Source organism: Pinus tabuliformis, chromosome 9, assembly GCF_031772625.1.
Source record: "Pinus tabuliformis cultivar Carrire ecotype Pingquan chromosome 9, CPIR1, whole genome shotgun sequence".
Taxonomy (NCBI): Eukaryota; Viridiplantae; Streptophyta; class Pinopsida; order Pinales; family Pinaceae; genus Pinus; species Pinus tabuliformis.
The window spans coordinates 487,921,273-487,993,361 of record NC_142307.1 but is presented as its reverse complement, the minus strand read 5'-3'; the positions used below and the strand labels follow the sequence as shown (position 1 = coordinate 487,993,361).

The 72,089-nt window shown below is 37.8% G+C and overlaps 1 protein-coding gene across 1 annotated transcript; it reads right to left on the bottom strand.

Annotated features, from left to right (window-relative positions):
• Positions 1 to 19,119: 19,119 nt before the first annotated feature.
• Positions 19,120 to 34,699, bottom strand: LOC149149336 (signal peptidase complex subunit 2-like). The gene is made up of 5 exons (XM_089441001.1): positions 34,470 to 34,699; positions 34,018 to 34,169; positions 27,213 to 27,294; positions 19,758 to 19,900; positions 19,120 to 19,627 (listed from the first exon to the last, which is right to left on the bottom strand). The coding sequence occupies exons 1-5, from the start codon at positions 34,581 to 34,583 to the stop codon at positions 19,531 to 19,533; spliced, it is 588 nt and encodes a 195-aa protein (XP_089297127.1). The 5' UTR covers positions 34,584 to 34,699; the 3' UTR covers positions 19,120 to 19,530.
• Positions 34,700 to 72,089: the final 37,390 nt, after the last annotated feature.

Below are 72,089 nucleotides of genomic sequence, written 5' to 3'. Positions count from 1 at the left end.
TTACCATGGAAATGGGGTTACAAAATTTGTTCCTTTCCCCAAAGTTAGCACATACATGGACATTTAAATTTGGGGGAACTATTGTATATATAAATTTGGGCATTATTTATCAATATAGTACTTCCCAAGTGGAAATATCGTATAGATAAATTTGGGGGAACTAACCCTGCGCCTCACATGACTTAAACCTCTAGAATCCTGAACTCCCGGAATCCCGAACTAGATCGACCCTTGACCCACATCCAGGCGCCGAACTAACTATGTGCACTTCACATGCCCAACCCCTGTACTCCTCAACTTCTAGACTAGTTTGCCCCTGGCCCACATATGGGCCTCAAACTACCATGTGCACTTCACGCACCCTGAACCACCACACTCCCAAACCCTAGATTCTTGTGCCGAAATTAATAGTTTAATAAAGTGTGGGTCCTACCCCACTATGTAGTGTTAGAAATATTGAACCTGGGCCCACTCCGAACTAACCCAAGTTTAAGCCCAACTTATCTTACCACATCATAGTTATACAACGCATAACTATAAAATGTGTGTGCACATTTGACCCAAATTTAGGACCAAGTCAACTGTGCAACGGCCCCTACAAGATATCTACCTTAATCATCAAAAATACTTTATGGGTTTTCTACAATCCTTCCACGCATTCAACCAGGGTTCTCCAAGAGCCTGGTTCTGTCTTGACCATGCCTTAATGCAATCATCAATTCCTTGGGTTATTAAGATGCATTCAAGCAATGGAATAATAATGAATGCACAAGTTCATAAGAACTTAATCTTGTATTTTTTCCAAGCATTTACATATCCAATATCATGGCGTCAACACCTTGTGGGATCAGTCACAACAATACAATAGTTTTCTAATGTAACAAAATACAACTTTTCCTTCCTATTCCATGAGTAATCGAAATTCCAACCTGTGAACTTGCAAGCTTCGTAGCCATATAACATACTTAGAAAACACTTTAAACGAAAACCTCCTAACATGGAGAATCTAAATGAAACATATAAAATAGGACATGGAATTTCAATTACCATACTAACATTCCAACTAATTAACAAGCCATAGAATTCACCGTCATTATAGCAATCATGTTGAAGTCCCAATACCATGGGAATAAGAAGAATACATCTCATCAAGAGAACATGATATATAATAATATTAATCATTCACATAGCATCAGCATGTACAAAGACATAAGTAAACAACTTATCTTAGGAAGAAATCAACTGGAAACTGAGAATGGGACTTCAACTCTCCACCCAACCTTAGGCCGACTGTACTACAAATATTTCTTGTAGTCAACCACCCCCAAGCTAGATTCAAAGTATGAGGAGAAGTTCTCAAGGAATAAAACCAAAGCCATTTAGTTGCTTCTGGGAATCCAGAGACCACCCATTTCGCCCGCTTGAACTAGGCATTACCGCCTCTAATGGCTCCACCATTTATTGGGAATCCTGAGTGTATTACTATCCAACTGTGATTTCCACAGTCAACCAAAGAAACATATAGAATACCCTCTATTAAATTTTCTTAGGATGACATTGTTCTTTGCTATGATAATTGCATTTCATCATTAATACATTAAGTTCACCCCATATCTTCATTATATTATTCATATCTACAACATCACCATAATCATCAATGCAACGGAACAAAAAGGAATAGTAGAAGAAAAGCATGCACACACATAGAGACACCAGGATTGGTCCAAGACCGGGGCAACACCCACTATGGGGAAAACCCATGCAAACCTCCTTCTTCTTAGATCGTCATCAAATGATGTAGCAAAAGAGAGTACAATGATTCATAACTTTATCTATGCAGCAAAACAAAAAGGATAGCTATGAAACAAATCTAATAATGCTAGGAATCAAAACCCTCATATTGTTGGTTGTAATGTGTTGTCACAAACTAATGTCAACTATGTATACTGTTGTCACTGTGTCAAACATTGTTGAGCACTATTGTCACTATCAATGAGCCCAATACATATGTTTGCAGCAGATACTAACAAATCATATCTGTAGATCTATCGATCTGTATAACAACAGAGAGAAACCCATATCTACCAGATCACTGAAGTCAACTGAAGCCAAGATGTCAAACCCTAGATCTGAACTCGAGTAGTTCTCATCAAAATTGTTTATGTGCGACCGAAACTCCCTGGTCACGCTCTCGGATACTGTGTGAGGACGACTATGATTGTTCGGTCACTCTCAGGAAGAATTTGTTCATGTGACCGGGGTGCAACACACCTAAAACCCTTTTCCGCTCCCTTGAAGCTATTGTGCATGCGTCTAAAACAGCCTAGTGGCTCTCAGGACCATTTTGTGCGAGCGACTGGGGATTGATACCTCCATATATGTCTCTAAAGCTTTAGTCGCTCCCATAAGCCTTTGTGCCAACATCCAAGGGTCTTTGGTCGCTCTCATAGGCTTATGTGCCAACGTCTAGGGACCAGAATGCCTTGTTCTATGCCAGCGACTGAGATCCAGAAGACCCTAACCCAGAGCGAACCATTCGCCTATGATTTTGGACCCTTGAGCGAACTCCTTCCGTCGAACCCATGCAAACCAAGACAAAAGAGAAGAGATGATGTGTCCAAATGAACTTGAGGCCTCTTCTATTTATAGGCTTTAATGAGGATTCAATGGGGTTAACGTTGACACAAGCAGTTACTCATGTGGTTAGGGCTGACCCATTCTATAATACATGTATGAATAAAATAATTCATAACTCAACTTCCACTTGACCAAATCGGGTGCTATTTGGGTCGATTTTGGTCCTCTTGAAAAGAGGAATCTAATGCACTCATCATATCAGTAATTTGATCTATCCAATTTGGAATTTGACTGTAGTTGAAAAAATAAACACTCCCTCTCAACTAGGGAGAATTCCACCTGACAATATTTGTCCATCGAACAATATGCTATTCTGGAATATTTGAGTGTCATCACGTATCATCACGGATCATCTATGTCATGTAGTAATCATGCCATGTCCATCTCAAGTGTCTCATCATCAAAAATCATCATTGTACATCTCGATCTATCCTTTGCTTATACCTACTTATCACTTGATTGTTCGTGCTCGTATGCTGAACATTCTTGGATCTAGAAGAAGAAGAATTTATTACCAAAGGGGAGCTTAAGCTACCACCCTCTATCCATCAGGATGTTGTATGGAATCTTTGTCGGCGGGCTACTACCCGGAATGTCATCATCGATCATCATCGGAGAGCATGTTAGCAAGGAGAACATCTCAACCCGGTATCATATTGGGGAGCAATAGCTTCCACCCATACTGAGCAATAGGATAACTCATCACACAGGGGAGTACACCCTCGACACTATAATTTCATCGGGGAGATTTACCATCAACTCGGAATCATATCGGGTTATCTAAACCCATCCTATTGCCTACTGATCTTTCCATCAATGACCCAAAATAGTCATGTGGTAGAACACCTGCATCATAATCACCTTGGGTTGTACACCCCCAAGTACACTCTCAACTCGTTGGCCAAACGAGGAGCAGTACTCCCAACAAGTTTGGCTTGTGGGTATGATGTCAACTGGGGAATACTCTTCAAATACCAGACAGGGGAGTAAAACCATCAACCCTATGGGTAACAGATAGGGGTAATGCCCTATTGTTTAGAGTAAAACCATCAACCCTATGGGTAATAGATAAGGGTAATGCCCTATTGTTTAGAGTTCCCTCAACCCCAAGAGCCCTCCATCTCGATTCCTCACCCTGGGAGCTCAAACAGGGTAGGAAGAGTTTGCTCAGTGTCCTCAATCATTGTTGCCTCTCATTCGGAGGGGATACATCCATCAATTCAAGCTGCTCTCTGAAGACCAAGAACTTTTTCTTTGGTAATGCCTTTGTGAGAATATCTGCAATCTCAATGGCAGTTGTTTCCTGTTCATACAGAACATGAAATCAAATATCATGTCAGATCATATATAATCATATAAATCACAAAAGGATACCATAATCATCCTCCCTCTCAAGGAGGTGCCAACCATAAGCTTGAGCTTGTTTCGAATAGATGTATTGTCTCAATATGTGAGAGTATCTCGATCCCAACTATATATATATATATAACCATGTTATATCCATATCATACTCAAACATCTCTCTAAGGAGCTTATGTATCCTGCCTCACAGCTAGCAGCATCATGATCAACCTCGGTCATGCTATGGACCTCTCATCCAAGATATCATGGCATATCTCATACTAAAGCAGCATCCAAATGTTCTTATAAACAATAATCTCAAATATCAATAATGCATCCATGTAGTCACATATCATAGGAGAAGTATCTCAACCTCAAAAATAGAATATCTCATGCAGATATTTCAAAGCATGCTCGGTGGAAACTCTATGTGAATGAAGCAGATCAATCATTTAGTCGGGTTCTGTGTACATCATATATATACAGCTGTTCAAAATCGGAACATCAATGCTTCAATTAACCGTTGGATTTCATGTCAAGTTCAAAAACATCTTGAACTTCAAATTAGAATATCCAAGGATTTACAAAAACATTTTCCAATAGCTTTGCAATATGTAATTCCTTTCCCAAATTCCATAAATCAATTCATCATGCCATGATACATCGTTTCGAACTTCATAATCCATCTCCTTCTTATTTAGATCATCAAAGGCTCATCACCTGTCACAAGTAGATCATCAAGATATAAAACCAAAAATATAATCAATATCAAAGCCATACCTTGGAACTCATCATCCTGATTTCATTAGATAATTATCAAATCTAGATATATCTGGATTGCAATGCTCTAAGCATAATTCCTTGCTAAGCTATCATAATCAGCCTTACATAAATCAATGTTGTACCATCACAACAACAAGGTCATCTCATTAGAGTTTAGAAGCCAAATTACGACAATTATCAAAGTCATCATTATCATAGTATTAATACTTTCAACCAGGAGATAGGTAGAGCTCATATCAAGTCAACAAGTTGTAATCAGTGACGCAATATAAGTCTGAGGCTTCATCAAGTCATTCTCGTAATCATAACTAGCATTATTTCAACCGTTGTGCTAAGAACAAGGAGGCCAATTTCTGAATACCCACATAGGTCATAGTGCCCACATAGCATTGACACCAAGGAAAATCAACAATCATTAGATTGAATTATTAGACATCAGGTCAAGTCCAAATTTGCTATCATAGAGAGATATAGTCATAGCATCTCTCAATCATCAATTCAAAGTTATTGTCAAGCATCATGAAAAAATATTGTTCATCTATATCAATCAGTCAAATCATGCCAATCTCTTGTAACAAAAACATAGTGACATATCTATCTGTATGTCCCAATCACCTACAAACATAATTTCAATCTGCATGTTCATGTTATGGCAAACATTCAAGATTTTCCTACTAGAAGATCTTGTTGTTACCTGCAATACATCTATGGTACTGACATCTTCTAGGTGACCATTTGATTTCATGCACAATACTTCATTATATGGTCAACAATTTAACTCAATAACTTCATAAATCAATTAACAATGGTAGAATATGTCAAGTACATCATGATTCATAGTTCAGATAGCTTCAGAGGATGGTCAACAATAGTCAAACCTCTAGTCACTCCCTCTAGGTTAGCATGAGAGCGAATTTAGCTGCCTGGACGTTGTCTAGGCCTTAGCATGCGTGCGTCCAAGGGTGAGATCTCCTAGATCTGTGACTGCGTCCAAAGTTGGAACCCTAATGGGCTTCAGATCTGATACTGTTGTAGATCAGTACTGTCGAATGCACATAAATCATACTTCAGCGACACATAACGTAAATAATAGTATGAGTAAGAGTCTTGAAAAGAGATTATCCCTCTGACTGGGGATCTACTTCATATATCTTCATTCAGGTCATCAGCCTATCTCTACTAAAGTCATGCAATAACAAATCTGTTAGATCATAAACATATGGCTATCAGCATCATGACATCAATATTTCATCAAAGGCTTAGACTCAAAGCAACAAATAGATCTCAAAGATTATGAACACAATAGCACTTTCTATCAAGTCACCCCATAAAGTTAGGACAATTAGTTTAACCATATGTCGTCAAGACAAGGCCACAGGTAGTAAGAGATCTAGAATATCAATCTCACACTTATACCTCTCTCATCAAGGTTACCATGCACTTCATGACTAATGAGATCAGATTAGGTCATTCAATAAAGCTTTATCAAAACAACAAGAGTGTTAATCACTCTTTCCATATGCTTTTCATCATGCTTATTGCAAACATTACCAGCAGACTCATGTATAGGAGTCAATGAACTATCCTTCTATATGAAATCCATCATAAAAAGCATCAAGAGTATCATTTTCTAGAGCCAATGTGCTAGCCCTCTTTATAGGATCAAGATATCCAACAGATAGATCATAGATGTTAGCCAAACATCAAGTGCATAATTTCATCATAGGAAACATATATCCAAGTCACTTTCGTATGCATGTATGAGCCATTAAAGAAAGAGGCATTCTCATCATACCTTAGGGCTTATCGAGCCAATAGTTGAAACACAACATACCATGCATACCTTGTGGTATTCAAATACCTGAGAACCTACTCATTAGACATAGGCTGCTAGAAGCACTTTGTCATATTTTCATCAAGTACCTCTTTATCTCTTTCTAGATCTGCATCTCAAAATGATCCTCAAGAAGGATCTACACATCTCATCTCATCAAGGAGGTTAGAAACATCCATATACTCAAATACATATGCAGGAAGTGCAAGCAATAAACATAATCATCAGATCCATAAGTCTAAGTAAGAAGCATCATAAGTCGAGAAATATTTATCTTCAATGAGAGGTGATCTTCTCCCTCTTGAACCAATCTTCAAAAGCCATCAATGTTCATGGCCCATATACCAATGTTGTCTTCAAGTATCCAACCAAATCTGCTAGGGATTATCCCATCTAGGGCTTCATTGAATCTTCGTCAAGTGTTTCACATAGACCATGCTAGAGTTTCATACGTCAAATCTCAATTCTTTGCCATAAACTTGGGTTTTCTCTCCAACCATAACCTCATAGAATCCAGCAAACCCTAATAAACAAGATGCCTAGTGTTTTCTTCAAACCCTAGAATTATTTTAGGTCTCCACCATCCTCTTCTTGCTTCCATCAATGGTGTCATCATCAGGGTGACCTCTGTGTCTTCTCTTCAGCCCAGCGATGATTCCATTTTAAATTTTCTTAGGGTGACACTATTCTTTGCTATGATAATTGCATTTCATCATTAATACATTAAGTTCACCCCATACCATCATTACATTATTCTGATCTACACCATTATAAATCAGCAAATGCAATTATATATAAAGAAACAACATCACCATCATCATCAATGCAGTGGAACAAAAAGGAACGGTAGAAGAAAAGCATGCACACAAATAGAGACACTAGGATTGGTTTGAGACTAGGGCAAAACCCACTATGGAGAAAACCCTTACAAATCTTCTTCTTCTTAGATCATCATCAAATTATGCAGCAAAAGAGAGTACAATGGTCCATAACTTTATCTACGCAGCAAAACAATAATGATATCTATGAAACAAATCTAATCATGCTAGGAATCAAAACCCTCATATTGATGGTTGTAATGTGCTGTCACAAACTGATGTCCACTAATGTATAATGTTGTCATTGTGATGAACATTGTTGAGCATTGTTGTCACTGTCAATGAGCCCAATACATATGTTTGCAGTGGATACTAACAAATCATATTTATAGATCTATATATTTGTATAACAGCAGAGAGAAACCCAGATCTACCAGATCATTGAAGTCAACTGAAACCAAGATGTCAAACCCTAAATTTGAACTCAGGTTGCTCTCATCAAAAATGCCTGTGTGCGATCGAAACTCCTTGGTCGCTCTTTTGAATACTGTGTGAGGGGCACTGCGACTGTTCAGTCGCTCTCAGGAAGACTCTGTGTGTGATCGAGGTGCAACACACCTAAAACCCTTGGTCGCTCCCTTGAATTTATTGTGCATGCCTCTGAGACACCCTAGTCACTCTCAGGACCATTCTATGCGAGCGACGAGGGACTGATACCTCCATATTTGTCTCTGAAGCCATAGTCGCTCCCATGAGCCTTTGTGCCAACGTCCAAGGGTCTCTGGTCACTCTCATAGACTTATGTGTCAGCGTCTAGGGACCAAAATGCCTTGTTTTGTGCCAGCGTCCAAGGGTCTCCGGTCACTCTCATAGACTTATGTGTCAACGTCTAGGGACCAGAATGCCTTGTTTTGTGCCAACAATCGAGATCCAGAAGACCCTAACCCATAGCAAACCTTTCGCCTGTGATTTCATACCCATGAGCGAACTCCTTCCGTCGAACCTGTGTGAACCAAGACAAAAGAGAAGAGAATATGTATCCGGATGATCTTGAGGCCTCTTATATTTATAGGCTTTCCTGAGGGTTCACTTGGGGTTAAGGCTAACCCAAGAAATTACTCATGTGGTTAGGGCCGACCCATTCCATAATACATGTATGAATAAAATAATTCATAACTCAACTTCCTCTTGACCAAATTGGGTGCTCTTTAGGTCGATTTTGGTCCTCTCAAAAAGAGGAATCTAATGCAATCATCATCTCAGTCATTTGAGCTGTCGAAGATGAAATTTGACTTCAGTTTCAAAAATTAACACCCTTTACAAACTAAGAATCTAGAGAATAACAAGTCCCCACCCTTTACCAATAATCCTGACCACTTTGCAACTCCACCTATTTTTCCTTACCCACATTGCACCTTGTGCACCCACAACCCTATGAATCTCTAGTTTATTTGCAACTTTCCCAACATGTTGTTATCCACATAGCCTCAATCCCCCCTTCACCAAAGCTTGTTTCCTCTCTTTTTCTATGAATACCCCCTGATACAGGCCATTTTGTCGCACTTAAGCAAAAGGCCCTAAACCCCGATCTCTCGTCATTCATCACACTTTGCATCAATCCCTTGTTAGGACAAAAGAAAAACTATTTCCAAAAGTTACAAGAATCTCATATTGCATTGACTCAAAACCTTATTTTAAGACTCCATCGCACTTAGTCTTATGACAACCTGCAATGGCTCAAGTTGCACACATGAAACTTGCATTGGTCATCATAGGTTGCTTTTACTAAAAGTGTGATAACACTTGGAATTGAAGAAAAATAAAATATAATTTCGATTCTTCTCCCTCTAGAAGCTTCGAGAGTTGATTCATCCATTTTCTATTGAAGATGACCTTGAATTCCTTCCTACTAATGAGGCTTTATCTCTTATCCCATGGAACTTATCTCCTTTCAAAGTGGATCTAGCCCTAGTATAGTGGATCCAAAATTTCCTCATTTTCCCTATAAAAGCAGTACCTGCTATAGAGTCTAGGTTGGCTTTTGGAGAATCTAATTTTTCCCTTATGCTGTCAATTTGAGTTTGGAGGTCCATAATTCATCCTTATGCATTGGTGAGATTGGAATCTTTATCATTGTGGCAAAGAACGGACGAGAAGACTAGGAAAGATTCACAACATAAAGGCCTCAACAAGGGTTGTAATCTTTTTATTTTATCATTAATATGAAGTGCATTGTTGTTCCCATACATCATGTTTTCAATTATACATGTGTAGACTAAGACTCGATCTCTTATTTACAGTTATTTGAATATATCATGTTGTATATATCGATCTCTTTGCTTGTCTTCGCTGATTTGCAAGTCTTGCTTTTGAGAGTTAAAGTTGGAGCTAAAGTGAGCAAGTGGAGAGAAGAAGAAAGCTTGCAACGAATACTAGGTAAGTCGCCTTCTTATGTTTCAAATCTCTCTAGAGAAAGAAACTATATTTTGTGTGGTTGTTTCTAGGTTAAGCCACTGAAGCTAGGGAGATCTCTTATGTTTGTAAAAGGGATTTGTCCAGAAAACAACTTGGTGACTCCACTAGGCAATGAGGTGTTATTTGGTGGTTTTCTTTGCCAAGGCCTATTAGGACTCCTGGAATCGACTCTTTTTGTCTTCTTTAGAATGTACTTTGACTGTAGAAAGTTGAATTTTGAGCTTGATCAAGGTTATTTCTAGCTTTTTGTGCGAATTAGATCTATCACACCTGTTCTTCTGAGACAGTGCGACCTAGCGTAATTGTTCAATTCAATAATTGCGACCCATCGCATTGGTGCCTATAGCTTATCTGTGATGTCCAGGGCCTCTGCACCCAATAGAGATAGTGGAGGTCCTAAGGAATATACCAACCCACCATGGAAAAAAGAAACTGAGGAGAAATATCTAGGAGATTTGCATAGACTCAAAGAAAACCCCAATAAACAGGAAGGATTGAGAGCAGCACAATAGACAACATTGAGGAGGTTGAATCGAGAAAAATAATGGAAAAACAACTAGAATAAAACAAATAGACCCAAAGAAGGAAAGAAAACTCAAAGGATGATGAAACAAAGCCGCATGCAAATGAGAAAAATAAGGGAATTCACAGTTGAAAAGCTAGAAAACATTGAAAAAACTAATAAACCAAACCTAAGACCCAATTGGGGAGCAATCTAGGAGCCAAAGACCATGAGGCTAAAGCTTTCTATCTTCCAACTGAGAGCCACCACCAAGCCTGAAAGTAGAGGAATTTTTATTGAGTCTTTCATCACTAGTTGACCACCTCTCCCATCCATCCAAAGCTCCAAATAAAGGTAATGACCACAAAGGAACCAAAAAAACTACAAAGAAGTTTCGCTAAACAAACAAAAAATTGTATGAAGACAACATATCAACCTAGCATACACATGCATTCGATGAGCTGGAAGCCAAACTATATCCCAGTTGTGCCATCCTATGTCATGATAAGCCACCATCACCCCAATAGTTTCCATTATTAATCTTGAAGCTAGTTTGAAGGTGGAAAATAAGACTAAGTGTCCTTCCCAGGGATCCCATGCAACAATCTCCATTTCTGTAGCCTCACATGATTCAACCACAACCAACCTCAATTGTTTGTGTACCTTCATGCATGCAAACCACCAAATGGGCATTGTACTGCCACCATGAATTATTTTCTCTACACACATATCAAGACATGGGCACCCTCCATGGGAGAAAATGCAAAATATCATATTTAAATAAATTGAACTAATTAAAATAATGTACATTAGTTTTTAATTTATAAAAAAAATCAAATTATTACAATATTTAAAACTATCATCTATTTATTATTAATAACATCAGTAAAGATTTACTATGATTTAAAGGGCGGTGGTGATCATGGCAGAGGCCGCCTGAAATTTCCAGAGTTGTTGCATCGTCGGGATCTTATGTATGTCCATGTACGTATGCAACAGTGTATTAAAGGGCGAGAGGGTATCAGGCATCTGAGAGTCCAACAAGGGTCGTCCCATCGGGCTCTTAGAGTGCATTAAATATCGTATAACATTGGAAATATTGCTGGGCCTAATTCTCCAGCCAAGTTCTCAAGGATTTCAAGCATACCATCATATCACTAAAGCTTCCCACTACGACCTTGCCTAAATAGCATGGAACTTCCTCCACCTTGGATATATTTTCCCACCACCATTCTCACTTTATCTCTCCTGGCCCGAAGGTTATGTCTTTTTCGCCTTGATGTTGTAACCACTGGTTTCTGAGGCTAATGTTTTCAACGAAAACCTGGCTTTTGATTCAGTAACTCCATTCGTTGGTTCCTTGTGTAAAGAAACCTGACCTTGCCTGCCATCAACAGTTCACCTTCGGATACACCAATCGTTGAACTAACTGATCGCAGAGGGGCACCCTAGGTCGATTGCCATCATAATCTCTACCATCTTACATGGAGTTATTGACCTCGGCAACTGCAAAAACCCACAGCACCAATCATTCGCCACTTGTCTGCAGCAAGGGGCTCCGAATGCACCAGAGAACGAGTCTGCCTGACTTGCTATAGTTTAATAAATTTTGAGTTCGTTCAGAAGATCAGAAAATGGTGCTTTCTAGCTATTTTGCATTTTTGAAGTTTTTGGTTGATTCGGAGGATTATTTTTTTATCATATCATAATTTCACAAAAGGATTCAGCGCCTTTTGCAGAGTTTACATCTCAAAGTTTGTGATTCTAACAAATCCCTACATAATTGATAATTTTGATCAGAAAATGTGACCAAAAAAACTCCAAAACTAAAAACAATGTTATATAACTATTCTACCTTAAAAGTTCTTGTGATCTAAGTTGCCTCCTGTTCCATTTAAGCAGCCACAAAAACCCAATAACACTTTCCGGAAACTTCTCGACGGAAAAGGGTCTGGAACGGTAACACGCCAGAAACCCAAAACCCGTAATGCCAATGGGTAACCTTCGACATCTTTGGATAACTGCAGGGAGACTCTGAAAAACTTACCGCAAAGTCCATTCAGATCTAATCCCCATTTTAAAAACTTAACATGCAAGATAGAAAAAGCAAGGAAAGGCAAGATAGAGCAGCAAACACAATTATTAAAAGGGTGAAAGACTATGGGAAAAATGAATGTACTCTTGACCTTGCAAGGGACTTTCTGAAAGACAACTTGCTATGGCAAAGACAAATATGCCAAGCATAGAGGGTGGGTAAGTTTAACAGTGAAGAGCCAATCCCATAAAAGTCATCATGCCTAGCTTGCGTGATAAATATATCATTCTAATCAAGAAGCAGTTCTCTAGGGGTTCTCATTTTTTTCTAGAAGAACATTTCATTGTAAGACAACAAGAGGAAAGGAGGGAGGAAATAGCAAAGATTAGGGTACCAAGGGATGAGTGCAAGAGAGCATGTATTTATAAAGGTAAAGTTGTGATAGCACGATTTGGACCTCCTTCCAAAGCAATGTAGCAAGATGGTAATAAAGAAGAGGCAACAAACTCTTTAGCAAGAAACCAAGAAGCAAGGTCAGTGTGGGCAAGCAAGGACAAATACTCAACTGTGAGTCTTGCATGTCAAAACAAGTAGCAATCAAGTCATACCCAGGTTTCTTTAAGATTAGTTTGTTGGAAAACAAAAGTTACCCATCCAGACGAAGGCCTGGGTTATGGCCTATTGCGGAAAATAGAGACATACTCTGCCTCATAGAATCCCCTAAGCATGAAGGATGCAAGACACCTTTGTTTGAAGGGTACCGGAAGATGGCAGTATGGAACAAGGCAACACAGAATGGCAAAGGACGTGGGGGTATCATAGTATTAGTGAAGGAAAAATAAGGTTGTTTCATTCAATTAGAAAAAAGAAAACTCAAATAAACAATTCATTTGATTTAAAATATCATAAATGGAAATCACATTAGAATTGCACCATGTTATTTTGTGCTACAAGTTGCAAAAATCTACAAAAGTAGAGTGTTTGACCACAAAGATCTCTTTCTAGCCTTAAAAGTGGATATTGCAACATATTCTCAGCTAGGTGAAGTCCTTATAGTGGGTGATTTCAATGCTAAGACTACAAGTGAACAAACTAGCATTCTTTGTTGTAAAGAAGATTGCGACCCTATCTGGCTTACAGAAGAGAGTAATCATCCATGGGAAAGAATTTCAGAGGGCAAGGGTTGCAATCTCTTTGGTGAACAATTGCTTAATCTATGTGGGGAATTTGATTTAGTCATTTGTTATGGTTTCCGGTAATTTCACTTGTAATACTTATAATGGAGCAGTGTAGTAGATTATGTAATTTGCTCGCATGGTTTGTGTGGGAAAATGGAGAAGTTTTGATTGGAAACCGACTTTGGGACTTAAAATCATATCACAAGCCAGTTTATTTAAGTTTCTCTTGGGCTGAAAAGAAGCAAGTAGGGTCAAAAACTCAGTGTTCAAAAAAACCTCCAAAAAGACAGAGTTCTTTTGACTCCAGAAAATGGAAATACCTTCAAAATAACGTTAGAGAGGCTCTTCGAAAAGGAGAAAATCTCGATTCACAGCGTTCACAGTCACAAATTAACACATTTAATTCAAAACACACTTGTGGAGTGCAAAAGAGCAAAAATTAAAAAGTCTAAAACAAATTGATTTCCAGTTAACACTTGGTTTGATGAGGAATGCAAAAAAGCAATTAGAATGTGGAAAGAATCAAACAAGGATAACATAAATCTCAATTCTTACAAGCCAATATTAAGAAAGAAAAATGTTGATCTTATGGTTTCAAGGAGGGAAGAACTAATCTTCCTTGGGAAAAATAACACGAAATTATTTTGGAAGGAGCTCCAACCAAGAAAGATGCAAACTAAAAATAGTATTACATCTTTTAAATGGTTCGACTATGCAAGACAACATATGAGCAACATCCCAAGGTTGACCCTTCTCCCTTGGTCAACACTGATACTGAACTCTTCACGATGCAAGAGGTAGAGATGGGTACCAAGAAGTTGGGTGTTGGAAAAGCAAAAAACTTCGTTGAACTCCAAGCAGAGTATCTAAAGTGGGGCTTAAAAATTCTTGCACCTCACATTACAAAAAATTTCAACAACATCATACAACAAGAGTTCCCCACAGATTGGACAACTAATTTGGCATACCTCTTTTCAAGAGTGGTAACGTCAATAATCCCTCCAATTATAGGACCATAATGATAAACCCCTCGTTTGCAAAGTTATTTGGAAACACGCTAGAAAATAAAATCAGCAAGTGGGCAGAAGAAAGAGATAAACATACTAAACGTGTTAAAGGGAAAGAAGGTTTTAGACCTAAATATTTCACAGTTGATCATGGTATAACTTTAGGGCACATCATTGAAAAAGTTTGGGAGAAAAAAACTTTTGTTGCTTTGTTGATTTCAGAAAAGTCTTTCACACAGTTTGCAAGGATAAGCTTTGGCACAAAAATGGAGGAACTTGGGGCTCAACTTATTCTGATTGCTAAATCTACTCTTGGTTTGCAAGAGCACTTACTCTCCCTTGAACATTTTTGTAAAAAGGTGGGGAAGCAAGTCCATATTAGCAAAACGAAAACAGTGGTTTTCTCTAATAAAAGAAAACATTACCAACATAAGTTCTACTTTAAAGGCAGCGCTCTGGAAGAAGTTGTAGATTACAAATACCTCAGAATTGACTTCAACAAAAACCTAAGCTAGGATGGTTGTAGAAAGAAAAGAATTTTGGGGGGTTGGAAAGCATTTTATGCTTTAGACAAAGTTATGGGACTAGAAAACCACTCAAACTCTATTTGGGCTTTTATTGATTTCGATGATTCTCTACGGTCGTGAACTATGGGCCAGTGGTACATCCAAGATGCAGTGGAAACAAATTGAGAAAATTCATAAGCGTTTGATTACAAACAAATTCAAAAATGAAAGTGCAATTCCTTATGCTATCTTGTTAAGTGAAACAATGGTTGCTCTTATTGAAGCAATTGCTATGGTGTGAGTCATAAGGTATTTAAAAAAAATAGAGCAAATGGAAATGCGCAGATGGCCTAAGGTTATCTTTAATGACATATTGTGCAAAACAAAAAAGACTTGGATGTGGTAAAATAACAAATGGTTTAATAAATGGAGTATTTGCTTGAACATGTGTCCCATAAATAGTAAAAAGATAAAAACCTTTTGATATGGATAAGTTCCACAAGTGTCTTGGGATAAGGAGCCATGGAGAAAAAAAAGTATTATATTGAAGAGTTTAATCTCACTCATAATCATCAACAAAAAACGTACATAGGGGCCAATATTTCTTGGAGAGCTAAAATTCTTATTGCACAGTTAAAGACTAATTTTCATCAACTCCGTTGTGAAACAGGGTGCTGGAAAAAGCCAAAAGAAGTGTGGGAGGAAAGAGTATGTATTTTTTTCTCTTTCGAAAAAGTGCAAACAGAAAAGCATTTCATTTAAGAATGCGAGGCCGTCAAAAACAGCAAAGAAAGTTATGCAAATATTCGGGTAGTTAGCTCTTGGGATAATCTATTCAGCAAAGGATTTGTTGAGAAACTGTGAGCGTTTATTGTGAGGCTTCACACGACAAGCGATGAATACATATATATCTTTTGAATATTTAATGAATAATAATCTGATTTGTATTCATTGGTACACAGGAATACTTTTAAGAATGTCTTGGAACCATTAATTATCTTACCGATATCTGGCGTCCATTGGTTGCTATCCTACCAACGTTGATGTCCATCCAACGATATTTATGAGAAGTGTTAAATCCTATAGAGGCGATTCCAGCCCTACCAACATTGGTGCCAATCCAAGGACATTTATGAAGTGTTCATCCAAAGACAATATCAAAGCGCTAATCCTACAATGGCTAGTGCGATGGAAGGACACCCAACTTGAGAATACGTTAAGCTCTTAAAAAAGACAATGGACGACTGATTCAGTTTGCTGTATGTAATCAACTTGCAGCAGGTTGACCAAAACCTATACTCCAGGGTATCTCCGCCACAGCCAAGGAGATTGAACGAACACAGAGCACCCCCCGAGACGAGAAGTAATCTCCCAGGCATACCGCGTGCCCACGCGGAGGTTTAGCCGCTGACCAGAAGTTCGCTAACAGTCAGACTTGACCAATCGGCCTCGAACTTTAACCTTAACAAATACTATGCTGATGCTATGCTGATGCAAGAGTGGGCAGAACTGTTGGATGTGCGCGTAATAAGAATTGTGAAAACTCCAAACACTACAAGTTCTCAATTCATGGAAGAAACTGCAAAGGGCACTGCCCCCGCACATGAACTCTTAAACTAAAGTAGTTAAAAAAAATAGAAAAAAACCCAATGGGGAATACGACAGGGTGGGCGGAGGTTTAGCCGCTGACCAGAAGTTCGCTAACAGTCAGACTTGACCAATCGGCCTCGAACTTTAACCTTAACAAATACTATGCTGATGCTATGCTGATGCAAGAGTGGGCAGAACTGTTGGATGTGCGCGTAATAAGAATTGTGAAAACTCCAAACACTACAAGTTCTCAATTCATGGAAGAAACTGCAAAGGGCACTGCCCCCGCACATGAACTCTTAAACTAAAGTAGTTAAAAAAAATAGAAAAAAACCCAATGGGGAATACGACAGGGCAGGCGGCTTGCCTTATCACTTACTCTAAGTACAAATTTCGAAGGAGCTGATCAACTAGCCCAGCAAAAACGTTAGTTTTTTATTGTTTTTTGTAATGTATAACTTATCCAAGCTAACTGGTTTGTGGCCTTTTTGATGGGTTTTTCCTTCTTTTAGTAACGTTTTTTATGGTTTTTGTAATGCGTAACTTATTCAAGCTAATTGGTTTCTGTGGCCTTTTTGCTAGGCTTTTCCTTCTTTTAGCTATATTCTTATACTAGTTTTTTTGGCCTTTTAGCCTTTTAGTTTCTCAAAGGTAGTCCATATAAATCAGATGTAGTTCTTGCCTGTGGGTTCTCTGTCAGTCTTTCATCCCAGAAGAACAATTGTGGGTTCTCTGTTGGTAGTCCATATAAATCAGATGTAGTTCTTGCCTGTGGGTTCTCTGTCAGTCTTTCATCCCAGAGGAACAATTGCGGGTTCTCTGTTGGTAGTCCATATAAATCAGATGTAGTTCTTGCCTGTGGGTTCTCTGTCAGTCTTTCATCCCAGAGGAACAATTGTGGATTCTCTGTCAGTCTTTCACTCCAGAGGAATAATTGAAGGGCAGTGTGCATGGCAACTAGAGTTCTTTCTATCAATTTAGCAGAGACATGCTCTTCTGCAGGGCATTATCCTAGCTCATACATTCCATCCAAAGCCTCTTCTTGTTCTAGGGTACTCATTTGTCCCCCTCAAACACATGCAATTTGAGCTGAAGGCCAGATATCTCAGATTAGAAGCCACTTTTAGAAGAATTAGAGCTTTGGTCGAAAAAATGCACTACAAAATGGAATGGTTCCACGTGCAACAGCATAACAACAAATTGACTGACTCCAAGCCAATTTGGCTATTCAATTAGAAAAAAAAAAGGACCATGAGCAGGTTCTCTAGTTAGGTAGGTGGGCGCTGCTTTACCGAAGAGTAGTTTCGAGGCACTCACTATAGATACTCTCTGCCGCTTGATCGCGAGAAGGTGATAGACTATAGTTGCTAGCCCGGGCCAAACAACCAAACAGAGACCACTTGTTTTTAATTAGTGTGCAACTTGTCAACCAGTGAATTCCCTAATTCTGAGGGTCTCAACCATTTTGTAACTAAATTTATGTATGAATAGGTATTTTAGGTGGTTTTGAAATTGAAATCATGAATAGCAGGTTACTGCAGATCTCTGACACTACAGGGATTATCTATTTTAGTAACCCATCTGTGTACATTTCCTAGAGTCTTTTATAATATATGTAAATAAAATTCACCTATTTTTGTAACAAAATAAACGTGAATTTCTTGCAATAACACCTTACCAATTTTGATAAATTACAACATTTACACCAACCATAATAAACAAAATCAACATGACAAATCCAATATGTCTTTTTAACGAATGAAAATTTGACTACTCAAACATGACACAAATTTAACCAATAACAGCAGAAATATAGATAATGATAAAATTTATTCACCATATAACTCGAAATTTGAAGCAGAATACGATGCTTTAAATACCATAGTGTCAGAAAAGTGAAGGGCATATCCTAGCTCTTCTCACTGATGCAATCATTGTGCATGTATCATTCATCACTTTTTGTAAAAGGAAAAACGCACGCAGGTTTGAACGTGAAACATGCATGCAGTAGTTCATGCATCCCTGGGAACTTTGAAAAACAAACACAATGAATCTGTCGTGAAAATAAATGCCTCCACAAGACTGTTCAATGTCAAGTGTAGCTAACCAGTTACAATATCATCTGAAAAAATTCCAATGCTAGGAAAATCTTGGATTGTTAGAAATCTAGATATTTTCTTCTTTTAATAAACGTGAATTTCCTGCAAAAACAACTTACCGATTAATGAATTACAACACTTTATACTTGACAAAATTGTCACGACAAATTCAATATATCTTTTAAATGGATGAAAAGTTATTGCTACTCAGTCATGACACAAAATTAACCAATAATAGCAGAAATAATGGAAAAATTTATACATCATATCACTGGAAATTTGAAGGAGAATATGATGCCAATGAATATCAAAAGTGTAAGAAAAATGACAGGTGTCTGATAGCTCTTTCTTCTTACTGATTCAATCATTGTGCATGCACCCTTCATATGGTTTTCGTAAAAGCACACAGATTTGAACGTTAAACATACATGCAATAGTTCATGCATCCCTTGGAACTTTGAAAAACAACTACATTGAATCCGTCATGAAAATAAATGCCCCCCAGAAAATTGTTCAATACCAAGTGTAGCTAACCAGTTACATTATCATCTGAAAAGATTCCACTGCTAGGAAAATCATACCTACCCTCATCGTGTTTAACTGGATAAAACAGAGACCATTTGTTATTCCCTCGGTTAAGTATTTGTTTTAAGGTTGCATAATGTGTGCAACTCTGCATTTCAAAAATGGTGGTTTAAGCTCCAGCAACTTTTGTTTGGGATTGATTACTTAGCCTTTCGAGACTCATTCCCATAATCATCAATTAGCCTCTCCACATCATTCCAGAAAAGAGTCTCCACCAAAACTCCATCTTTAGTAAACCTGGAGCACCAAAACAAGAAGTTGACATGAGCAATGAAATATGGTAAGTAGTTTCAAATAAATTGACTACAAATATCATGAAAAAGTTCCAACATAAGTTAATTAAAAAGTGGAGACGCATGTCCTTTACCATTTAGTAACACTCTTGGTAAACTCGACCGGTGAATTGGCTGCAATAGATTTGGGGTCTGTACTAGATATACATAATGTGTACATGTCAGAAAAACGGGCAAGCTTTGAAGAAACTGCCAAACCTGTGCTGCTAAATGATCCCTGCAATCCAGTAAGCAACTCAATATCAGATACCAGCTAATCATAGATCAGATACCTAAATTGTACCTGGAACCTACATAACAGACAATAAAATAAGAGATAAATTTTCACCAAATAGGACACAGGACTCCAATTACACTTCTGAATTGAAGCATGATAAACATTTGCAGCCATAACTCATTTCCAACTTATGTGCATGGAACACAAAGTTACATAGATAGTAGAGTCTTTCATTCTTCGGCTTTGAATCCCAATTAGATCTCTGTACGTTTGGAAATTAGTATTACTCTAGTGTCCCTTAATTCTTAGGTAGCTTCCTGCCCTTCGAACAGTTCACCTTTTATGGCCCATACACTTCCCCCTTGGCATTTGTTGTAGCAGGTGTTGTGACTCATGGAGGGCAATGGAAATGAAGTGAGCTCAATGAGTCTGATCCTGACCCCACTTTTATTGAGCTTGAAGAATATGATAATGCTTGTGAAAGCCTGAACCAATACGTCCTCTATGTCACAGTGGTTGCCAGATTTTACCCATGAAGTTCAAAATTCGGCACATTTAAAGAGTGGCCGCATAAACTCAGTGAAGTTTGGCCATTAAATTCACAAATCAACCTAACTGTTTTTTAATACTTAATTTTCAGTGTTTTTTATACATGGCTGTTGAAAGGAGATGCTGTGGAATGTGTCATTGGGCCTCTGTTTGCAATATACAGTGGTTGTTCATTCCAAAATGGATAATTGAAACCTTGTTCACTCCTTTTCTTCATTTGAAACCTTGTTGTACATTTGTTATCCACAGGTGTCATCGCTACTCATTGTGGTTTTATGTACTCTAGGGCATTGGTTTTCTAGAAGGCCCGTCATCCTATAGTAGCTCTCACATTCTCTATAATTTGATGAATCGACAATAACATAAGACCGTAATCACTGCTATGTATCAGTATTTATGAGGATGACCTCGTTGCATTATTGTGTCAATGACAGTGAAGCATATCTATTGTAACAATGCCCCCACAACAGACTAAGATATAGAGGAAATAACCCTAATTCTGTAAGGGTTTTGTTAATGATATACAGATATGATGCACTGATCTCTACTGCTTGATGTCAGTGCCCCTGTGACAGAATTGACAGCATAAGGTGACATCAATATGACAATGGTATCAGTGTGAAGATGTATTCCTTTTATACCTTCAGCTTCCAGATCAAGCAGAGATTGGTGAATCAATGTCTGCAGGACAAACCGTATACCTGTTATGATCTCAGTAAATATCCAATTTGTCGCCTCCAGCATTATCGTGATCAACTCATATATGTTTACTCTCAGTTCAAATCAATTGAGCCGACCTGGGGAATCATTATTTGCAGAGGCAATATCTATATTAAATCTTTTTATCACATTGGAATGGAGGAAATCTTCAGGCATCAAATCTTCAGGCATCAAGGACATTCGTCATTCCACATCAGCATTTATCCTCTTTTAGTTTTGAACTCCGTCCATAGTGACTTACCCTGGAATCCTACAATAGCATCATTAAAGAAACAGTCTTAAAGGTATATAATCTTTCTGTTGATTACTGTGATTCAAAAATTCAGATCTGTGTTGCAAGGCCAAGATCCTTTGTATCTTATGCAGTATCAACTGACCAAGAGGGAGTTGGGGCTTTGATTCGACCTGTTGTCTTTTGTTGAAAGCTCAAGCCTACATCAACTGATTGATGATCTCAAGAGCTACAGATGTTTCACTGTAGAATCCTATGTTATAGTATGCCATCTGAGGTTATTCTGAGAATAACATTAGCTACAGGACATATTTTTGAAATACTACAGAAAACTGGAATCTACACTGCTTAGACTATTTATAGTCTGACGGGATACTACATGCAGGAGCTATGGTTGGAGACTGGTCAAGAATATTATAAATACATCAACTCACCAAGACCCTTTACTAAATGAAGAATATGCCACAGTTGTAATCAGTTTGTTGTGCCTCATTAAAATGTGCCTTGCTGAGAATCTACATATTAAAACTGGTCTGTGATAAGTCCAAGGATGTTTTACTATGGCTTACAGCAAGCAAAGTTTACACTAAATCCATTTCAGTACTCAGAGCCCTGATGATTGACTAAATCGCTGTCTAGAACATCAGGATTGGAATGATTCTTGAAGAAAAGGCAAAGGCCCAGATCTTGGAGAAAGGTTTGAAGACTCCCTATTTTATTACCCCAAGAGGATAGGACCTTGATAGAATCTTCTCATGCATTATTGATTTCTGATATTTATATGTAAGGATGAAGCTGCTTTGAAGCTACCTTCAGACTTTGAAGAAAATAAATAAGAGACTTATCATTACATATTGAGTCTCCGTGGGAGTTGTCCGTTGGATCTTCCCAACTAGTACAACAAGGTCATTCCTATTTATGGAAGAGCACCGCCAGAATTATGGCATGATTAAGTGTATTAATAAATTATATTCAAAGATGATGGATCTAATAATGCGCAGGTTGCCATATGAATGCTTTGCACTCTGTAAAGACAAGCTTAGGCTTGTGATCTCCCTGAGCAAGAGGGAGTAAGAACAGTTAAGTATTTTCTGTAATAGATATGCAAGAATCAGAAGATTGCTGAGTGCTGCTAAAGATCTCTGCTAGTAGATCTGTTGAGTGGAGCTATTGAGGCTTTCCATTAACTATTTGGTCAACAATATCATTAATTTTCAGAAAGCAACCTGGCTTTATCCCCTATATGAAGGGATCTTTTGTTAAGATGGAACATTGAGCTCTGGAAGCTCTTGAAGGCTTGGGGTACTTATTGAGCTATGAGCGACCATAGAGTGAGTGGTTCACCTTCCCCTATTGGTGCGTTGTGTACAGGTTGAGTGGTTCACCTTCCCCAGTGTTACACCATGGTGGTTGACATGTGTGTAGGGTGAGTGGTTCACGTTCCCCTACTATTGATGACATATGCATAGGATGAGTGGTTCACCTTCTCCTATGGCATATGAGCAGGATGAGTGGTTCACCTTCTCCTGCAGATACCCCAGTGAGAGATGCACATAGGCATCTGTTGACATGTCGGTGGGACGGGTTCATCCTTTCCCCACATGTAGGATGCCCATTCCCTAGGATTGGTGGTTGACATGTCGGTGGGACATGGTTCATCCTTTCCCCACGTGTAGGATTTGTCCTACGATTGATGGTTGTGACTTGTGTTTGTAGGATGTGGTTTATCCTTTCCCTACATGTGATTGTGACTTGGGTTTGAAATACGTGGTTCATCCTTTCCCTACTCTCGATGATTTGCATGCGTGTAGGATGTGGTTCATCCTTTCCCTACGTTGGTTGTGATGTGTGACTGTAGGAAGTGGTTCATCCTTTCCAAACGTGTGGTTGTGAGCAGGATGTGATATATTCTTTCCCTGTTATTGATTCAGTATCATCCTACCCATGTAGTCTGGGGCACATGGGAAGTACCTCTCATCTGACCAATGAGTTGGGAAAAGTGGATAGGGACCATAGCACTACCAATGGACGCATCGAGAACTGTCGTACTCCCTATGTCTATGATGCATGGTGTTCAACAACTTGATCTGGTATCAAGTCTGATTGAGGTTCTACTTTTGGACTGACTTTTGTCAGTGGAGTGGTAAGGTCTTGTGACTCACTCTCGATCGATCCTTCTTCATTATTCATATCAGTGTTCAATAGAGCCGAGATGAGATGAGATTCAGACGACAAGATGGCATGATAATAAATGGATTGGTAGGTGGAATTCTCCCTAGTTGGGAGTGTTAAAATTGGCAACTAGGGCCAAATTCCACTTTAGCCAGGGTTTTTGAAGAAGATAATTATAGCATTGAATTCCTCTTTTCGAGAGGACCAAAATCGACCTAAAGATTGTCAAATTTGGACACAGAGAAATGGGTTTTTGAATTTATGTAAAATATCAGGGTCAGCCTCTCCTCTATGTCGACTCATTATACCCAATAGGCACGTCTCTTGTTCACCATCGAATTATATAAATAGAGGTGTCTTCACCCTCATTTGGACACATCCATTTCTCATTATTCTCTCTGAATTGGGCCACAGAAAAGGAAGATCTCTAGCGAAGGTATCAAGGGCAAGTTTGTGATCTCTTTAGCCTTCTTCATGAGCCAAGTTCCTCAGGCAGGAGGCCGAGGTTGTTTAGAGGAAGTCTGGGCTTGTGTAATCTGTGTTTAAGGGCTATTTTGGGCTGCGTCTATTTCCCTTGCAGTCCCTCAATGAAGATTACAGGAGTTGATCATATGGATCTGAAGCCTAAATGTTAACATAGCTCGGACCGCACCTACAATGAGGAGCGAAGTATTTTGAAGATATTCTCATGGGTCTGCTACTATAAGTTAGGGCTGATTTGAGCCCTAACCAGAACTGAAATTCTGCCTCGATTCAAACTGTCTTGGGAGTTTTATCTTCAGCTCAAAAGGCTGCAATTTATAATTCAGGTTCGAGTCATCTTTGTAGCGGCTTTAACTATCATTGATCTATGGTTAGGGCTGAACTGAAGTGGAGATTTGTCTCGGCTCTCTTTGTATTTGGACAGTGGTATTGGCAAGTCTATTTTGACTATGATTGTACTCTCTCTCCCCTTCTCTGAACATTTGATATTTATAAGAAAGAAGATCGATCAAGGGTTTTCCCCATCTTGGGGCTTTTCCTTGGCTTCTGCCATATCCATGTGTATGTACTCTTGTCTTGGCTTGTCTTCTGCATCTTTTGTCTATGTTCTTTCTTCAGTTACTGTCATGATAATAATGTCTTATGTGATTGCTAATGGAAAATTGAGCTAATATGGATCTCTGAAGTAACTGTCCTATGCAAAGAACATGTTAACTTAAAAATTAACACATCCACTGATATCCCTAGAGGATCGAGGTAGAGACAAAAAAGGCTAGACAAGGCGAAGAATAAAGGATGATACTAATGATGAGGACCCCGATATAAACGATGTATTTAGCAACTAGCTTTGTTTATTGTTTGGAGTGACTAGACCTTTCAGTCTTCATATTTCAGTGTACAGTTGGCCTATTTTGTAAAAATTAACCATCTGGTCATGTTATCATTGGTAGTTGCTAGAAAACCCATTTCAATCCATAAGTTAATGGTCTACTTTCTTTTATGAGGCCTAATAATTTGTATGTTTGTTTGTAATTGCTAGAATCTAAATGGTTGATGCTTGAACAATGAATAATTAATCAATGTACTATGGATGTCATTTCATTGATGTAAAAATATGCTTGTTTTCATATATTTTGGCATTCTGGATGTTTTTTAATATAAATGCAATATATATATATATATATATAGAATTTTTGGAAAAAAAACGCTCCCGCAGCTTGCAACCTTGATTTGCTGCCTGCAGATTGCTTACCATGTTTTGAAATTTGAACACTTGTCCATTGCTAATTGCACTGCTATAGGTTTCTTTACCTGCTTGCATGCATTTTGATAAGACAAGATAATTTTATTAATGTCCAAGAAATGACCGCAAAAAATTGTCAATGGGACTAAATACTGTTAGCAATGACACTCTTCCTTGTTCCATTTTATCATTAATTCAGACACACATCATGTTCCTCCATAACCATTTGAACTGTATCTACATTAATTGTCTTGTGTCCACATTATCCTGTCCACTATAATAAGAAATTGATGTTTATAAGAGGTTGGTTAAGAGAAATCAGAAGATTATGCATTTCTAGTATGGGACTGTGCTTTTGAACCCAAAGCTTACAATGCTGTTGGTCACTGAGTTGTTCAGAATATATATGGGTAGTTTAATGAGGCTGTTCTAAATGCCATGCATTATATATATATATAAAGAGAGAGAGAGAGAGAGAGAGAGAGAGAGAGTTTTTATAATTGCTTCGAATGTTGACTGGCATACAGGGGTCCAGAACTTTGATCATTCCTCAGTTGTGAATATCGGAGGCACTGGGGATCAGAGACACACAACTTCATAAGATTCTTTCTTGTCCATTTGACTTTAAGTCTTTCCTGCACTTCTCTTTCAATCAATGTTTCTACTTTGTGCCCAAGCGCCCTATGGTTGAAAGTATGTGTGTATTATATTTGCCCATTTATTCCATTCAGCAAGTGCTGCTGGTAGCTGGTATTTGGAAGTGGTTGTTATTGCGCATGCAAAAATAAAAATCTGAACACTTGATCTATTTCATTCATCGTCCGTTGCTGGTGCATGTTATTTGGAAGTACTATTTGGGAGATTTCCTTTACTTTCGGTCTTGGAGCCCATTCATGATACACTTCTTCATATTGATAGATGTCAAAAAAACTTAATTTGTTTGTTAGCAATACAAAACATTTACCTTTGAGCCACTGGACATTACACTTTCAACTCGGAATGGGATTAATCATCATTGATCCACCATAAGCCAACAGCAGTACTTTGTCATGCTATTTTAGCAGAGGATCAGTTGTCTCACTTTCGAAATAAGGAAGCCAGGTTGACAGTCCCTGGATTCAGAATGGGATTAATCATCATTGGTCCACCATCAGCCAATAGCAGTACTGTGTCATGCTATTTTAGCAAAGGATTCAATTGTATCACTTTTTAAATAAGGAAGCTAGGTTGGCAGTCCTCCAGGGACGACACTGGTAGCAGGGAACTGTCAGTCTATGTATGAAAGCGTGGCAACCAGAGCTCAACCCCATGTTGGAACAATTCAAAGTGCTTTCAAAACAGGTGAAGCTACCAGATCTTCCAGTCTTTTTCTGGGACAATGAAACCCTAGAGTGTAGCAAATCGTCTAGGAAGTTCCTGTCTCACAGCTCCATTCCAAATGACAGGTGTGGTTAATTATGCCACAACAGAACGGGGCTTCCTGAAGAGCCAACCGTAAAATTAAACGAAATACCTAAACCCAGGTTCTTGACTATGAAAAACATGAGCGTTAAGTTGTAGACTTCACCTTCAATATGGTCATGTAACTTGCTCTTGCAGACTAGTTGTATGTGGAAGTTTGCTAATAATTGTAAGGAGACAGAATTTCTTAGAGCAATTAATTCATTAGAAGTTCCTTGGACTACTCATTCTCACTGACGAATCATTAAGCGAACAAATATAACAGACAAGTATCAGGATCGGACAACTACTAGCAGTCAGCTTCCTTGACTTGCTCATGTGTCCCTTGTGTAAACAGATCAAAAAGACATAACTCCAACAATGCTTAACTGCTGATTCCACTATAAAGTTGTGTCCCAACACAAAAGATAAAAAGCAAAATTTGTAAAGATCACAGTTGCATGGGAACTTACAGGGGGAGGGTCGGTGAAGAGAATAGTGTTCTTCTCCTTTGTATAAATGATAAACTGCAACAATCCATTGAAGATAACATACTTGCCAGAGTCAAGGCAATACAAATTCCAAACAACATCAACACCATTGAAAGAAAATATAGCTTTTAAATAATCAAACGTCCATGATCAATAATCAAACTTCCATGATCAAAAAAATATATGTTTAAAAAAGTTCCTGACATAAAAATTTGCCTTAAAAATCAGAATAACACTAAAAGTATGACTTCATTAAACAATCCATAAGAAATAAAGTTTCAGTTTTATAAGTGAATGCAACAAAAAATTATAGCTTTTAACTGATAAAACAAAATAGAATGTTGATTCAAAATGCTTGTTTTGTAAGAGAGGCAGTTTTATTAAAACATCCATGAGGCAAACTGGCCTGTGGAATGGAACACAATATATCCAATGAAGCAATTCATTCTTTGAATGAAAGGAAGAAAAAACAAACGAAACATATGGTGTTAAAATTGGCAACTAGGGCCAAACTCCATGTGGGTATAATTATTCATGGCAGCTGAAATTTTTCTTGGATTCCTCTCGTCGAGAGGTGTAGGATTGATCTAAAGATCATCCGATTCTGATAAGTATTCATGGAGATATGAATTTATTTGTGTTATGGGACAATTCGTCAAGGTCGGCCAGCAACCAAATTGTCCACACTTGTGCTCAACGTTTTAGTATAAAAAGAGGTGGCTTGCTAGTCATTTGCACACACACTCTTCTTCTGATGTCTTCCTCTCCACTTGTCTTTGGGTTTTGGTGGGAGGAGAGATCCTAAGAGACAATGCTGCCCTAATGGAGAAGGCTCTACGCTATCATGGAGAAGGCTAAACGCTGGTATGAAGCAAGCCCTAACCACTGGCCTAATGATGCCCTAAACACAGTCATGAAGGCAGAATGCCCTAGCCGCAGGTCTAAAGGGAGTTGAGGAGATGCCCTAGACCTAGTTGCTGTCATGGGTAAGGAGCTATGCTGCCTAATGAAGATGCCACCTAAACGCAGTCATGGTGAAGACCTTAACGCTGTCCATAAAAGATCTACACGCTGCCTTAAAGAGATGAAGATCCCTAAAACGCTGTTCTAGGCCGCAGTTTGAGGAAGGTTTTCATGTGCCCTAAACTGCTGTGAGTGCAGGCCCTAGCCGCAGTCCTAATGGGAGGACTACAGTCTTACCCTAGCCGCAGTCCTAATGGGAGGACTACAGTCTTACCCTAGCCGCAGTAGATGACAAGATTTGGCCACAGTCCTAGGGGATCTCTAGAGCTACAATACGCTGCCTGAATGGTTCCTAATCTGCAGTCTCAAGTCTGCCCTAGCCGCAGTAGATGACAAGATTTGGCCACAGTCCTAGGGGATCTCTAGAGCTACAATACGCTGCCTGAATGGTTCCTAATCTGCAGTCTCAAGTCTGCCCTAGCCGCAGTAAAAGGAGAAGGTTACAGTCACCAAAATAGAGGACTATAGCAGCTGTCCATTTGTGCTTCTAACCACAGTCTTATGTGTCATGTTGGTGCCCTAGATGCAGTCCATGAGGAGGACTGTTTAGGAGGACTGTTAGATTTAGGAGGACTGTTAGAGGCAGTTTAGGAGGGCTGTTAGAGGCAGTTAAGGAGGACTGTTAGAGGACTTGGTTGCTGTCCTAGAGAAGCTCTCCACTGCCTGAATATGAAAGAAGCCTAAACAACCATAGCCTAGCTGCTTTGCTAGGCTGCAAGCCATAGCAAGCAGCTAAGGCTGATAAGTGTAAATAGGTTGCAGCATATTGGATGCTGTATGTGCAGCATAATGATATATATTACAGCAAGCATGGATGAGTGTATGTTGGATGCAGCATGGTGTTAGAGACAGCATGTTTAGTTGCAACAATGATTAGTGCAGCATGATGAATGGTGCAGCATAGTGCACAATGATAGTGGTGCAGCATATAGGTGACAGTAAGGATGGGTGCAGCGTGGTGCAGCACAAGTATGGTGCAGCACAATGGTACAGCATGGTGATGATAGGCATGGTGATGATAGGCATGGATGTATAGCAGCAACATGATGCATTGCAGCAGCTTGTTGATGATGGGTACAACATGATGATGAGGTACTGCTCTGTGATGAGAGCAGCTCAATGATTGGATGCAGCACAGTGACAGGTGCGGCATGGTGATGGAGTCACCTTGCAGGATCCGCTGAAGCAGTATGTCTTCACCGGAGTTTAGATCAGCTACCTCATGTGTTATCTTCATAGAGAAGATCTCTGCTCTTATTTTGATAAGTCAAAATGTTGACTTTTGTTGTATATGTACTATCTCTCTCTCCGCTGAACTATTGAAGAACATAAGAAGAATTGATCAAGGGTTTCCCCACGTTGGGATTTGTCCCTGGCTGGCACCACATCTTGTGTCCTCTTGTCTTGGCTTGTTTTCTGTGATTTATGTTTATGTTCTATTGGCATTTTACAATCATGCTAAATGTGATTGCTAATCTGGAATTGATATTGAGCTAATATGGAAAATTGAAGTAAATTTGCTCTCAGCATAGAACATACCTAAAATTAACATGGTATCAAAGCTGAGGTGAAGACAAAGCCCAAGCAAGAGTGAAAGAGCAATCACCGAAGACAGTTGAAAAGGACAAAAGGCTCAATGGGTTCCTCATCCCTCTTCAAATTCACCAAGGGTGAAGTCAAAGCAAAGAATTTTATCCGAGTAGCGCAGCGGAAGCATCTGATGGCCTACCTAAAGATCACTTCAATGGGAAGTCTGGATCTAAGGGTGGAAGGAAAGGCAGATGCCTTGCTTGCAATAAGTTTGGCCATTATGCGAAGGAGTGTCCGAATAGAAGGGACACATCACTTGATGATGATAACAATCATTCCAGGGGCATTTCAATGCTCGAAGGAATGACAAGTTCATTGGCAACGGGAAAAGGAATGCAAGTCATCAAGGAAATGGCCAACTTTCAAAGAAAGCAAGGAACTCCAGGTATGAAGAATCAATTGTTGTTTCTGATAAGCTAAAGAAGTATTACCATATATTGGCCCTCTCCACTACTTCTCCTCCAGACTCTTTGGGAATCCGGCCTATTGATTGTAGTGCTTCAAGGCACTTCATCGGATAGAAGGAAGCTCTCTCTAATTTGATAAAGAAGGAAACAATTGTGGAGATTATACTTGGAGTCAATGCCACCTATCCTGGAAAGGGTGTACGGAATGTTACCCCTCAATTGAATGAGGGTAATACAATTCATTTACAAGAAGTTCTTTATGTACCTGATCTCAAGAAGAACCTGGTATCCATTTCGGTAATGGAAGTCAAAGGTTTCAAGGTGGCATTCATCGATGGAAAGGTACGTGTTTGAAAATGGAAAATGGAATTTTCAAAGATTCTTTTATTCTTAGGTTCAGGGTTGGCAATTTGTATCAAGTTGCTGGAAGTCCATTGGGGACCATGACAGTTGACACATCTCTTCTACAGCACCAAAGGTCTGCTTATTATGGGGCCCTACCCGATGTGAGTCAGATGGTGACAAAGATGCCTGAATTCAAGAAGAGCATGAAGGTACATGTCGGAGATGTACCGAAGGAAAACTTACAAGGGGACCATTCACCTCATGTAGCAAGACCTTAGATGTAGAACAACCCGAGGGGTTTGAGATTCATGATTGGGAATCTCATGTATGCAGGCAGAAGAAATCGCTCTATGATTTAGAGCTAACACCTCGGGCTTGATATGAGAGGATTGATAGTTGTCTGATGAAGTTGAAATTCACTAGGAGTGAACCCGATCCAAACCATTGCTTTAAGGTTGTGGATGATAGACCTCTCATACTAGCACTTTATGAGGACGATCTCTTTCTAACAAGTGCAGACCCTTTCACTTACAAAAGTAAGAGGGAGTTGGATTCCGGATTTGGAATAGTGAACTTCAAGCCCGTGACTACCTCGATGGAGCTTAACTTTCAAAAGTTATGTGGTAGTGATGCCAGATCTGATTTGGGAAATGCCTCTGAGTTTCATAAACTCATTCTAGCATTGAAGTTCTTGGTGAACTCCCGTCCGGATATATGTTTTGCAATTAGCATGTTGAGCCTCACTAGATTGGTGCCAAGAATCTTTTGAGATATCTTCAAGGCACAATCTTTCATGGATTGAGATACACTGTCGGAAATGTGAAGCTGCATGATTATTCTGATGTTGATTAGGCAGGCAGTGTGGAGGATCGCAAGAGCACTTCTGGGTGCTGGTTCTCTTTGGGTTCTGCTTTGATATCCTGGGTGAGCAGGAAGCAGAGGTCAGTTGCTTTGAGCACCACTGAGACCGAATACATAGCTATGAGTATGACCTCGTGTGAAGCTGCCTAGTTGAGGAAGCTCTTCAGTGAGCTATTTGGACACGTGTTGGATACCATCGTGATCTTCTGTGACATCTAGAGGGAGATTCGATTGTTGAGGAATCACGTGTTCTATGATTGCTCCAAGCATATAGACATCAGGGACCACTTTATCTGGGATATGGTACATCGAGGAGCAAGAAGGCTCCATCGCATTAGGACTGATGTGCAGGTCGTCGATATTCTGTCGAAGCCCCTGGAAAAGGTCAAATTCTTGACTTTCCGAGAACGACTAAGAGTCGCGGAGAGACTCTCTCCTAAGGGTCCTATATGATATGGACATTGAGCTATGGGAGCTCCGGGGGCTTGGGGGGGATTCGATTGTTGAGGAATCACGTGTTCTATGATTACTCCAAGCATACAGACATCAGGGACCACTTTATCTGGGATATGGTACATCAAGGAGCAAGAAGGCTCCATCGCATTGGCGCTGATGTGCAGGTCGTCGATATTCTGTCAAAGCCCCTGGAAAAGGTCAAATTCTTGACTTTCCGAGAACGACTAGGAGTCGCAGAGAGACTCTCTCCTAAGATTCCTATATGATATGGACATTGAGCTCTGGGAGCTCCGGGGGCTTGGGGGTACATCTTAAAGCGATGAGCAATCATAGGGTGAGTGGTTCAGCCTTCCCCTAGTGGTTTGCTATGTAGGCAGGATGAGTGGTCCATCCTTCTCCTGCCGAGACACAATCATAGTGTGAGTGGTTCAGCCTTCCCCTAGTGATTTGTTGTGTACAGGGTGAGTGGTTCAGCTTTCCCCTGGGATACCCCTAGCGACATGTAGGCAAGATGAGTAGTTCATCCTTCTCGTGCTATGACATCCTACCCATGCAGTCTGGGACTCATGGGAAGTACCTCTCATCTAGCCAATGAGTAGGGAAATGAGGATAGGGACAATAGTAGTACCAATGGACGCATCGTGTATCTACCATACTCCCTATGCTAGGATGATATTGATCTGGGATCAATTGGAACTGACTTCGGGTCAATAAGAGTGATATAACTCACTCTCTTTTGGAATTGATTTCAGATCCATAAGAGTGGTATGATACACTCTCTTTATTTGGAACTGATTTCAGATCATTAAGAGTGGTATGAAACACTCTTATTTATATTGGACCGACTTCGGGATTGCTAATCTGGAATTGATATTGAGCTAATATGGAAAATTGAAGCAAATTTGCTCTCAGCATAGAACATACCTAAAATTAACATATGGAGAGGGCAATATCTATAATATGAATATAAAGAAGCTTTGTGCTAATCATCTGAATTTGACCTATCGGAATTGGAGACCTTTTGTGTGAAGGTGGGGATTGATGTGAATCACAAAAAAGACCACGGTGGTCATATTTTCACTTAAAAGTTAAAAGGACACCAAGCCAGATTCAAATCCTCTTCGGAAAAGAACACATTGAAGTCACACAGAACTATAAATATTTGGGGCTAGAGCTCAATGAAAAGTTAAATTGAGAAATCGATAAAGACGGAAATCTGAGGCAGATGGAATGCAATCGTCTTACTTCAAAACAGATGCAGAACAGCAATGATTCAGGACTGGGGAATGTTAAGCTCCCTCTTCCACAAACTCACAGCATCAGTGCCGTGACAGAGAGAAATAAGAAGAAAGATAATTCTAATATTTTGAATAATGACTCAGCTTTCATCACCATAGTTTTGGAATGAATAGAAAATTTCAAATGATGAACTAATAAACAAGCTCTGATTTCTCTGATTGTTAATTGAGTCTCGCCCGTGTGGTTTGGGAGGAAGAATGTAATCCTCCCCACCCAGAGGATCAATTCCTGGAAGTGACGTGTTGATTTCTTAATGAGAATAACTATATAGTTCTATTGGTCTTAAGCCCTGAAGAATCCAGTTTACCCTGGGTACCTTCCTTGGAATGAGAAGTGGGTGGCTGGTTTCCCAGAGTATGTATTTCACTGAAATTTTAAAATATATGTTAAAAAAACATCCAGTTTACCCTGAGTACCTTCCTAGGAATGAGAAGTGGCCAGGGTTCCCAGAGTATGTATTTCACTGAAATTTTAAAGTATATATTGAAAACACTTTAATAATTCATGGAAGTAAACTAATTGCAACAAAACAAACCTGCATTCCAAAAAAACTTTAATAATTCATGAAAGTAAACTAATTACAACAAAACAAACATGCATTCCAAGAAATTGAAAAACAAAAGGTACGCAGAAATCTAAAGTTCCAGAGATAGTAGTTGAGCCTTAAGTTGATATCCACATTAATAATATGAGAAATTTGAAAACACAAGGAAAACGCTTATGTAAGACATTAAATTCCGTAATTTCAACCAAAGAAACCCAAAAACCCTCGTGGAAAACTGCAACGTTGTGTCATAACAGGATATAATATAATGCAGCCAATAAGAAAATTTTTATTTTCTGGGAACTTCTTGGGATAAAACTGAGCTGCCAGGGCAATTCCGATGATGATGACACCTATCGCCATTTTGACATTACTCAACGCCACATTCTCCACATACCCTCGACTGAATAGTACCTACAGAGAGACCGTGAATTATTGAGATCTTCATTAAAAAAATCAAACCCTGAATGCTGACTTTAAAATAAATAAGATAATATTGAAAAACTGAATTAAACCCTAATCCTTAGTTTCGTGATATGAAAAAAGGTCACTTAATAAAATGCCAAGAGTGCCCCTAAAATTATGCAGCCATTAAAATCCCCTAGACGCGACCCTAAAACAGTAAAGATAAAGGCTCAACCAGAACCTAATTGGGGTTAATGGAGATCTTGAACGATAATTCACTGTTCTTTACAGGGTTTGAGATTTTCTTACCTCGGAAGCCGTTTCATCAAGGAGGTGCTTGATGGCATTTGGATCGTTAAGATTAGCCTTCTTCGGAGGCAAAGGAGCCGCGGATTTGTCTGTCGCAGAACCCTTGGTTGTCATTGTTGTTCCACTGCTGAGTTTTGCCTGCTTGCTCGATATGGTCAGATCAGCGTGATGAATGCGTTTTGCGTTTCTGCCTTTTTGTGTATGTAATTAGTACATAACAAGTCATCGACCCTATTCTTTCAAATTCGTGGAAATTTAAGTTGGGAATTTTGGGAATAGGTTTTTGGAATTTTAAAAATAAAAATAATTCATTAAAATACGTTTTTCATGAATTTAGTTGTTGAATTAGTAGTGACTGTTAATACAAATTTTATTAATATTATTTAATTATTTTTATTAATATTATTTAAAAAAACAAGATTATTTAGAATGATTGATAAATTGTTTGGTAATGCAAGTTTCATTAATGTTATTTAAGAAAACCAAAATATTTAGAATGACCTAGGGTCCGTTAATGCAAATTTCACTAATATTATTTAAAGAAAACCAAGGTATTAAACCAAGGTATTTGGAATGATTGGTTAATGGTTCTTAATGCCATAGGTTTTTATTCTTCCCATATGCCTTTGGATCTTCCGGCATTACCTTTTGTCCAACCAAACAAAGGTAACTTTAGGTCATGTTCCAAAGGCTTAACTTATATTATATTGGTTATAAGACTATTTTAAGATATATTTTTAATTAAATTTAAAGAGAAAATAACATATTTATTTTTATTCGATAAAGCAAAAATGTCTAACACATATGTTAGTGGTTATATGTATATTAGTTTTATTGGCTTGTAGTATGCCTTAAAATGATTTATGTTTGGCTAAGGGCTTATTTTCCTCAGACGTAAGTAAACAAGTTAACAGACATGGAGGCATCTCCCAGGAGTGAAAGTCCACTCCCTTATGGACCATTAGCAGATAATTACAAGTCTTGTGATTTTCTTTAATAATAGTGATGAGTCAATTTACATTTGCTCATAACAATCATTGTTGCTTGTCTCCACTATTGGGTTGACAACCAAGTTATGATAAATTTACCCATAATTAATATATATACATATACAATAATTTGGTTAATTTGGTAAAGCTCGCCCCCTTATGCACCACCAACAAATAATTCAAGTTATGTGATTTTCCTTGAATAATAGTGATGAGTCAATCTACATTTGTCGATAAGATGCTTGTCTCCACTATTGGCTTGATAACCAAGTTATGATAAATTTACCCACAATTAATATATATACATATATAATAATTCGGTTAATTTGGTAAAATATAGCACAAAGTCTTATGTTTACAAGTCATTTGAAATAGGGAGAATGAAATTTTATAATCTTATTAACCTTCAAATTTTATGTGCAACAAGAGGATTAAGTTCTAACATGATTTCATTATGCTACTAGTACAACCACATTAAAAATATTAATGTGGTTGATATAGACGAAAGCTTCATAAATATAACTTAAAACTATTGCAACACCAAAAATGTCTTACTAATACACACATTTACCTAATTAACCATGTATAAAAAAGTTATGGGTCAACTTTAATTTAAGAAAGAAAAAAAGAATTATAAATTAATGTTATAAATAATAATGAAAAACTTATCATGGAGGAACTTTTTAGAATTGTTCTCAAATTCCTAGGAAATTGGTGGGTGGGGAGCCACATGGCACGAATCTAATTTTTAAAATTTATTAAAAATAATGGACCATTTTGCTAAACAAAATTTGCTTATATATAAATGAATGTTATAAATAATAATGAGGAACTTACGATAAAGTAACTTATTAGAATTGGAATAATCTTAAATCCCTAGGAAATTGATGAGCAAGAAAATCTAATTTTTTTAATTTATTAAAAGTCAATGTACCTAAAACACTAAACATATTCTCTTAAAAATCAATATAAACCCTCCATTAAAAAAAATCAACAAATCCTCCTCCACTAAAAAATAATAATAATAATTAATTAATTATAACCTCACGTTAAATTTACCCATATTTTAAATATGTACCCTTTTTCTAATAGTCTATCTGGTGGGAATTGAAGTGCCAAACCTTTCATATCAAAGTTTGATGTACATTCTTAATATTTACCCATATTTTAAATATGTACCCTTTTTCTAATAGTCTATCTGGTGGGAATTGAAGTGGCAAACCTTTCATATCAAAGTTTGATGTACATTCTTAATCCTTGGGTATCTTCTTTTTTAGTAATTAACGTTGCAACGCCTCCTAGGTTAAAGTATGGATTTGGGTATTTGGGTTTATGAGCCTATTATGACTAATTGCATTAATATTTAAGGTATTAATATTTAAGGTATTAAATGATGGGTGTAATTTATAAAATAAATTTATATGGCTATTAATTTATATATTAATTTTATCAATATGGTGTGAGAAAGATTTAGTGGCTAAAAGAAAATTAAGTTATTATAAGAAGGTTATCAACCCTATCCTAGAAGATCAAAAGTATCTCTCTATTTTAACTAGCTCAAAGAAGAAAATTAATATAGCAAAGATTAGAACGAATTCTCATGAGCTCCATAGTGAAACAAGTCGTTGGGCAGTTCCTAAAACGCCATGGACGGAAAGGATCTGCCATATATGTGAGAATAGGAACATCGAGGATGAAAACCACTTCCTCTTAGAGTGCCCCGCGTATAACCACATTAGATCTCAGTTTCACAATCTTTGTTACAACACTGACCTTCCTAGCCTTTTACAATGTCAAAATTATAGTGAGCTCGGGAGGCTTCTCTCCAAGCTTTTTGAGCATAGGAATAAAATCTTAAATCAAAATAGATAATTTGTTTCTTTAGGTCCGATAGACCATTATTTGGTCTCAGCGGACGTTAACCATCATCATCATCATAATAATTATTTTAGTTATTGATTTTGTATTAATTATATTTTGATTATAATTTTTTTAACTTATAATATTATGTAAATAATTTTTTTATTTATGTGATATATTTAAATTTTATAAATTATTATTATTATTATTTTGAAAACAAGAAAATTGATGGAAAATTTTGGAAATAAAAATAAACAAACAAAAAATTATGAAAATGTCTAAATAAAATTAAAAACAAATATTAAAAAATAATAAAAAGTGAAAACACAAATAAAAAAAGAAATGGAAAAAGTGTTTTCAATTATTTTTTATTTTTCAAGTTAATAATCTTGTGAATATTTTCTTTGACAATATTATATACATTAATGTGTGTTATTTTTTACTAGTTATACAATATTAATAACTAATATAAATCGATAGTATGAATAGATCTAGTTCTTACACCGGTGTTAATACTTTATTATACACCGGTGTTAATACTTGATTTATAATTGATAACTATTCACGTGAACCTTTTTTAAGAGATTAAATTATCTTTTGCTTTTAAGATGAAATGTTTAATCCTCTTTTACAATAATTATGAGTAAATAATTCACTTTTATGGAAGTGTACTTAACCCTATTAAGTTTGATTATATTCATTTTATTTTTTTCTAACTTCTTTGTAGTGACTACGCTGTCATGGAGCACTGATTTTATATTTATTAGGAGGAAAATTTTAAAATACATTTTTTATTAAATTTAAAAAGAAAATATCTTCTCCATCTCCATTTAAGGGTGCCAAAATGTCCAATAGGTATCCTATTGGTAATTGTGTGGATGCAAAGGTCAATCCTTACAGCCAATTTGAAATAGGGATGTATGAAGTTTTATAGTCTTGTTAACCCCCAAATTGCATTTGCAACTAGAGGATTGGGTTTAACATGATTTCATGATGCTAGCATATTTAGAGTTGTACATTGCTTATAGTTTCACAATGAATTTCACCATATTTGAAACACTTGTTATTTTTAGTGGTTCTCCTACCTCTTGGAGCCAACATTTCAAGCCTTACATGACCAAGTTAGGTGTACATTCTTAGTCCTTGAGAGCTAGTGATCTCAATGAGTTGTATTCCAACAACATGCAAGTTGTTCCATGAAATTATTATTTTTAGCAATTAGGGTTGTAAGGCTTGCATTTTAGATCACAATATGGATTTGAGTTCCTTATAGGCAGATGAGCCTATTAAGGTTATTTTCATTGACATTTGAAACACTACCGTTTCAGTAGTGTTTATTTCTAAAGTTTTTATCTTTAGTATGTGTTTACTTAGCAATTCTCTTCATATTTCGGGTTTTCTATATTCAAGAGCCTAACTATTATTTTTGGGATATTTATTTTTAGTCATTCTATATTTAGGATGCACATGGGGTGGTGTGAGATTTATGTATACAATGATGAAGTTATTTCCATGTTATTTCAATTTTAGACATCAACAATAGGTGAGATATGCATCATTGTGACATTTGGCAATGATTTATAGATATGTCAAAGCACTTACATGGTGTGTGCTTACATGGTTTACGGGTGCATCAAGGAAGTTTCATTCCCTTTACTCAAAAATAACTTCATTAATATTATTGGCTTAACCTATTGGACCTTTTCAAACCCTCTTTTTTATTGTGACATCTTCCATGCTTAAGATATAGGGTGTTGTACGTTATCTTAGTAATGTTAACTTCTAGGGAAGATTTCGTTAAATTGTGGAGTGTATCCCTTAAGAATTTTTCTATGTGTGTCTCAACATAAAGACTTGTTAAATCTAGCTTGTGGGGGAGAGGGGGCAACACTACGTTAAAAATAGGTTTCTTGTTATTTTTATGTACCAAGTCTCATGTTATCTGCAACCTTGGATGCCATTATATCCTTCTATCCTTAAAAGAGAGTGCATCATTAATAAATCACACCTATTCCATGCATACCATAACTCTTGGATTTTTCCTTTATTGTATAATTTTGTCTTATTACTTTAATATGAAGAGCATGCAAGGAATTTGATAAGATGCATGCAAGTTTCTACCCTTAGAGTGTTAACTTGGTTTAATTACTATTGGAAAATAGCTAGTCATGGAGGATGAGCACCCTAATAAGGGTGCTTCTAGCAGATTGTAGTGATCTTAATTAGACAACAATATATTATGGGAAATAATGTGCTCTAGGAAGGGTATTATGGATAGATAATCTATTTCAACCATGTAAACAACAATATTTGTAAGGGAAGGTTGCATCTTAATGAGATCTTTCTAGTAATTTTATGTGTAATTATGATTATATGAAAATGAGCTCTCTAAAAGGGTATTTCTAGTGGATTTCCCTCATGGAAATGGCATAAATACTTTTGGAACTACATATAACTCTTGTTAGTACCAAAAAACAAGCAAATTTAGTAAGGAGTAGTGCTCAAATGAATTATTTCTAGTCAATTAATGTAGTTATTGTTACCAAACTATGGTACTAACAGATGAGGGGTAGCTAAATTATGGATAATTGACATCTCTAGCACTTGCATGATAGTTACAAAATGTATAAATAGTGTTGACCTATAGACAAGTGCACCTTGAAGTGGTTGCATTAGCTTGAGGAATTGTGGGGTTAATGCATGCATGCTAATTCAATGCTTCAATTATGCATGGGAGTATTGTCAACAGTTTTTGTTGTTAGAGTTCAAAAACATTTTTCATAAGCAAATAGTGTGCCTTGGATAAGGTTATTTCAATGGGTTTTGCATGGATATGGCAAAGTTTGACCTTGTGTATTCTCTTACCCTCTTTAAGGTACACCATTCTCTCTCCTCCTCCTCTTACTCTCATATTGTTTATAAAGGAGAGGGGCGTGTCTTCATTCAAGGGTTGCATTATTTCATATAGGTTATAAGAGTTTGTCACCACCATTTTTCTTCCATTTTGGACTCAACAACATCTTCCACCATTGCACACTAGAGATTGACAAGGCAGTGCTTAATGTATTGATGTCTGTGGTTTATTCTCTCCCACTTCATTAATATATCAACCAGGTTCGGCTATGTTTTATTTCTATCACTTCAAGTATGTATGGTTGTTTGACATATGAGATGATGTTACATGGGTTTTATTTGTTGCTATTATGGATTCACTTTGATTTTTCTTCCGCCTAAGGTGCATATTTTTTTCAACTTTTTCCATACAATCATTGTTGTAATTTTGGTTAAGAAACTAATCTCAGCCCTCATAGTTTATTTCAATATTTTGGTCATTGTTCTTTAGTGCTTAGAGGTAAATGCAAGTGTGTTGATATAGTTTGGTTTCATATGCAGATTTCGTTGACACCTAATCCTCTGTGATTGGGTGATTTTGTGTAAATAGTTAAATTAGGAATGTCAACAGTCATCAGGAGATGAACTGAGCAGTCACATACTTTGTATATAACAATAGCTACCTAATGAAATAAATCGAATTAGTTTTTTGAGTTTTCTGCCAAACTGGAGTTACTCCTGGCCTGACATGGTATCAGAGCCAGCTCCTTGTTTTAGCTATTATGCTCCTGTAACTCCTCTGTCCTGGCCTCTGCCTCTGCCTTATTCCCCTCTGTCCTGAAATAACCTGCCTCTACCAGTGCTGCACATCTGTCCATACTGTCCAGACAGAAGCGCTGTACGTTAAATTTTTATATAGCGCTGTCATTTCCTGTTTTAGCGCTGATGCCTGACATGGCGCTAGAACATGGTATTCTGTGTTCAATGATCTCTGCATTACTTTGATTCCTTAGCATTGAATGCTGAGTGGTGTATGTTGAATACGCTGGCCATTCCATTCTGTAATTTCGTTCATTTCATTCACATCCTCCAAGCTACGAAACAAGCATTTCATGCCAGGGTGCCACCATCGATGAAGCTTCTGCGTTTGTCAGCATAGACGTTTTTAAGGTTTGTTCACATAGTGCGAATACCTATTCACGAATAACAAGAGCAGAGGGCGTTTGGCTTGGGGCATCATAAGCGGCCTGCAAACCCTTTCGGTTACAAACATGAATCGGCAGCACTGTGACCTCTCTGTGCGATGAACCTTCTCCTTCATCCAGTGCATTAATTCTTTGAAAAATCGTTGTAGCAGTCTTATGTATGAAGTCCAGTGCATTAATTCTTTGAAAAATCGTTGTAGCAGTCTTATGTATGAAGTCGATTGTGTTGGAGCAATTCCTGCTTATACATCTCTTGGAACCTACAGCGTCTGACGTTGTGTTACTATGTGTTGAATTGAAAACCATGTAATGGGTTGAAGAATTGTGCAGCGAAGACCGGAATGCTACATTGTGTTGATTGGTTTGTTGAATGTTGAAGGGTAACATTTGAATGCTGAAGGGTAACTGTCGGTCTGTGCGGTTTTATTTTTGTGAACGACTATGAACCGAGACCTCGTTCACAACAGCCGCATAGTCACAAGTTTTGTGGAGGTGAATAGTATCAATGCACATTTTTTTTCATTTAAATCATTTGAATGGTAATGTTACCCTGCTGCGTTGTAAAGTTAAAGCATTAAAGTGATATGTAATATATAAATATATTACATTTTAAAACATTGAAGTGATATGTACATAATATTTCAATGAAATGATGATGCTTTTATCAAACATTCGAGGGATTTGAAGAAAATATAGTGCATAAAGTTGTAGCGTAAGGAAGACATTTGAAATCTTTTGAGAATGCCTTTTTGAGTACAATTTCACTGTATATCAGCAGAAGTATTTTTTTCTATCAGCAGAAGTATTTTTTTTACAGAATGCATTCAATCATCTCTATGGTAGGAATAGTTCTCACTGGCAAGGAGAACTACCCAGAATGGTCCCGGATGATAAAACACACCCTCATCTTCAATGAGTTGTGGAAAGAAGTGTGTGTCGGAGAAGGAGACAAAGACCCAGTACAGCCTACCTCAGACAAAGAGCTCGTCATTTGGGAAAACAAGAACAGCAAAGCCTATGCATTAATCGCAGCATCTGTAAATGAAGAGGTGAGTCGCCATATTTCGTCATATTCAACTGCCTTTGAAGCCTTACAAAAGCTGAAAGAACTCTATGACTCACATTCTGCACTTGAAGTTGTTCAGCTCATGATTAAACTCTTCACTCTTGAACTGAAAAATAATGATCCTCTTGCTCTTGCATCTGAAGTAAAGTCTATAATGCATGATATCAATTCCACTAAGGTTGAGCTGGATATCCCTCTTATTGCTTTTCTCAAGGCACTCTATCCTACATACTCCAATTATCTTGAGTCTTTGCAAGCAAATGGAAATCTCAAAGATATAACCTTTGACTCTCTTGTGAAAAAGTTTGCTGAAAGAGAGAAAGCTTTTGGAAAGAAGACAACCCTTGAATCTTCTGAAGAGACTGTGTGCCTTGCTCATAAATAAAAGCATCCTGCTCAAGATTCTACAAGAGGAAGAGGTGGACGAAGAGGAAGAGGAAGATATTTCAGAGGCAGGGGGGCAGACATTCTGAAGGAGAAAAGGCAGACTTACACTGCATTCGCTGCAAAAGAAATGGATCACATGATGCCTCTACATGCAAGCTACCATGGGACAAAATTGAGCAGAAAAGAAACCAACAGAAAGGTAAAACTAATGATACCGACAAAGGTAAAGCACCTGAATCCGCTCACTATATTGAGGCACAATGTAACATTGGAGTAAATGAAGATTTGTTTAATGCCTCACTTGCTTCTTCGAAAAATGATTGGTTGCTTGATTCAGGAGCAACCTGTCACATGACTCATAGAAAATATTTTTTTGAAGATTTCACTGACAATGTTGATGGAGCAGTATACTTTGCAGATCAGTCAAAAATCAAGCCATCAGGGCTTGGCACAATCAAGCTTAAACTGCTTGGTCTTCCAGACTTTCTTCTGGATCATGTTCTATATCTCCCACAGCTCAAAAGAAACTTGTTGTCCTTGGTCCACATCCGCCAGCAAGGTCACTCCATTCATATGTTTGATGGCAAGCTTGAGGTAATAAAAGCATCTGACCACTCACTTGTCATGAGGAGAATAGAAGAAGAAAGGCTTCTCAAACTGCAAGGAACCTCTGCTCATGCACAACATTTCTCATATATTTATCATCATGAAGAAGGTACACTTCCATCAAGTTTATTATGGCATGCTAGATTTGGACATTTAAACTATCACAGTCTCTGCTTATTGAAGAAAAATGGTGTTGCTGGTTTGCCTACAATTCCTAGGAAACATAAGCAATGTGATGCTTGCATTCTAGGAAAGCATAGCAAACAGTCTTTTCATGATTCACATTCAAGAGCACATAGGAAGCTTGAACTCATTCATTCAGATTTATGTGGTCCAATGCCTGTTCTTTCTGCAAATGGAAATAAATATATCATTACATTTATTGATGATTACACCAGAATGTGTTGGGTTTATTTATTGAAGAACAAATCTGATGCTTTTCAAACATTCAAGAATTTTCATAAAGGGATTGAAAATGATGCACAATCTCATATTGGGTCTATTCGCACTGATAATGGAAAAGAATATACATCAAATGAATTTGAAAACTATCTTCGCCAACATGGGATCAAACATCAAACAACTGTGCCTTATAATCCCCAACAGAATGGTGTAGCTGAAAGAATGAATAGAACAATCTTGAATATGGTACGATCCATGCTTTTCTTCAAAAATGTAAAGATAATGTTTTGGGTTGATGTTGTTCTATGTGTTGCATATATAAAGAATAGATGTCCATCTAATGCTATAAGAAACAAGACTCCTTATGAATTGTGGTATGGACATGTTCCTTCGGTAAAACATCTCAGGGTCTTTGGTTCCACCTGTTATGCTTTGATACCAAAGGTACATAGAAACAAATTTGGTGCTAGAAGTTGTAAGTGTATCTTCCTGGGGTATTCAAACACCTCCAAAGCATACCGCCTCTATGATGAAGTAAATAAAAAGTTTGCTGTATCTAGAGATGTAATTTTTCTTGAATCATCCAAAACTGACAATGTTGTTGAGCGGCAACTTGATCATTTGGATAAATTCCCTAAAACAAAATCATTTCAAGAATTTGATAATCAGATTCCACATCTTGAAGGGGGGATTCCTATTCTAGATCAACATGTGGAATCTTCTTCTGAAGAACACTCTCCCCCGAATGAAACTCCAACAATGGATGATGCTTTAAGTGATGTAATTGATAGAATTGGGAGACTCAAGCTTGATTCAGTCCCAACTCAATCAATAGAATAGCCTGGACCATCTCAGAAAGGTCCCCCAAAGTGGCTGACAAAAACACTTGAAAGTGTTCATCCTGATGAAATTGGAAAAACAGGAACCAAAAATTCAAACCGGCAAAATGGAGGTGATGTAGATGACTCTAATTCACCTGTTGATATGGATGTTTCTTATGATTGTGAATTGAACTTGTCTACAGATTTTGAACCAACTTCCTTCAAAGAAGCTGCTTCTCATGATGAATGGAAAGAAGCGATGCAAAAGGAGTATGATGCCCTCATAAAGAACGGCACTTGGAAGCTGGTTGATCCTCCATTTGGAACCAAACCAATTGGCTGCAAGTGGGTCTACAAGAACAAGTACAAAGATGATGGCTCACTTGACAAGCACAAAACTAGGCTTGTGGCAAAAGGTTTTGCACAGAAGGAAGGGGTCGATTATGAGGAAACTTTTGCCCCCACAGCAAAATGGGCCACCATCCGGACACTCTTTGCACTAGCAGCTCAGAACGGTTGGAAAGTCCATCAAATGGATGTAAAAACTGCCTTCTTGAATGGAGATCTAAAAGAGAATGTTTTTATGTCCCAGCCTGAAGGATTTGCTGTGAAAGGACATGAACATAAAGTATGCAAACTTGTGAAATCCTTGTATGGCCTCAAACAAGCACCGCGAGCCTGGTATGAAAAACTAACTGAGCATCTTCTGAAACTCAACTTCAATCATTTTGATCTTGATGATGCAACTTTATTTGTCAATAAAGTTGGCAAAACAGTTGTATATCTTGTGGTATATTTAGATGATCTTTTAATGACAGGGAACAATGAAAGCTACATTGCATCCATAAAGAAGGAATTGGGGAAAAGTTTTGAAATGACTGATTTAGGCTATGTTCATTACTATCTTGGCATTGAAGTAACCCAACATCCAAAATCCATATTTCTTTCTCAAAAGAAATACATTGGAGATTTGTTAAACAGATTTGGCATGACAGAGTGCAATCCTCTTTCTACTCCAATGGAACAAAACTTAAAGCTCACATCTATTGAAGGAAAGGAATTCGAGGATGCATCAAAGTATAGACAGCTTGTAGGAAGTCTCATCTACCTCACTACTACCAGACCAAACATTTCATTTGTTGTTGGAATCCTCTCCATGTTTATGCAAAAGCCTTGTGAGGGACATTGGTCTGCTGCAAAAAGGGTTCTAAGGTACTTGAAGGGAACTCAAGACCTTAGAATCAAGTATACACAGGTGGACGACTTCAGCTTGATTGGATACTCTAATTCAGACTTCGATGGAGACAAAGAAACTGGGGTATCTACTTCTGGATATGCTATGAGTCTTGGATCAGGAGCTGTCTCCTGGAGATCACGCAAATAATCAGTTCCAATAGATTCCACAACAGAAGCAGAATACGTGGCAGCAGCTGAAGCAACAAAAGAAATTGTGTGGCACAGGAAAATTCTTGAAGATTTGTAGGTAAAGAAAGTACAATCAACTCCACTCATGATTGACAACACCTCTGCAATAAAGTTGGCCAAGAACCCAAAATTCCATGATCGTACAAAGCACATCAATACTAAATATCATCTGATCCGACATCATGTTGAGGCCAAAACAATCCATCTCCGTCATTGTTCCACAAATGATAAAATTACAGACATCTTCACCAAAGCGCTTGGAAGAGAAAAGCTTGAAAGATTCAGAACGATGCTTGGACTCACCAACATCCCTTCAGATTAAGGGGGGGAATGTTGACACCTAATCCTCTGTGATTGGGTGAATTTGTGTAAATAGTTAAATTAGGAATGTGAACAGTCATCAGGAGATGAACTGAGCAGTCACATCCTTTGTATATAACAATAGCTACCTAATGAAATAAATCGAATTAGTTTTCTGAGTTTTCTGCCAAACTGGAGTTACTCCTGGCCTGACAGATTTATTCATAAAAAACAACATAGCAAACCCTAGGGTCAACTTCTTGAGAGTATAAAAGGATCAAACCAAATTGAGAGGCATCTAGCCATGATGAGGTGAGATTGTCTAGAGTTATTATGCTAATTTGTTTATATTGCTAATGTATAGTTGTGTGATAACAAATTGGTGACATTGATGGGGACTCCACTAAATCCTCAGATATTAGTAGAATATGGTTAAGCAACATTAGTAAGTTTATTTTATTTTTATTTTCTATCTCACCTAGTGACTCCACTCTTTTGGGGTTTCATCATGTTGAGCAACCTCTACAATTTGACCCTAACAAGGCATAGTTTTCGGCCTTAGCTAACCCAATCAATTATTCCGAAACAACAAGGACACATTACCACGTAAATATCCCGTAACAACTTCACTACATAAGGATCAATATAGTTTTCCCAGATAATGATATTCTAATGAGTGATTTTGGATGTTGAATTGACCCAATGGATACAAGAAAATTATCCCTTCAAAGGAATTCCCTCATATCAAAAAGGGAAAAAATGAAACTATTATTGTTTTACATGTTATAATTGTTAAGGCATTGCATAAGGTCTTGTGATTTAAAGTTTTGTTCCCTCTTGTGGAGTGAAAACCCAACAAATATAGGAACAACTTATGTTGTCCTAAGAGTGTAAGAATTCCTCGTTGTTGATATGGAAAAGAGAAGCAGAAGCTTAGCATGTGAGAAAGATGTCAATGATCAAAGAAGATGATTCATACTTAAATGATTCCACAATTGCACCACTTTGTCCACATCCACAGTTCCATGGAGACCCAAAAGATCCTAAAGAAGAGTTGAGTTTATAGATAGGTGTCGAAATGTGAAAATGTAGTTTCCAATTTGGTCCTCTTAAAATGGGTGCTTTAGAAATATTTTATTTCAATGTTTCAAAAGCTTTTTGGCAGTGAAAATTCAAGACGAATTCACAATATTTTGTAAGCAATTTGAAAAGTGGAGAGTCAATCTTTGTAAAGTTTTCTATAAATCTTCTATAATAACAACTAAAACCAAGAAAACTTCTAACATCCCTTTGACACGTAGGAACGGATAATTTGGAAATGACTTCTACCTTAGATGCATCTACTTTGATTCCATCTCCTGAAATATGGTGGCCTAAAACAATTCCTTGAGTGAACATCATAAAACATTTTCATGGCTTAATGAGAGATTTGCTTCGTTACACCTTTTTGGAGAGGTAAATCCCCTCTGCGGACAGAGGCGATCCCACTAGCCCAAAATGGGTCTAGCAACAATCAAACAATGCTATCACGCAAGTTCCTAATTGCAAATAAAAGGTGGATTATGAGAACCTACTTGGATTCCAACGCTAGTGTTGTAGAAGAGTTGACACTCCCGTTCCTTTGCTCCGGCCGGTCACGATCCTCACGATCTCCGTGAATGGACACCTGTACATGCAAAGAACGACACGAATACAAGCATAAAATCCAATAGATGCAATTATATATCGGTCAGAAAAGATATAATTCAAACATCATCACAATGAACAACAAGAATGGAACCATAATGATAGTCATCTATTATTGATAATCAACAAAGGAGTATACAACCATAGTTCTGACGTCAAATCCTCCTTTGGCTGGGTGATCATCTACATATGTCTTGCAAAGCTTGTCGGGATCGGGAACAGGCCTCTCTCTCTCTTTGATTATGAATGCAAAGAAGACTCTTACAACAATCTCTCAGACTTCTGACAGTATCATTCTCCCTATGCTCAAAACTAGCTTGTCAAATGCACCAGAACAAGCTTTTATAGATGGAGGAGGAGGAAGAGATACAATGAATCCAGACATCCATGGGATAAGCATTATCCTCGAAAAGCTATTATGGATAGAGATACGATGAATCTCGACATCCATGAGATTGGCATTATCCTTGAAAAGCCTCTTGAGTCGAAAGGAAAAAACTTTCGGGCGTGCGTTTGTTAAAAAACTTTTCCAAACTTGGTTGGCGCGGGTAAGACTCTGAGACAGAGCGCCAACGGGCGCGCCCTCTTTGGAGAATTTCCCCCATTGGCGCGGGTGATACACTGTGGATCCGCGCTAATGGAAAAAGGGGACTTTTTAAGGATATTCTGCAGGAGATGTCTTCAAGGCATATGAAGTCCATACTTAGGGGAACATAATGCAAGTGTTTTCAAGTTATGTCACTTCTCACAGGTCCCGGAATGAGTCCTCCAAAGTGCGGGAAAGGGGTAACAGGGACGGTGACCATTGGTGACAAATTATTGTGTAACACACCTAAAGAGAACTTTTTCCAAATTTTTAAGAGCTTCTTCAAAAGAATTTCCATATACAATAAAATAATCCATGTAAACTTCCACACAATCATGAGCTAGATCAAAGAAAATACCTATAACTTCCCTTTGGAATGTTGCAAGTGCATTACATAACCCAAAAGGAAGTACTCGGTAAGCATAGGTTCCCCATGGATAGGTAAAAGTTGTTTTATCTTGATCTTCTAGAGCTACTTGGATCTGGTTATATCCACTAAAACCATCCAAGAATGAAAAATACTTTTTCCCTGCCAATGTATCCAGGACTTGATCTATAAAAGGAAGTGGAAAATGATATTTTAAAGTAGCTTTATTCAATTCCCTATAATCAATGCATACTCTCCATTTTCCATTCTTTTTTGGAATAATTACTATGGTGAAACCCAATGACTGTCTGATATTGGATGAATGAAATTCACATTTAACAATTTTTGCAATTCCTCTTTAACAATTTCCCTTAGTTTTGGATTCATTCTCCTCTAGGTTTGTCAGATTGGTCTGACATTTTCTTCAATATAGATATGATGCATACAAGTGTTAGGATTAATTCACTTAATATCAGTGTATTCCCATGCATAAGCAGAGGAATGTTCTTACAACATCTTTATTAATTCTTTCTTTTGAGATTCTTCCAGATTATCATTAATATTCAAAGTTTTCCCTAGAAAAATTTCTATTAAAGAATTGCCAAATTTTTCCATAAAATGTAAATCCATTTGATGAGTTGATAGATATTGAATATTACATTGTTCTCGAAAACGGTGATTTTGTTCACAATATGAGGAAGATTCATTATTTTCCAGTAAATTCAAAAATTGATCTTCTTCATCTATTTGAGAAGTGGGAAAAATTGGTCGTATATCAAAGTTTTCATCATCATCTTCTATCCATGCTTCACTTTCTACTTCTATCATTGTTTTTGTAGGAGGATATAATCTAATTTTTTTGTCGAACTTCCATCAAAGATAAACATATCACTAGATCCACAACTTATAAAAGCATTAGATGTATCTTACCATGGTCTTCCTAGAATCAATGGGTGTCCTCCTAGATTACTTTTGGGTGTCAAGATCATAAAAACGACCATAAGATCCTATGGGTTTGTTTGGTAATTTAATTGGTGTTATATTACTTACATGAATTATCAACTAGGGTTAGTAAACTGATGAAATGTATGTGCATTGTTTGTGCTAGGAGTCCTTATTACTTAAACAATTCCTAAGTTAATTTGAGATATCGAAATGCACATGTTTCTCTACAGATATGTAAGTAAATAAATCACTCATAAAATGGAATCAATTATATTTCTCTTGCTTAAAGGAAATATCACACTCTTCTTGAAATAAACTTCACACTTGTCAAAAATAAAATCACTCACACACTTTGCTTGAAATAAAATCACACACACGCTTACTTTAAAATGAAATCACACACATTTGCTTGAAAATGAGATCACACTTGTTTGAAAATGAAATTTAACAATGTAAATAGATCTACTCTTGATAAAAAGAAAGATTAACTATGCAAATGAAAATCTGATCTATACAACTGCAATGTAAAGCTATGCTACTGATCTATGTCAACTTATACTATGTCCATGTGCACAAGAAATCTCTCTTCACGCAACAATAGAATGATTAAATAAACCTGTCGCATAACAATTTTAAACTTACATTCAAAAATCAAAACTTAAGCGATTAAATGAACTAACAAAATCCTACATGAAACACAGAATAAAATACTAATTGCAAATGAAAGAAAACCTTACTATCTCGAGGGCACCCTCTTGCGAGAAGTAGGTGTCAACATAATGTCTTCAGGAGATAATTAACCGTGTATTAAGTCACAATAGAGGAATAAAATAACGTCTTTAATTGCAAAAATAGAGTTTAAAAAAATATCTAAATTTGTGTCTGTCATGTTGAGAGGAAAATTTATAAAACTCCTACGCATAATTGTTTTCAGAGTATTATGTCCTTATGCTAATCAACAATGACTAAAATTAACATTAAAAGATAAAATAGTGTGATTTCCTCATGATTTTCTATCAACAAAGCAAATCATGAGGCTGAATATCTGCATTCACTAATTCCTCACTCACTTGATTCGCCTTCCTCAGTGGTTGACTTTCACTTTGATTGAGTTTCTACGATACCTTCCTTATTGATCCAGGCTATGAAGGTAGGAACAAATCATTGTACCAGCTAATTTCCACTTGCCCATATGCCCTATTCTTCGACTGAAGCTTTGCAACCCATCAAACCTTGGACTTAGCTGCAAAATCATACATCAGTTGCAGAATCGTTGTAATTTAGTAGCTCAGGTAAATATTGAGTTAAATAATAAATACAAATGATATTTATGAAATAGAAGATGATTATGTACTTGATATGCCATAAAACTTGTAAACTGATACCCAAATTAGAGTTATGAAGGTCAAAAAGGGGAGAATGCAGTATAATAAGGTTCTAAAAAAAGGCAATTTTGGGGTTCAACAAGGTTCCTAAAAAATATCAGGTTTCTCATCTAGAGGGTTTTCTAACTCCTTTGCAGCCAGAGAGGGAATTTCACAATCACCAAATAAGAATGATAGTTGTCTGCTTGAAGGGGTGGGGGTTTTTGGTAGGAATTTCCCTTGACTATACCTACTCCTGCGAGGCATGAAAGAAATAACTCTATTTTTTTTAAGCTTTCAAACCAATAGTAATGATGCACAACATAAAGAAAAAAACAAGCAAATTCTAAGTAGCAATAACACTTACTTGGACACCTCCCTGACAACGATGCCAAAAAGTGATTAGCTCTGGTATTACATCAAGGATGTTTCACCTCTCAAGGCTCTCAACTTAAATATCAACCCGGGGTTCATACAAACTTATAGGTGATAATGCTATATGCACAATAGGTTAAGTTCTACTCATGTCACCCTCAGTCATTGGATTAGATCAAGGCATGCAAAGACCACTCCTTCAACTAACTACAAAGAGAATTCCTATAAAAAGATATCATAATTGCAAGGAAATGAACATTACCCTAATTGCAGAAATGAAAGTACCATTCATTAAATGTAGAGGCTACTTGTAACTGCAAGAAAGGAAAATGCTACTGTGTTGCAAAAATAAACCATTCTACTATATTTGTAAACTAATCAAATCAATGTTCTACTTGCATGAATCATTAATATAATTGCAAATTGCTTGAGAAGAATAAATTTAGTCTACAACACATGACTAGGGGATTCAAAAAATCTAAGTCTAATCTACTTGTTGTTTTGTGTTTGCAGAGGATGAAGGATAGGTTTGGAATGGTCCCGAAGTCTCTCCTAATCATGGAATCAAATCCTCAAGGCCATTATTCAACTTCAAAATGCAAAAGTCAAGATCCTAGGGAAAATCTAGTTGAATTCAGATAGTGCTACAGGAGTGTTACAAGGTGCTACAGGAGGCTCTATTGTGCTACAAGAGTGCCTTGTTCTGCTACAAGAGTGGTTCCGAGAGCTTTCTGAGGGAAAAGAAGGTGTTATGAAGGTGAAGGAAGGTGGATGAGGATGAATGAAGGACGTGTGAGGTCTTTTTCCAAGCTTAGCGCCCCTCAGAGGCCTATCTTGCACAAAAGTTCATGCCCACGATGTCCTTCACTGGCCTTGAAAAGATGATCTCAATGACAGATCTTGAGAGAAGTATGAGGTGTCCAAGGGGAGAATAGATATGTCTTAGTGGATGTGGATGAGTGTTCCAACCCCTAAAATCCACTAGCAGTCTTTGCAAACTAGCAATCAAGAACATACATCTACTAATCAATATTGCAGTAAAATTAATCAAAGTGGAAAGGATGAGTTGAATTTTATTTCTTCAAGATATATTCTATCCTACAACATGCATCTAATCTATTTTCCAAATCATGTTTCTAACTCCTAAGGTGCAGAAACCAAGCATGCAAAAGAATTTCAATCCAACCTAGCAATTTCCAAGAAATCATAAACATATATTTTTTCCTTGTTGTTGTAGACTTTTCAACCACAGTTCCCACAAGAGAGGTGGTGATCAAACCTACAACTACAATTTTTGCAATATAATGCCTACTTAAACAAGGAAATAAATACAATGAATTGAACAAGAACAAGGAAAGAATACATGAGAGGGACTAAATTCTTTGGGTTGGGCCCTAACCCAAGGGTTCCAACCCTCTTAAACTAACTGAGATGTAGATCAACAAAGGACCTTTCATTAAAAAAAAATAGAGTGCAATACACAATCTCAAAATGAAGACAACAGTCTCAACTACTCGGCCTTCAATAACTCTTTCTAGCTCAAAAGTTTTGAATCCTATGAGCCCTTAGGATTGTTTATTTATACAGAAAGTTACCAAGGGGAAACTCCCTTAAGAGGAGGATTGCTTCCCTCCAAAATATCGAAATTGGTGGATCTAGTTCCCTTGGATCTTCACATGCACTTGAGTTCCTCAGTTTCCAGTGGACTTCGAGTTGTTGGTGAGGAATCTTGGGACTCAAGTCAAGTTGGAGAGTTAATGTAGTGGACAAGCCTCCTATATTCTCTCTAGTAGCCTCCAATGTGCCCCTACATAGTAAATATCTCCAAAAATGCTTATTTTTCATGCATATTAACCACATTAGGCCATGAAATATGACAAGCACCCTTTAGTCTTCCCACTAAGCACATTATGGCTACAAAATTTAAATTATTGTGAGAAAGAGAGAGTTTAAGGGCTGGAGGATAGCACAATGGGCCTCAAAATATACTTATTGATGGGACCCATCACCCATATGGGAAATTCGTGCCTTAATTTTATTCTATTTTACTAGATGCAACTTATCTTGACTACCCTTTCCACCTTTCCATAGGAAATTTTTTATTGTGCGTTCGAACTGTTGAATGATGTTAGGTGGTGCCAAAGTGCAGAACATTGGTATATTGGCATTACAGATAAGACATATTCTATAAATATTCTTTTTCCAACTGGATTTAACCATCTTGAACCCCAGTTATGTATCTTGTTTTCTATTTTTTGTTGGATTTTTCCTCATTCCTTCATTTTCTTCCTTTTTGTTGCTATGGGGATTCCGAGATAGGTAAATGATCACCAAGTGAATATTGGATTGAAGCCCAGCTTCACTACTATCCTTTCTAACTCTAGGTTAATGATATTCCACCCACAAACCTGGCTTTTTTCATCATATATATTGCTTCATGAGGCCATAAAAATCTTGTCTAAAAATTGGTTGTACCTTTATGCTATTATTGTGCATGCTCTCAAGCAGAGTGTCATTCACAAACTTAGCAAGATTGATTTCCTTTATCCCTTTGACAATTTATATTCTCGAAATGTTTCCTCTAACTCTTTCCCTTTCCAGCCTTTGACTCAAAGTGTTTTCCATTTTCACATAAATAAGGGGAGAGAGGGGGCACCCTTATCTCAACCCTTTGGACAATGGGAAGAGGAAATGAATAAATATTGAGTTCAATCCTTTGTGGTAATTAGATTTTTGTGAAGGTATTTATTTATTCTAAAATAATGTTGAATTGCATTAATGTGGTGGAAGATAAGTCGTAGATAGGACTTCCAATATGTGATAGAGGAAAGTAAAGTTAAATTGTCTATCTATTTTCTAGAATATCATTTAATATTAATTATCTATTTCTTAAACTTTATGTTACATCACCAAAATTGTGGAAGCATTGTCATAATCAATTCTCTAAGTTACTTACCAGTTTGAGATCAATGTGTTTCTTATTTTTTGGTGAATGGATTTGTACACTCTAATATTTCAACGAAGATATTATTTAAATTCTTACTATCCTTAATTTTAGTGATTTGAATTATGTTGAAATTTTCTTTCTTTTGAGCTTTCTATGGCATGCTCAAGAAGTTGGCATCACTACCATTCTAAATTCTCTGGAATTGTTTATAAGGCCTTTTGTTCTCACTTTGGATCTATAGAGTATTTTTCCACTTCAAAGGCCTTTGAATTGTTATTACACTTGATTTAAAGGAAATGAATTGTGTTAATATTTCATTATGTATTTTATATTGTTGATTGTTCATGATATTTGATCTATAAATTTCCGTGGATATTCCATTGTACAGTTTTTAATAACAAAGTTGATAAATTATAATTAAAAGTACGAAAATCTACACTATGAGGGTTTTTTTTGGGTGTGTGTTATATTCTTTCCCCACCTACCCTATATTAGTTGGGAGGACCTACATATGGTTTTGTGCATGGGTTTGCACATGGTTTTAGGCATGATGGTTTTCAGCCCATGGTATCTTGTAGATCTAGTCAAGGGAACTACGGCTATGTTCTAATCCAGGGTTAATGGATTCGGCTTTATGAATGCTTCAACATGTATATATATGTGTTGTAACACTGAAAGGAACATAATGAAAAATAAATCGGGTAGTCCTGGTTTTGGGATCCAGGGGAAAATCTCCGTGTATATCTACTTTGTGTTTTATGTTCTCGCCATTGTTTATTTTTTGTTGTTAGAATTCATATGCAGGTAATTTCTATACAGGGTTAAAACCTATATATTTCTCTTTAGATTTATGGATATGTAAATAATTATTTATTGTGTATGCATGAAAATTATAATTATACAGAAAATAGATAACAATGGAATAAAATCTCACAAACCATGATTTGATACAAGATATAACCCAGGAAACCCTTTCAGGAGAAAACAAGGTGGAAGGTGAGGTTGTTGTTCTCTCTTTCTATGAATATAAAATATTTGTGAGTACAAAGAAGGCCTATGGCTTATAGGATAGTATAGTGCATAAATCCTCTTTATGTTCTCTCTCCCTATCCCTCTCGATTACTTTTCTCATATATGGAATAAATGCACACAAAAAGAATGGAACCCCTTTTCCTCCTAATGGCTCTATTATAACATAGGCTAATAGCCTACTAATGTTTAGGTTTGATTACCTCAACCCTTAACGAGAGTTACAATATGGAATATTCTAAAGTCTTCTTTATCATGATGACATGACTATCCCCTTTTCTATGAATAATGGGGGCTGACGTGGCATCCTCTCGAATTATTGGGGCCAAAACAAGAAGGTCAACTTCTAAGTGGCATAAATTTTACATACGAACATTGATTGAGGCAATTATTGTGTCGTTGGAAAGTTATCTATGTGTAGAATAACAAAACAATGTGTGGTGCAAAAGAAACAAATTTTTACCCCCCATAAAATGTTATTTGATTCCTCAAAATGCTCCCAAAAGGTTTTAGACTCCAATTTGCCAAACTGGGCTCCGTTGGTAAAAATGGTCTCGTGAGACGATTGCTCTACTTTTTCCACTTTGTAAACATAAATATGGATGAAAAAAAATAATGATCCAATCTAGATCACACCTTTCCATTTTGGGAGGATTTTGGTCCCAAAAAACTTCTACTAAATGAGGTGAGGAAAATTTTCCTCCACCTTCTCTCAAGTGTACCATTTAGCCTTGCCTGGAAGTTGTCCTTTCAACCCAATTCTCCAAAGGTCATGTTGAACCTGCCTTGTAATTCTAGACCTCTTCTGTGAAATTGTATCCTATGTTAACTTTGTTTGAGCATTTGGTGCCAAATCCTCTAGAGAAGGCAGGGCGTGTTCCTCTTCCTAATCTAGCATGGAAGGTTCTTAGAGTTTCATATTATCTACATTCAAAACTAAGTAAATGTGCATGCATGGGGTAGAATGAGTCTATACACGTTATCTCCCACCATTTCCAGTACCTCAAAGGGAACATATCGCAGAGCCTTTATTTTATTACCATGACCTTATAGCCTCTCCTTGTTCAACTGTAACCATACTCTATCTCCCACATTTAACGACGTCTTTGTTTTGTCTTGATCATGGCTAGTCTTATATTTTTCATGTGACTTCTATAGTGTCTCCAATACCTATATATTGATCTACCTAATCTTCTCCACAATTTTTTCATCCCTCAAGGTGTCCCCTGTAAGATCCTCCCTCACTCCTCCTTGGTGCCCATATGCAATATCCAAAGGTGAAGGTGGAAAATATACAAAACAAGTTTGAAGTGGGGACTTACCTATAATGGAAGTGTAGACTACTCTATTATAAGAGTCTTATATATATACCATATTTTCATCCCAGGTCTTTAGATTTTTTTTATTGTAACCCCTCAAAAGTTTCACCAAAGTCTTGTTGACTACTTATATCTACCCATCTGTTTGAGGATGGAATGTTGTAGACCTCTTCAATTTTGTGTCCATATTCTCCCACAACGTAGTCTAAAATGCACTGAAAAATATTGCATCCCTATCTGAAATGAAGCTCCTCAATATCTCAAAGTGTACCCAAACATGTTCAAAGCACAAGTTCCATGCTTCTTTCACACCTATGGTATTTTTAGAGGGCATCAAAACAGATAACTACCACGATAAGGTAGTCATGTTCCTTCCTGGTTGTTGGTAAACCTCCCACAAAGTCCATTTTTCCTAGGGATTAGTGGGTATAGGTAAGGGGACCTGTTACTAGGCTTGCTAGTGCAACAAAATATGCATCCTCTTATGAACCTAGCTACTTGTTCTTGAATCTTGGTCCAATACACATAGTTGCAAGTTAGCCATTGTATTCCCTGCACCAAAGTGACCTGCAACCTTGGAGGTGTGAGCCTCTCTAATCATCTATAATTGCTCACCTTTGGGAAAACATAGCTTACCCAGCCTATAGAGTAACCCATCCTGGAGATGGTAGTCAATTGTGTTGTCACCATCACACACATGACTCTGGCTCTACAACTATTGAAACACCTTTTTGAAGTTCTCATAATCTGAACATGTCTCTCTATATGCATCATGGGTTAATGGCTCCACGTGCATCAGAATTCCAAAGTTGTGATCTTTGATGTGGTTTGCCTTGAAAGCTTATTAGCAAATTTTTTTGTGTTGCTATTCTTATACTTAGAAACCCCATCTAATTGTAATGCCTAGTTTGTTGTAGCTTACTCTAGGCCCACAGGTACTATAGTGGATGGTGATCTATGAGGATTATTGTCTCCTTTCCCATTTGATAGTTCTTCCACTTCTTCACAACTTGCACTAGGGCATAGAGCTACTTGTCATAGATAGAGTAGTTAAGAACTTCCCCATGAAATACTTCAGAATGGTAGCATACAATCCTTCCTCCCTGCATTAAGACTACTCCCATAGCATACGCACTTGCATCAATCTACACTTCGAAGGGCTATTGCAAGTTCGATAATTCTAGAACTAGTTCTTGCCTGAACTTCTTCTTTAACTCCTCAAAGGCCTGCTACTAACCCTTCCCCCACCAGAAACTCTTGCCACTTGTTGTTATGGCATGGAGTGGTGCTTCAACAACTGAAAATGAGGCTATGAATTTCCTTAGGTATTGTGTTTCCCCAAGGAAACTCCTAACCTAAAAAAAATTAGTAGGATAGGACCATTTCATGATGGCCTCCATCTTGGCAGGATCTATCTTCAACTCTCCTTCACCTATAACTTACTCGAGATACACCAAATATTGTTGTGCAAACTCACACTTCTTGAGATTTCCTAGTAGTTGGTGCTTCTTTAATGCCTCCAACACTTGCATCCAATTTAATATGTGCTCCTCCCATGTAGCACTATATAGCAACATATCATCCAAATAGAAAATAACAAATGAATCTATAAAAGAGCATAATATATGATTCATTAACCTCATAAATTTAGTTGGTACATTGCATAGGAAAAATGGCATGAATAAACACTTGTACAAACCATACCCAGTTTTGAAGGTGGTTTTCCAAGTATCTTCTTCTCTGAATTGAACCTGGTGATATCCATACTTTAAGTCTATCTCGATGAAGTATTTCTCTTGTTGTCACTGATCCAACAGATCATCTATCCTAGGTAGGGGTTACGTGTTCTTGAGCATGATTTTGTTCAACACCTTATATTCTATACACATTCTTTAAGTCCCATCCTTCTTTGGCACAATGATGATGGGCGACCCAAAAGGTGATGAACTTGGTCGAATGACACCCTATTCCAAGAACTGATGCAATTGTTTTGTCAAACGACTTGCATCTATAACAAACTTCCTATACAACACAATTTTGGCAATGTAGAATTTGACAATAGCTAGATCTCATGCTCCACTTCCCTCTCAAGCGGTAACCCTTTAGGCTCATCGTACACATTATTGTATTCTTGTATCAACTCTTATAGTTGTTGTTTTTGTTTCTAAGTACATCCCTCCAGGGATGTGTTTCCTCTTACTGTCTCTTCTACAGATCGATTTTCTCTTAAAAAGAGTAAAAATACTTCTTGCTAGAGCTTATCAGTTTCTTAGCTTGATTGGAACTTACCTGTGAATTTTTTTTACTTGCCTTTGTGTGCATTGATGGTGAACGTTTTTCCATCCTTGACGAGTCGATATTGGTTGTCTCTCTACATGAAGATTGCATCCCACATATACATGTAGGGGCTTCCAAATACCACTCCACATACATCAAGAGGAACTACATCCAATTCTACTTCATCAATAAAATCAACACTGATGGAAAATCAGTTTTTTCATTATTTTGTTACCTTTATCTTCACATCCTTATTTACCCATCCTAATGGATATGGGCATGGATGGTCATGAACTTCAAATTTCAATTTTCTAACAAGAATTGTAGCAATGAGGTTCACCTGTGATCTTGAGTCAAACAGAGCATCAATATTTATATTCTTGACCTATATATTTATGTGGAAGATATTAGTCAATTCTTTCTCTTGTTGTTGTTGAATGCTACTCATATTCACCTCTTTTTCCACTGATGTATAGATGATCTTCTCATCAATGCCCAAGTTTCTTTCAATTTGGTTGCTTGAATTAGTGGCCATGAGATTCTTCTTCTTATTATCTTTCTTTCTGTTATTCAGGTTAAGCTTCAGATGCAACTTCTAGCACTTATCCTTTATATGATCATTAATATTACACTGGTTTCACTGTTTGTTGGGATCCTTGTGCTTGTATGGTGTGGTTATCGTCTTTTTATCTTTTCCCCATTTACACCTCTTCTTCCCCTCCTTAGAAGTGTCTTGGTGCTCCTTCCACTTCGATCGACTTGATTTCCATTTCTTATGGCCTATGTTCTCCAGTTATTATACCGTTACACAAGTGTTGTCCAACGATATGGGCTTAAACAACATCACATGCTTCCACAGATGGATATGTAGACCCACCAAATACTTGAGGAGTACATTTGGGTTCTTTAGGTAGATACCCGACATTATGACCATCTTTTTGAACTTTATGGTGTACTCTTATACAATGTGTCCCTGCTTCTGCCTAAATTAGTGCCACTGGATCCACTGGTCCTCTACATACCTGATACTGTAAAATTGTGACTTTATGAGGGTTTTAAATTCCTCCCACTTAGTAATTAGAGGATATCCCTCCCTCCAACCTCAAGGTCTCCATATAGATTTCCCACGAGGTTAGGGCATGGCCCTATAATTTTAGCCATGCAAATGAAATCTCGTGTTCTTCCTCTATACGATGAACACTAAAATAAAATTTTAATTGTTGCAATTAATTATTTAGCTTCAGAGCATTGATTTCACCTTGATATCGACCTTCACTTCTATTTTGAATAGGGACTGTGAATGATTCATAACACTTGAACTGGGTTGATCTTTTTAAGGCCCCTTCTTTAATTCATTCTATGTTTCTTCTCAATATCCTCATCTCTCCTCTAACCAATCCTCTGTGTTAGAACCCCCATCTTCTCCAAATATCCCAAGCTTATTGCTTAAGGTCGACATGAAGAGATTCATATTACGGCTTATATCTGCAACTTGTGCTTCTAACCATGAAAACCTACCCTTTGCAGGATCACAAGGGTTATTCACATATTGATTGGTGATGACTAGTGTTTTCTAACTTTTGGCTTAGTTAATGTAGATCCCCTATAAATTCCCACAATATACCCAAAAAAACCTACTATGATACCAATATGATCTGTAAACCACCGTGGATATTCCACTAGATATTTCGTCACAATATACCTGATAAATTATACTTAAAATTCTAAAATTCTACACTGTATTGTAAATTATTTCTCTTTAGATTTCCATATTTGTAAATTATTGTTTATTATGTATGCATGAAAATTATAATTATATAGAAAATAGAGAATAGAAAAATAAAAACTCACAAGTGACAATTTGACACAATATATAACCTAGGAAACCATTTTGGGTGAAAACCTAGCTGGAAGGTGAGACCACTCTGCTATTTTTCTCTGAATATAACATAACTGCTAGAACAAAGAAGTAAGGTCTATGGCCCGTGGGCTATTACAATGCACAAATTCTCTTTGTGCACTCTATCCCTATCCCTGTTAGACACTTTGCTCATCTTTGGAATAAAAGCACTCAAAAATAATGAAACCCCTTTCCTCCTAGTGGTTTGGCTTTAACACAATCTGATAGCTTACTAGTGGTTAGACTTAACTACCTCAACTCTTAACTAGTGTTACGATATGGACTCTTCTAGAATATTCTTCATCGTGATCACATGATTAGCCCAATATCCATGAATAATGCGGGTTGATGTGTGTTACACAGTATTTTTTCATACCTCCTATTCACTTCCCATACCATATCCCATAGTGCCAAAACATTGACTACTGTGCAGCATATCCATCATGATATACAGACCAAAAACTCCCTGAAGAATCAAAGGGAAACTGCCCTGAATCCATTTTGGAGAAGGTTGCCTAAAAACCTAATTTTTGGCATCAGCGCATTTTTTCCACTGCTTGCCCGTGCTGATGACAGGTTGCTCAATTATACACTAGCGCTACCAACGCGGGTTTTCATAGGAAAACCCATGCTAAACCTCTTCTGGCAGGTTTTCCCAACTGGAGGAGAAACTTCGCTCACTAGAACCTTCGTGAACAACAAGTTGGATATTGGTTGTTGTTGATATGGTTAAGCTCTCTCATTTGGGCCTCTTGATCTTATCATCATGGGATTTCCCCTTGAGATGTGGACTTTCCTCCCTCTTTTGTGGATCCCTAACTCCCTTTCCCTTCCTATAAATTCACTCCCTTCCATCCCAAAATGGTTGGTTAATGATTGTTGCATCCCTATTATGATTTTATGCTTACATGCTACCCATTCTAGCTTGGAGAAGGAGTGCTTTAAGAGTCTTTGCTTGGACTTGGACATCCACCAAAAAGAGGTCTCCAAGATCAAGGCATAGGTTGTATGCTTCCCTTTTTAGCTTATTAATACATACATATGATGTTCACTTTCCATAATTGTGTAAATGTTTATGCTATTAGCTTAATGTTCCTTGATATGTTAAGTAGTTTGTGTTTGATGCATGCCATATATGCTCTTGTATCTTGCATAGTACTTTGATCTTCCTTACAAGTACCCAGTCGTGAAGAACAACTAATGAGCGAGGCCTAGAGCGAAAGATTCAAAGCCATCACCAACGATCGAGCGATTAGCATTTGATCCTTGATAAAAAAAAGCTTGAATTTGATCTAATTTTGTGAGGAAAGTAAAATTCCTCTAGCTTAAATTAATCATCTTCTTTATAGCGACATTAACATTTTTCTAGCTTAAAATTTATTTATCATCTTCTTTATAGCTACATTAACATTTTTCTAGCTTAAACTTATGAAATTTTGTGGGTTAAATTCGGGTTCTAGCATCAAACATTTATTGAAATATAAAAAAATTAGTAGACTACTAAGCAATGCCACTCCTAATGAAATCCTTGTTATTAAAATCATCATTATTTATAAGTACATTCTTCATATGCATAAAGTCTCTCTAGGCATTGGTTCATGTCTAGGGGCTATAATATTGGGGAACTCTACAAGAGCTTCTGGATCGATTCTTTATCAACAAAACCCGATTAGTTAATTGGGTCTATTTTTTGCAAGGGTTTTCAAGCATATAAATAGTTCAGATTCAGCTTCAAATGTGAAGGAGATACCTGTTACTAAGATAGTTACACTGCCTCCATACAAATCTGTTATTTTTTCTTTCTTAACACACTAACCAGGAGTGTGAGTGGGGAACTGAGTGTCAGTTTCTCACTTAGAAGAAGAACTTCGAAAGGGTCAGAAGTATTGCCTCTTTTTGGTCAAAAACTGGAAACAATTCATATTTTGTAGCTGCTAATAATTGGAGGATATTTAATGCTGCTTCTAATTAGTTCTATATTTTTGGAATTAAAAAACCTTGGTCTTTGATTCCTTCTACTTGTTTATTCATGATCAAATTCTATCACCTACATTATACATTTTTCTGGTAAGGACAAAGCATCTTGGTCCATTACACTGCAATGAATCGACATGGGAAACTAAATTGTCTTGAGATTACGACCATGATTTATGAGAAGAATGAAATGAGCCCATGTTAAGCATGGCCAATCAAAAATTTCATGTGATCAAATGGAATGAGAGCCAAAATTTGGAGGAGTTATACCACAAGCATCTATAGTGGCAAACTCTAAGATGCTCATTTGCAAAAGTGCTCTGTAGATACAAATGGGTTGATACTGCTTGCGAAGATTTGTGCACCTTGATGCAGTTTTATATAATGTATGAATGTCACCAAAGCTTTCATGAAACTACCTGTTGCTTGGTTGCCCATTGGTATTCAATGGACCAAAGGCATCGGGGGCACGATATTCTTGTGAAAACCCTTTTTAATGTTATTTGATCACCGCATTTTACATATCTTTGTATCCATTCCTATGATCACCACATTTTACATAATTTTGTATCCATTCCTATGGTTTGATGGTGTATTAATGAACACTATCCGTTATTCAACCTTGTCGTTGATTGATTGTTAATTTGTTAGGAATGTGTCGTTGATTGATTGTTAATTTGTCAGGAATGCCAAATTTGCAAGGTTGATTCCATTGATGGATGTAGGTACAGGTGTCGGTATTTGGATGCCCTTTCCAAATCTCAAAGGCGAGTTTGCATGATTTAGGTGTATGCAATTCAAGTGATGTGTTTATGTGTATGAGTGTGCTTGATGAGTTTGTGTTTAACACAAAAATGTTGAATTCGATAACGTGGAATATTAAAATGTTGAATTTGATAAAAAAGTTTGAATTTGATCTAATTTTGTGAGGACAGTAAAATTTCTCTACCTTAAATTTATCATCTTCTTTACAGCTACATTAACATTTTCTAGCTTAAATTTATCAAATTTTGTGGGTTAAATTTGGGTTCTAGCATGAAAAGTTTATTGAAATATACAAAAATTAGTAGACTACTAAGCAATGCCACTCCTAATGGCATCCTTGTTATTGAAATCATCATTATTTATAAGTGCATTTTTCATATGCATAAAGTCTCTCTAGGTACGGGTTGTTTATTGAAATATACAAAAATTAGTAGACTACTAAGCAATGCCACTCCTATTGGCATCATTTTTATTGAATTCATCATTATTTATAAGTGCATTTTTCATATGCATAAAGGCTCTTTAGGTACGGGTTGTTTATTGAAATATACAAAAATTAGTAGACTACTAAGCAATGCCACTCCTAATGACATCCTTGTTATTGAAATCGTCATTATTTATAAGTGCATTTTTCATATGCATGAAGTCTCTCTAGGTACGGGTTGTTTATTGGAATATACAAAAATTAGTAGACTACTAAGCAATGCCATTCCTAATGGCATCCTTTTTATTGAAATCATCATTATTTATTAGTGCATTTTTCATATGCATAAAGTCTCTCTAGGTACGGGTTGTTTATTGAAATATAAAAAAATTAGTAGACTACTAAGCAATGCCACTCCTAATGGCATCCTTGTTATTGAAACCATCATTATTTATAAGTGCATTTTTCATATGCATAAAGTCTCTCTAGGTACGGGTTGTTTATTGAAATATACAAAAATTAGTAGACTACTAAGCAATGCCACTCCTAATGGCATCCTTTTTATTGAAATCATCATTATTATAAGTGCATTTTTCATATGAATAAAGTCTCTCTAGGTACGGGTTGTTTATTGAAATATACAAAAATTAGTAGACTACCAAGCAACACCACTCCTAATGACATCCTTGTTATTGAAATTGTCATTATTTATACGTGCATTTTTCATATGCATAAAGTCTCTCTAGGTACTGGTTCATGTCTAGGGGCTACAATGTTGGGTAACTCTACAAGAGCTTTTGGATCAATTCTTTGTCAACAAAACTCTATTAGTTAATTGGGTTTATTTTTTGTAAGGGTTTTTAAGCATATAAATAGTTCAGATTCAGCTTCAAATGTGTGAAGGAGATCCATGTTACTAAGATAATTACACAGCATCCATACAAATTTGTTCTTTTTTGTTTTAATAAGACTAACAAGAAGATCGTGTGGTGAACTTATTATCGTTTTGAGAAGAGCTTCGCAAGGGTCAGCCAATATTTCCTCTTTTTGGTCAAAAACCATAAACACTTCATGGAAGTGTAATAAGTTCCAACATTTTTGATGGGGTAAAGAATTATAAATTCAAGTTGTCCATGCATTATTAAGAAAATGGAACCTCTCCAAATGGGTTGAAGTGCAAATCTTCCCATGGACACAATGAGATGCAAAAGATTTGAGAAATGAAAACCTGTTTAACTTGCAGATTCATCGATGAGTGCGTTGTTGAGTCTATATGATAAAGAATTCCTTGAGTCTATATGAGTGCGTTGGAAATTCAAAGATGGATGATTTTTAGACCACTAAAAACAAATAGTAAACACACTAAAAAAATAATATTTTTTCTTTTTCTAATAATAATAATAATTTATTTATTTTTATTAAAGAAAAACATACTTTTCTTATTTCTAAAATAAAAGTAAAATCTAAAATCTTTTTTTGCTACCGCTCAATTGATTTTTTTACAAAACATTTTATTATCCAAGATATTACTATTGACATAAACGAATAAACAAATATCTACTCTGTCCTTCACAGTAAACAATCCATTGCAGCTCTAATGAAAAATTGTTATAACACTTTCACCAGATGAGGAGAGGTTTGAAACAATAAATCATTTATTAATGATTTCAAGAATGGTATTTCACCCGCTGAAATGTATAAAAATCTTGGAACCTCAACCCACAGAACGGATTCTTAATTGTCGTTTAACCAATTACAACTCACGTGGAAACCAGAAACGCATAAATCAACTTCTCTGAAGCCTGGAATTGCCAAACAGCTTCCTGTGCGGTGGTCTAGGGAAAAACAGACAACCAACACTGTAATGTTATCAACCCATTGATTGTGGAGTGCCTTGGTGACCAGGGCTTTACAACAACTCTCGGGATCATTGTTCGACATCATTGCTCTCCTCCCAATCCCGAACAACCGACTCGCTGCTCACGACATCCCAGAGGCCGTAGGAGGCGATTATGAGGAACTCGTCCTCCTCGCTCAACTCCATCTCCCCAACACCTCCGGCTTGGCGCTTAGAGGACTCAAACACACAACCTTTTGATCCCCGCCCTAGCTCCTCGTTCAAATATCAGATGGAATTGAGGGAGGAAGACTAGTTCCTCATAATCGCGTCTCACAGCCTCTGGGATGTCGTGAGCAGCGAGTCGGCTGTTTGGTGATTCCAGGCTTGGGAGAAATTGATTTATGAGTTTCTGGTTTCCACGTGTGTTGTAATTGTTGATATGGAAATTACGAATATGTTCTGTGGGTTGAGGTTCCAAGATTTTTAGGTGGATAGGCCTTCTTTTGAATCAGTCAATCATCAACCTTTTCCGGTGAGATTTGTAAACCATATGAACCTGACATCTGTCCAATTCAGTTCTGACATTTCACTCTTCCTGTTACGCTTGCCCGGGTCGATCATTGCACCTTTCAAACACCTTTCAAGCCGATCCCTGCACCTTTCGAACACCTTTCAATTGGGACAAGCGGAGCAGGCACCCTCATCCTCCATAGTACCGATTGGCAGAAGTAGCACAAATTCTTCGTCTTCACTAGGACTAAACCCTATATCCTTAACCGATATGGAGATTGGGAGAGTTAGCAAGGCCGGGTGCTCTACGGAACTCTCTGCACTTATGCCTTCAAGACAATCCTGGTCATGACCGTGCTAGAGCAGAATAATGGCCTTGCTGTCAGGTTACACATTCAATATGACCATCATTTGTCGGCGCAAATCGAGACGCTTTAACGAATGGGAGTGAAGGTGGCCATCATGGACTCCTATTTAATGTGTGTTCTTGACTGTACCCATTTGATGCAATGTCGAAATCCCTGACAAAATACAATTGCTGAAAGATGAAGAAGTTCACATGAAATGAATGAATAAGAATAACAAATATTCTAAGTTTCAATCCCTGACAAAATACAGTTGTTGAATGATGAAGAAGTTCACATGAAATGGATGAAAAAGTTCACAAGAAATGAATGAATACGAATAAAAAATATTCAAAGTTTCAAGGTCACTCCTGGAAAATTTACTATGTACTGTGAGTGTCATGCCCCCAGGCCAGCGGTAGTCTTTCAACCGCTCTTGGCAAGGTGCGGCACCACCGAACACTTTCTTTTCACTAATACTTATGTTCGTGGACTACGCCTAACCACTTATCCTACTTAGTTTGTGTTTCGCAACCAAGTATTATTAATGTTTCCTTTATACCAATGAACATCCATACACATTCATTATCATCAACAATTATACAAGAGAACACAATTGCACAGTATAAAGGGAGGGGCAACTCCCTAAACAATGAGTCTGCCCGAATAATATATTATACAACTTTACAAAGTTTACAATGCTTTACAAGTATACTTGGAAACACCAAGTTTCATACTTAGCCAATTTTACATTTCATCACACCTCCATGCGATAACCAAGATCCTTTTCCCACGTTGGGTGGGCGCGCCCTCACATGCGCTGCCTTCCCCACTTCACAACCGAATCTTCTTTTCGTGCACGACGGGCGGGTGACTCCACCAAGTCACCAAGACACTCTCTTCGCATAATTGGCTTCACCAACACTCCACCATTCACCCGGCTTCACCAACGTTCCACCATTCACCAGCTTCGCATGGCTTCATCAACCGGCGGGTACTCCTACCCGCACCCTCACCCAAAACCAAGACAGCATGCTACCTCCGTGTGGCCTTGCCCAAGAGCGGGCGCATCACCAATCTACGCCTTCCCTTCTATTGTTGTGGATACACAAGTCTTGCGCACTTCTCCTTCGTGGATGATGAATGAAGTTCGTTGATGCCCAAATGCCATCCTTAACGCACCAATATATACGCTTTCTTGGATTGGTCATGCCACCTCTCAGCCGACCTCCGTTTTACTTCAACCAACACCTTCGTTTGTCATTTCACATGGTTGGCCCATCGCCAATGCCCAACCTAACAAACCTCCCATCGTTGGCTTTTATGAACGAACCCCCTAGCTCGTCCCTTATAAATATATGTGACTTGCCTCAACACTTTTTGCATGCGCGCTCTAAGTGTTTGCTCAGTCACCTTTGTTAGCTTGTGCGTTATTTTGTGTAGACAAACCTTCGCACTTTGCACTAGCGGACGAGTCAAGGGCTGCAGGTCCTTACATCCTCCTCCACCTAAAGTCGTTGTCGTCCTCGACAACATGCCATCCTGATAGCCATCTACCAAGATCAATATTTTCATATCTGAACAGTCTTATCCATGATATCAACTCCTCCACATATTGCAAACATCCCTACAACATATGTAGAGCTACCATCTCCATCATGTCTCATCCCTCCGTAGGCTGCCTGTCAAGATACTCCACCTGATACGGACATCTGTCTGCACACTGGTACCCTTCATGACTCGAACTATTTGGGTAGCTAATCCAACCATACGCCCAAACCACAAGAATGCACATCTTTATGCCATCATCAGTCGTTCCCTGACTTCTGCTACATCTTGGACTCATCAAGAATCTATCCAATTCCCATGCTCAGGTCCATGGGATCTCCATCCCATATGCAACATGTTTAGCCCATGGCCTTGTTGCACAAGAGTGTACAACCTCTCCACTGGCTCATACATCTCCATGTCACAACAGCATCTGCACAACATCCTTTGCTTCGGCATTCCCCATAGAATGTCCATGAATGACACCTCTACACATGCTCTCGCATAATGTACCTGCATAACTGTCATGCTCCATGTCTCTAACCTGATGTCCATGACTCTAGTTGTCCATGATGTCCAGTCCATGTAGACTCCATCCCAACATCTGGTCATCTGCATCCAAGTCTGGAATCTGTCATAAAGAAGCCTCCTCCCAAGGCCCCTTGTTAAGGTGGTGCAACCCCTTCCAAATCAAGGTCCCTGTACCAACCCATCTCCAAGGTTGTCTATAGAGAAAGGATGGCCAGGAAGTTTCCTCCCTAACTCTCATCCACCCATGTATCAGATTGATGTTGTGTCTTCAAGTATCTGTGCACAGGCTCAATCTCCTCACATGTACACCCAAGCTCCCTACGCTTGTCCTTCGTTAATTGAAAGTCATATATGCCCATAGCATACCTACAAAAATCCACTATACCAGCCGGATCTCTACCTTCATAATCTTCTCCAACCACTGCTTCTTAAGTAGTACTCGGACTCCCTTCTTCCGCAACTCCATTGTGAAGATCATCAGTAGAAGATGTCTCTAGCAAGTGCTCCAAGGTTTGTGAGATTGATCTCCCACTTACTTCATCCTTCCTCGCTCTTGCAACGAAGTCAATCAACTTTTCTTCCTTCGTTGTTTGAGTCATACTCCCAAGTCCTCTTTGCTCCACATCCTCATGCTTCACATTCGGGTCTTTGGGATACAAGGTCATAGAATTCATCCTCGGTCTATACCCCAAGCAACTCCTTCTATTAATCGGAACCATCATGGTTCTTCCTTCAGCTGTGATCAAGAGAATGTCCCGGTCCACCATTGGTATGGCTTGTGCAAGCCTCATAAAATCTTGCCCCAGCACCATAGAATGATCATCCATGTCCACGATCCTCAAGTCCAACTTTCCAAACCACGATCCCACTCTCACCTGCATGTTCTCCATCACACCAATAACAACTTTTATGGTAGAGTTGACTGCTTTGAAAGCACTCCATTCCGTCTCCATCTTTGCTTTCTTCCCAAAAGACTTTGCTGCTTTCCTGCTTAAGAAGTTATGAGTAGCTCCTGTATCCGCCAAAGTTGCAAATCTCTTGCCCTTCACGATTACCTGCACAAAACTCAGCTTCAAGGCATCACCTCCTTCTGTCAGCTTTATCTTGTGTCTCACATTAGCAACCTTCTTCAAGAATTCAGCCTCAGAAGTGTCAATTGGCTTGTGCTCCAATCTGACATTCCTCCTAAGGTGCTTTGCTTCCTTGCTTGGCTCCTCTAAGCAATTCGATCCTGGTTCAGCTTGACTTCCTTCAAGCTTGTCCTCCATCGCATCCTGCTTAAGTGCACCAACCAAGTGCCCATTGACTACCTTCACGGAACTAAGCTTCTGAACATCCTCTGGATTGTCTTGGTAGTGAGTTCCCAGCCTGTCAATGTAATCGAGCTCTTCCTACTCAATCACAACAACCTTCTTACCAAGAAGTTTCTTCTTCATTTTGTCCTCAAGCTGCTTGATTTCGGTCTCCACTATGGCACTTTTCTTCCTCAACCGGGCTCTTTCATTTAAGAGCTCTTGAAGATCAAGTCCATTCTGTTGGATCTCCTTGTTAAGTTCCTTGAGTTCACCATCCATCGTACTTCCGCATTGGGACTTGAGTTCTTCAAGTTCCTTCCTCAGCTTCGAACAACTTTCCCGAATCTTCATATTCTCAGCCTTCATCGAAACCCAGTCAGAACTCCATCTACTCATCTGTTCCAACACTTTGTACCAGAAGACTTCACCTGCATTATGGCTAGATTCACCTATCGTAGGTTCATCCATCATCTTTTCCTTTTCAGCCTTCTCCACATTCACCAGCTTCACCAAGTTCCTACAACCCGAACCAGTTCTTGATTCCACTTGTATGTGAAACCAACTTCCTTCAATTGCAAGTACCTGTTTCCACTGTCACCAATTTCCAAGTGTATGCACACCTGCACTTCGTCACGAGCCACCTGCTCTTCATTCACCAGCTCCAACCATGAGCTCTGATACCAACTGTCACGCCCCCAGGCCAGCGGTAGTCTTTCAACCGCTCTTGGTGAGGTGCGGCACCACTGAACACTTTCTTTTCACCAATACTTATGTTTGTGGACTACGCCTAACCACTTATCCTACTTAGTTTGTGTTTCGCAACCAAGTATTATTAATGTTTCCTTTATACCAATGAACACCCATACACATTCATTATCATCAACAATTATACAAGAGAACACAATTGCACAGTATAAAGGGAGGGGCAACTCCCTGAACAACGAGTCTGCCCGAATAATATATTATACAACTTTACAAAGTTTACAATGCTTTACAAGTATACTTGGAAACACGAAGTTTCATACTTAGCCAATTTTACACTTCATCGCACCTCCGTGTGATAACCAAGATCCTTTACCCAAGTCGGGCGGGCGTGCGCTCACACGAGCTGCCTTCCGCACTTCACAACCGAATCTTCTTTTCGTGCACGACGGGTGGGTGACTCCACCAAGTCACCAAGACACCCTCTTCGCACAACCGGCTTCACCAACTCTCCATCGTTCACCCGGATTCACCAACGTTCCACCGTTCACCAGCTCCGCACGGCTTCATCAATCGGAGGGTACTCCTACCTGCTCCCTCACCCAAAACCAAGACAGCGTGCTACCTCCATGTGGCCTTGCCCAAGAGTGAGCGTATCACCAATCTGCGCCTTCCCGTCTATTGCTGCGGCTACACAAGTCTTGCGCACTTCTCCTTCGTGGATGATGAACGAAGTTCGTTGATGCCCAAATGCCATCCTTAGCGCGCCAATATATACGCTTTCATGCCATGCCACCTCTCGGCCAACCTTTGTTTTACTTCAACCAACGCCTTCGTTTGTCATTTCACATGGTCGGCCCATCACCAACGCCCAACCTAACAAACCTTCCATCGTCAGCTTTTATGAACGAACCCCCCAGTTCGTCCCTTATAAATATATGTGACTTGCCTCAACACTTTTGCACGTGCGCTCTAAGTGTTTACTCGGTCACCTTTGTT

What these genes read in the sequence shown, in the direction of transcription:
- LOC149149336 (XM_089441001.1), bottom strand. Translation starts at nt 34,583, where the DNA reads ATGACAACCAAGGGTTCTGCGACAGACAAATCCGCGGCTCCTTTGCCT. An exon ending in CTTATTGGCTGCATTATATT is followed by an intron (nt 27,295 to 34,017) that starts ATATCCTGTTAT and finishes TGACTCTGGCAA; the next exon opens with GTATGTTATCTTCAATGGAT. An exon ending in TCTTCACCGACCCTCCCCCT is followed by an intron (nt 19,901 to 27,212) that starts GTAAGTTCCCAT and finishes ACTGGATTGCAG; the next exon opens with GGATCATTTAGCAGCACAGG.